We start from the raw sequence: 72,089 nt of genomic DNA on the forward strand, positions 1-72,089 counted from the left end.
GATGCTCATGCTGGATTCTTTCATGGCTAAAATTACACATATCCTGGATACTGTGAAGTGTATTTTTATTCATGTTATTGTGAAGATCATGTTAGTGTCCCCGCTCTTCAACTTTTCTAAAAATAAAGAAAACAATCTTTAAAACACATCTGCCTTTTTAATAAAAAGAATCCCAGTCATATACTTCTATAAGAGTTGTGATCTCTTTAGAGAAACTTTTCTCTTAAAAAGACAATTTATCCCATTTTCATTTACTATTATGACAGATATATTAATTTTATTCCTATGATCTGCTTGATGGTTTCTGTTTAAAGCCCTCATTTGTTTTCTATATAGTTCTATAATTTTACTCTTTGATTTTTATAATTTATTTTAATGATTTTCAGCTTTAGTGACCATGTTTCGTTATAAAAAGTTAACTTTTATAATGTTGAATATATATATACATTTTAAAAATATATGGTAGATATAAATATAAAACTCTATTCCCTGATTTATTATCTCTGCCTTAGAAAAAAATCACATTAATGACATCGTCTTTGATTGAGGAGTAGGGAACAGACTGTCAAAAAGAAAAGTTGTATTGAAGTAGACAGATGTCCCTGGTAGAGCTGATGGCAGATGATCATTTTTTCTGCAGGTATATTCTGTGCCAGTGTAATTAATTTTTATGGTTACCTTCTGAAGCAAGCATCATTTGAATTTCTTGATAATTTTGAATTCTAAATGACATATATTCAAAATTAAGTAAATTAACATTTTTGTAAATTAATAGAGGCTTATAAAATGTTCACCGAAGACCTGCTTGCCTAAATGAAAACAACTTGGACAAACAAAAATCAGTCTATTCTATTCTATTTTTCTGGTGAAAAATTACTCTCTGGCTCTAAGTTAGAAAAGCGAAAAGTCTTGTTTGATTTTAGAAGTCACTAGGGTGCTATTTAATGCATTGGCAATTGCGCACAATTACCATTAACATAAATGTACCAGACAACGCAACTGCAAAAAAATAGTATGACAGGTAGTTTGGGAGATAAGGTAGGGAGGTATTAAAATGATGTTACCGAATGTATTTGGCTATTGATCAAGAGAAAGTAAAAGTAGTTTAAATTCATGTCTAAATATGTAGCCAGGTATGTTTTCATATATGACATTTGATAATAAACAAAATATTTAGATGATTGTGTTGCTGCAGATTCATGGTTCTGAGATAAGGGATATGAGACTCTGGCAGTTGGGACATAGTTCTTTATTCCAGCAAGGGCACAGCTCTCCTCACAGGCCGGCAGTGCTCTCGCATGGAGCCAGCACTTTTTATGAACCAGTTAAACAACAGTAGCACAGTGCCACGTTAGAGGCCCGTGCCTGCGTTCCAAGCACATGGTTACACAAAGGGAGAAGTGCTGAGTTTTCTTCTGCTCAGAAGTTAGCTATGGGTGTGGCAGGGAGCCTGATTATGGTTATCTTTCTTCCTCTGCACACTTCATCCTTTTAGTGTTCCTTCCGTACACCTGTGGAATCTTGGCACATGATCGCTATGGAGGCGGGAGTGGGGGCGGGGGCAGAACTCTGTAACCATATTTCACAACGACATGTCACTAGAAGGCAGGGATTCACCTCATAGCAGAGCTAAGACCCAGAACCAAGTAGATGTTAGGCCTGCCCATGTGGCCACACAGGGACATGCAAACAACAACCCAGTGGCCGTGTCTACTGCCATGATGGGAGATAATGTCCCTTGAGCTTTTGGAAGTGGTCCTATGTAATCTTATCTGCCACATGGTCAATGGGACCTTTTCCCTTGTTACTTGTGAATGTTCCTGCTTCATGTGGCAAGCATGCAGTGTATCCCGGCTGCCTACTGGACACTTGGCACAGGCATCTATGACAACTTCCCACTCCAAGGGTAGGTTCCACTATTGTTTCACTGTCCACGTAATTTTAGAACCCACGTGCAGCAATCATCTGTGGAGCCAGTGTGCCGCAATAGTGGCAGGAGCCTTTTCTAGCTATTGCGCACACGAGAGCACATCGGCCTCATCATTTCCTGGAGTCACCAAGGGAACATGACCCATAACATGATACACAGTTACGTCATAAGTCTTGCCACATGGCTTGTCTCCATAAGGTCCTATGGCCCACTAGCCAGTTTTGCTATTTCGATGAAGGCAACCACAATGTCAGGACTTTGAACACCACCCAACTCTCAGTACAAATAGTCAATGGGCCATGTTCATGGGTTATAACCAGCCTATTGGCTGCTTTGGCCTGTATCATACCAAATATGGACAGTAGCTGGTTTTACCCTTATAGACATTCACTTGACACCCTTCCCCCTAGTGAAGCCATCTATGCACTATGCATCAACAGGTATGGGCGGCTTACCCTCTTTTACGGAACATTTTTAAATCGGTTGGAACTTCAGCATCCAAGATATTGTCAATGGTAAACTCAACTGGGCCTAAAACCATCTGTAATTCCATGGTCATAGGTCTAGCAGCTATGGAACTCCATTGCAGATAGGCACTTCATTTTGTCAGGGTAGGGGTCTGGGCCACCCCTGTTTTCGGGCCTGTATCCATGTATGTAAACAACCTTGTATAGGATAGTAGTGAGCGCCTGCACTTTGGTCGTGCCAGTCAATGTCGGTGAATCCAGAAGCTACTACTCTTGGTGAGCTGTGTTTCTCCATATTCACCTCTCTTTGGGGACATTAGTTTGCCCTCTGCCCTCATGTCTGATAGATCCAAGAACTATAGTTCATTTAATTTTTTTTCATAGTTTTTCCTTGTTATGAGGATGGGGATGACAACTTCCAAGCTCTTTACAAATCAAAGTGGAAATTAGAAGCTGGTCTTCACTGTTTTTGAAAATGCCACTAGGCTTGGAATTCGCTCTGCATGTGATTATATAGGGGAGATGTGATTAGTTTTCTTCCCCTAGGAAGTTAGCTACAGGTGTATGAGGGAGCCTGATTATGGTTATCTTTCTTTCTCCACACAATGATGAAGAGCCGTTTAATGTATCTAAGAAATTTGGTCCAAATCAAAGGTAGAGTGGGAAACTGAATTTTGAAAGTGAATTGTTTCCAAATTTTGTGAGAAACTGCTTGTATTCCTTATTGTCAATTATGTTAGACATTCCACACTGTCCATAATAATCTATGCATAAAGGGTGCATAGTTTTGTATAACAGAAAAAATGTGTTTGGTGTCCTCATTTAAATGAGAGGACAAATCTACAGAGTGATGTGCTTCGTTGCTGCTCTTCAGCTCTTTAAGTGCACTGGTTGGTGATGGCAGTGGTGGAAAGGAAATGTAGACAATGAAGAAATGCTGCTCACACAGAGCCTTGCGTCAGAGGATGTATTAGACATGTCCTGCGTTTACTCCTGTTTCTCCCGCTCAGACCAGGAGAATTTTACTTGGCTGTAAGTTTCTCTGTCCACTGAGCATGGTTTACGCTCTGCACACTTTGCTATGAGCAGAAAGAAAAATACAGCCTGATTTTTGTCCTCAAAGGATTCGTAGGGGAGATAAAACATCCACGAAAGTAATTGTAATAGTAGATGGAATGTTTTATGAGCCATTACAATGGAGAGATATTACAATGATGTCAAATGGCCCCCCAAAGAGGTTTGCTAGTTGGTCCTTCGAACCTCTGAATATGTGACCTTACATGGCAATGGGATTTTGTGGTTGTGATTAAGGATTTTCAGAGGAGGCTATTACCCTGGATTATTTGGGGCCCCATGTAATGCTAAGTTCTTAAAGGTGAAGGGGCGTCAGATATCAGAGTCAGAGAGAGATCTGAAGATGCTACTTTGAAGAGGGAAGAAGGGGCAACGCGCCTAGGAACAGAATCTCCTTCAGGAATTATAAATGGCAAGGAAAGAGATTTTATTTCAGAGCCTCCAAAAGCATTCAGCCCTGTCAATACCTTGATTTTAGCCTAATAAAACCCATTTTGAACTTCGGACCTTTAAAACAGAGGACTAAACTTTTGTTGTTTTAAGCCACTGTTTGTAATAATTTGTTACAACAGCAAACAGGAAATGATACACTTAGGAAGTGCAGAGAAGGAATCACATTTTCAAGAGGAGTAATAAAGGAAAGGTTATTTGAGGAAGAGGAATGGGGTTTTGACCTTGGACATGATTGTAACAGGCACAAAAGGGGACTCAAAGGAGAAAGAATGCCATGACCAATGGACAGAATGGGCACTACAAGACATGTTTGGAAGTTCCAATGAATAGTTCAATTTGACTCATGTTGGAGTATAGAAAGAGGAGTGTGGAAGGGCTGAGAGCGGCTGGCAGGACCTGGAAGTTAGAGACAGTGCTCCAGACTTGGAGGACCTCTGGAATGACCTGATGTAACTGTGCTTCAGGAAAGCTTAACTGCCAGCAAAGTCTAGGAAACTTTGGGTAGTGAGAAGATGTGCAGGGGAAGGGCAGTTTGTGGGAAAGAGAATGAGAAGTGGTCATGGGATTTGAGATGCGGGATGGATGTTCAGGAAGGAGGCCCGATGGTCTCTAATTGATTAACTTATTCATTAGAGAAAAATACTTATAAAATATTTTCAATTGCCAGGCACTAAGCAGAAGCTGACATGTTATAGCATAGTGGAGAGACAGGTATCAGTCGAATATTCCCGCAGTTCTGCTTAAATTGCAATAATGAGAGATGCCAGGAAGGAGGGTCTACACTGCACATGACAATGGTAACAAGGCCAGCTCAATCTTGCTGATTGGAGGATAACTGAAAAAACCACAGTCAAGCCTAGATGATGATGCTTTGAAAAATTTGGAGTTTTCCCTGTTAAATATCCGTATTAACTCCTAAATGCTCCCATCTCTTTTTTCTTGGAGGTGAGAGACATGTCATGGAGTGTAAAGCTCTAGCAGGTGACCCACTACAGGAGCCAGAGTGAGGCCCATGCTCTTCTTTTCTTGAGACCCAGTCTTGAATCATGAACCTTCTGCTTTCTTCATTCAAACCCTCCCTTAAAGAAACATCTATGAAAAACTTCCTCGAAGAGGGCTTAGAAGCAATAGGGGATAAACTAAATCAACCCCAGGTCCTGCCTACGCTACCTCAGACTATTTGCCTTATTTGGGTTCCCCTCTCCAAGACTGACATTAAGTCCAACTGACTAATCACACTCAAGAGAAAGAAAAATAGCTAAATGGCAGAGACATTAAGAAACAAACACCTTATAAGTGTTTTCTTGACTTTTACGAAGCTGTTTTCAAGATATTGTCTGTTATGCCAATCATTTTCTATTAGTCGGTTCTGTAAAAGCTCTTTAAGATTTCATACAAAGAAACTCTTATTTTAATATTTTTTGTGGTTTTATATTTCTAAATTGATAACCTTTTCTATGTGTGTTTTAAAGAAGCTAAGGGTAAAATCTTATTATAAAGCATGATTACTATATTAAGCACATTTTTTCCTTACATTACAAGACCTGAACTATTGCTTTGTTTGGCTTGTGTGAATGTTTCATTTTGTCTGTTAACAGGGCACTTTCACTGACTGAAGTGTCCCATTGTTTTAGCATCCTGGTCAGGGGGCATTTACATCATGCTCTGGTCCGACCCTTGGTTAACCTAAGCAGTCCACACGTCTCTGTAAAGCAGCTTAGGGGTATAAGGGACAGAACCTTAGCTATGTTCTGACTGTTTACATATACTGTTAAAAGAATGAGTGTGTTCTGGAAATTATTAATTTCGAAAATAGCTTTTGGAGATTGCCACCATAATTGAAAATGAGAAGATCAATCTACCTTTCACTATGAATGACAGGCTTCCGCAGCTAAGAAGGAGGAGTTCACAATGGAAATCAGTACGTTTATCTTTTCGAGTGAAGCACTCTACAGAATATAATATTTTGAGGTAAATCCTCAGGAAAATGATAAAACTTGTAGAAGAAGTATTGTTAAAGGGAATGAACAAGATTTCTTGGCTCTGTTTCTCTGGAGAACTCTGACTAATACACTGGTAGCACGAGGTGGTTCCTCCTTGGAGCTATGGATGCTGGAGACACACAGTGAAGGCAAGCCCTGGCTAGGATATAGGCAATGTTGATCCCAGAAGTGACAGATGGAGAGCACTGCCAGCACTGGCAAAGCAGAGACAGAGGAGCAGCTACCTAGACAGAGAATCGGCTGAAGCCATGTTGAGATGCCTGGGAGAAAGATAGACACCAGGAAGGAGGAATGACTTTAGGGACCATGTGCTATGGAATCTGACATCCTGTTTCCTCTGTTTGTATGATGCATGCCTCTTGGTTGCTGCTGAACCAACTAAGATAGACTAACATTTTCTCATTTGCTAGAACTTATTATTCTCGGTGTTGCCTGGGGGGAGCACCTCCATCCATTTCTCTTGCTCCTCCACATCTCCTCTCACCTGTGGCACCATTAGACCTTCCCCCCTCCACACACACACACCGCACCTCCAAAGCTGGCCAGATCAGGTCACTCCTGCTCTAAGTTCTTCCCACACCAAGTGCTTTTCGTCTGTCACAATGAGCCCTGTTGACTGCTGTGTGCTCAAGTGGCTGTCTGGTTACTCACTGCCTCCCTCACTAGACTAAGCTGTTTAGAGGGGAGAGGACAAATGAGTCTATTTTGCTAGCCTTTGTGTGTTTAGCATTTAACACACTGTCTTGCACAGAGCAAGAGTTCAGTTAATATTGTGCAGATTAAACAATGAGTGAGTAATGAGTATATTGTGGTACCACTGAGAAGGGTCTGTAGGATAGAAAACATCGGTTTAATAAAATGTAAGCTCAGAGAAGACTAGAGGAAGCTCCTTCTCACCATTCAATCCAACAAGGATGAGAGTGGAATGGGGATAGGCTGGTGGGAGTCTGACAGCAACTGTAGAAGAAAGCAACCCATAGATGCACAAAGGATAGTTGAGGTGCCAAATCCTCCCAGATTGCCCCAAATTCTTACCTGATTTTAATGAACATCAAGCATGATAGGTTCTGGCTACAGTTTTGGGATTCAAAGGTGACAACTAATGACAGAAGATTCAATTCATAATAGATGTCATTTTGTTTGTGGTGTTTTCACCACAAAGGTAACACATTGGAAAGCATGGTTACAAATGGAATTGTCATATGGAAAGATTTTCCCTCATAAATTAGTAAATAAGAACATTAACAAGAAGGATAGCTGAAACAGGGAAAGAAGAAGGAAGCATTATGAAATTTAATAAAACACATGATACAAGTTCTAATATTTCTAAGCTCACCCAGGGAGTAAATGAATGGGCATGACACTATTAAAACTTGAAAGAAGGTTTCCTCTTCAGAACATTACAATGAAGTCGTTACACATAGGACTACATAGGATATTCTAGTTATTCAATCACAATGATTTCTTGGACCTATAAAATACCTGCATATATGTGTGAAAGCAACATTTTGAAGTCTTTTTATTTTATTTTTTTCTTTCAGTTTTATTAAGATATTATTGACACACAGCACTGTAAATTTAAAGTATACAGCATAATGACTCGATTTACATATATTGTGAAATGATTACTATGGTAAGTTTAATTAACATTCATCACCTTATATAGATAACAAAAAAGAGAAAACAATGTTCTCCCTTATCATGAGAACTTTCAGGATGCCCTTTCCTAAAAACGTTCAAATGGACCATGCAGCACCATTACCTCTAGTGATCATATTGTACATCACATCCCAGCACTTATTTATCTATAACTAGAAGTATGTAGCTTTTGACCGATTTCTTCCAATTCTCCCAATCCACATTTCTGGTAAGCACAAATCCAATCTCTTTTTTGATGGTGTTTGTTTAAAAATTTCTTCGGGTGACATTGGTTAATAAAATCGATTTGTATATGTTAGATATTCCTGTGCCTTTGAAATGCAGCCCATTTGATCATGGTGTATAATCTTTTTAATATATTGTTGTATTTGATTTCCTGGTATTTTGTTTAGACTTTTGCATCTGTATTCATCAAAGGTATTGATGTGTAGTCTTCTTTTTTTTGTTATTTTTACCAGTTTTGGTAGCAGGATAATGTAGGCTTCATAAAATAAGTTAAACAAAATGCCTCTTGTTCAATTTTTTGAAACAGTTTTTGAAAAACAAGTATTAAATCAGCTTTCAGTGTTGGGTAGAATTCACTAGAGAAGCTATCCAACCCTGGACTTTTGGAGAGTTTTTTGATGATTGTTTCAATTTCTTTACAGTTGTTAAGTCTCTTTAAATTTTCCAGTTCTTTGTGATTCAGTCTGGGCAGGTTGTATATTTTAAAAACGTCTATTTCTTCTATTTTTTTATTTTGGAGTTATATAATTTTTCATAGAATTTTTGTAAGATGCTTTGTATTTTCATTATATCTGTTGTAATTTCTCTTTCATTTCTGATTTTGTTTGAATGTTTCAGTTTTTTATAGATTCTATAAACAAATGAGATCATACAATATCTGTCTTTCTCTGTCTGACATTTCATTTAGCATAACGCCTTTAGGATTGCTACATATGACTTTTTAATGGCTAAATAGTATTCCATTATCTATTTATATAATGTAACATTATAAAAGGAATATTATATTATGTATATGTATATATGTGTATGTATATATATGTATGTATGTGTATATATATATAGATATATATATATGTGTGTGTGTGTGTGTGCATATACACATATATACTTAACAAATACATAATATACCAGATGTGGTGTGTATGTATGTGTGTGTGTGTATCACATTTTCTTTATCCCTGTATCTTCTTATCCATTGATGAACATTTAGGTTGTTTCCAAGTCTTGGTTATTGTATATAATGTTACAACGAACATATGGGTGCAGATTTCTCTTTGACACAGTGATTTTGTTTCCCTGGGATACATATGCAGAGAGGGAATTGCTGGATCATATGGTAGTTGTATTTCGAATATTTTCAGGAACCTCCATAATATTTTCCATAGTGGCTGCCACAATTTATATTCCCTCTAACAATGCACAGCATTTCCTTTTCTCCACATCCTAGCCAATACTTGTTATTTATTGTCTTTTTGATGATAATTATTCTAAGAGGTGTGAGGTGATATCTCACTGTGAATTTGGTTTGCATTTCCCTAAAGTTTAGTGATGTTGAAAGTTTTTAAAAAATTCAGCCTGAATTTTGCAAAATTGTCTAAAGAAAGGAAGTAAAACTTCATTTCTCTTAGTATCCAGGTCACATGGCTATTCAAGGTGAATACTTTGATTAGTCAGTTCCTTTCTCGATAATCTCATGTAATCAATCACATTGTCCTGCAGCCAATGGTTCAGTATCTGCCTTTATGCATCACTCATGTCCCCTGCATCATACACACACCCTGAAGGCTATCAAAGGCAATTAATTTCAGTTTAAGGCCCACTTCAAAGCATCTTTGTTATATATGCTAAATAATAATAATGATAATAATCATAATCATAATCATAATCATAATCATACATATTTTTGAGGTTCTTATGGCTTTTCTGAAGAAAGGCCCAAAACAGTGTTGAGTAGAAAGTACTCTTCCTTAAGTTCTTTCTTTGGTGATTTTATGGGTTAAATTTCTCGAAGAATTTAATGATAAGAGGGGCTGGAGAGTCATTCCTGTGACAAGAAGCCATCCTCGGTCAAGTACATATTTATGAACACGTATTTATGAACACTAACGAGGACCATGTATGTTCTCAATATCACTAGTGCATTGAAACATACATTGCAACCAAATGCAGATGAGCACTAAGACCACCTTTATCAACATAAACTCACATTTACTTGGGGGAATTCTTGCTGAGAAAGACAACACTATAAACCAATTTTTTTTATTTTCTTTAGGAAAATGTTACAAAGCTATTTATCTAGACAAATAACTCTTCTTTTAAAGCAATAGCTTGCTTAATTCACAGCTTGCTTATTAAAGAAAGATTTGCTCATGGAGACTCACTTCGAAATCTCCGTCTATCCAGTTCCACCAATCCTAAATCTCAGTGAGTGCCCTGTCTTGACAAAGCTCTGGAAATTACTCACTTCCAGACACTACAACTTGTACATTTCTTCTGAGATTTACTAAATCTTTCAAAGTAGGATACTTCCTAACTGCACGTGACTTTGTTCTTCCACAAGTTTTCTAATATTCTACATCAGGGCAACAGTTGACAAATTGCATACCATTAAAAATATTTCAGTGAAGCTTTTATTATAGAAGTGGTTTTCAGAAGGATACATTCTGTAAAGTATCAAATAGCAAACTTACTCTAAATATATTAATAACATTCTAAAGCAGGGGCTCTGTGGCAAAAATTAGAAGGTAGTACCAGTTAGTTGTTCAGGTCTCTACTAAGTCAAAATAAGGAAATCAAGTCATTGCATCTGAAGATAAAAAAGAGAAAGAGAAGCGATAGATGGGCAAAAAAATAAGACAAGAAAATATGAGACCAGGTTGTGACAGTTTTCCAAATTAAGAGGTTGTGGGAGCATATTCTCTCTTCTTCTTCTCCCTTTCTCTTTCTGCCAAGTTTTGCCCACATCAGTGGAGGAATGAGAGATAGAGACTGGGCATTAAGCTTACAGAAGTGACAAAGATGGGAATATTTAAATGGAAAGAACAGGTAGATCCGGAAATACAGAAATTTACCATTCTAGTAGTGTATGAAAAACCCAGTAGCCCATCATGGAAATAAATGAGGCCATTTCAAGGTGCATTTAGCTGAATCAGGCCTAAATTCACTTGGCGGTGGATGGTTTGTCGCTGTTTCTCTGCCTCATTATTTTCTTGGTCTCTCTTTCACATTTGTTTTCTGTCCTAAGCTCTCCACTACTGTCCACCTCTAGCCCATCTTCTTCATTCATGCTTTTCTTACTGACTACTTCACATTTCTGTGATGCTACTAGAGCCACTTTAAAAAGTGAAAGCTTCCTTGATACTTATAATAGTCATGCTAAAATCTTACTAATACACTGCGAAAAATTACTTTTCACCTCTTGATATGACAAATGAAAATCTATTAACATTGATTTTTTCCATGACTCTAATTTATTACTTTCCATAAAAAAATCAAATAAAAATTTATCATATGAAATAACATTCTTTTTCTTGGAGCAAAGACCCATTTTTTCTTACTAATTAGTGTCTTGATTCTCTCCAGGCTGCAATGAACTTCTCTGAGTATCTTTTAAAAAATCTTGCCAGTGCTGATTTTAACACTGAAAACATCTATGGATAAGATGTGTGTAAACAAATTTCATTTTAAAGCCAAAGTTGATGATAACAGCTAAGTTTCTTGGAAAGATGATTTACTGCTTATTTGCACCCCACAGAACTTTTAGCTTCTTGATATCTTTTTCTTTGAAGTCCCTTTAAATACTACATGGCTGCACTTAATTGTGCAAACCAATTTCAGAATCATATTTTCCTAGAAGAGTTTGCCTCAAAATACTAAATGTGTTTGGGTGTACTTCTGTTATTATTTTTACATAAACATTTACAACAGTTTTATTCATAATTGTTACAAATTGGGAAAAGAAACACAAATGTCTTTCAATGGGTGAGTGGAAAAACCAATCATGGTATATCCATACAATAGAATACAATTCAGTCACGCAAAGGAACAGATGACGTGCAAGCAGCATGGTTGAAACTTGAAAGCATTTGCTAAGTGAAAGAAGCCAAGCTGAAAAAAATACATACCATAGAATTCCACTTCTATGAATTTCTGAAAAGGAAAAACTAACTATAGGGTCAGAGAACTTAATGGTTGACAGGATTGAGCGTGGGACAATTAGCTTACTATGAAGGGCAACAGGAGGAAATTTGGAGGATGATGGAACTAATTGTTTCCTGATAATTTTGATGGTAGGTATAAGACTGCGGGTATTTGTAAAAATACTTAGAACTCAACACCACAAAGAAAAAATGGTGTTTCTCCTTCTTTTCTGCATTCTTTGTTTTCTATCTTTTCTATCAGACTAGATTCTTGGGTAGTAACTTGAATCAGCAAGGTAGCATGCTTCTTTGAATGGAAATTTTTGGCAATACTTTCCAGGCATTAAACATTTCACTTTTTGCAACAATATATAATTAATTTTTTGAGAAAGGTATATAAACATATTATTATGGCTCACATGAGAAAAATAATTTTCCTGGAGCAGAAAATTAGAAATGCAATTGCTGGAGAGTAAGATATATACATTTTCAGTTTTAAGAGACATTGTTCAATTGACTTTCTGAAAGATAGTGTGTGAGAGTTTCTATCTCTCAATGATACAAGTCATATCCTGCCTGCTTTGCCAGATTTTAAAAATTCCGTTTACTTTCTGAGTAAAAAATCATGTCATATAATTTTAATTTCTTATTATTAAGAGAAAATATCTATCTTACTAACATCTATTGTCACAATTTTCTATTATTTTCTGCTTTCACTATGGCTCTTTGTCTTTTTCTCTCATGATGACATTTTTACATGTGTTCTGGACACACACACACATATATATGTATATGTACGTATGTATGTATGTATATAATATTTTATGTATATATTCTGGATATGGTTTTAAAGTTACCAGATGAAGAAAATAAAACTGAGTGGAGTTTTAATTATCATGTTCAAAGTTACATGACTAATAATTTGGGAGGTATTATTTACAACCAAACATTTCTGCTCAAAAGGGTTCACTGTAACAGAGGTTATCTCATTGAATAGCTCTTTTTTAAAACAATTTCAGCTTTATTTATTTTATACATGATCAGTATGATTACGTTATAGCGGAAAGAGCTTTCCTGATCCTCTGCTAAGCTTTTTCATGACAATCATGAATTTCCTGGTTATATTAATGATGACAAAACATGTATTATCTGATTGTCCATATTTCATTATCGAAATACTTTATATAAAGTCTTCCCAGAATTTTAATACAAAGCTTTAATGAACAAGTATTTTACTGGGACTAAATTATTCATATGCTTATAAAATAAAAAGAAAGTGTTATACTAGTAAAAAAAATATAAACATGATAATCCAAATAACAAGTGGTATTCTCTTGAAAGTATAACCTTATTTGAAAAACATGAGATGTTACTTTATTCATGTTTCTAATTCACAGGCTTTTCCACCATCCTTTGTTTGTCAATGCATCCATGAAAATAGTACATAGGCCTAATAAAATTTTTCATTCGTGAAGACCACATCTCTGAGAGCAAGTTGCAAGATTTTTATAACTTCACCGAGCTCTTTCCTGATATCCAGCTTCACCTTGACAGGTTTATCTAACAATCCCCTCCCCTACTATGTTAGTCATCACAAAGTATGTGAAATATGACATGTCTACTGCAGAAGATAACTGTGTGGTGTATGCAGTAGATCAAAGAGTTTAGGCTCTTACTTAAAACCACTTTCTATGTTTTAAGTGATTGATTTCAACATTAAAATTAAATTAGTCTTCCGTCTTAACTAATTCTTCACACATCCTTCATTTGGGTATGCACTGACAGCTAAAGATACTGTTTTCACAAATAACTTGCCTATTGATTGAACAACTCTCTCTTGGATATCTTAAAACCTTATTCCCCCATGATAATATAATGGCAAAAAGGTTTTTCAGATTCATCACTGTTTCAGTGGCTAAAGAGTGCTATTTTGCCTGATAACTATGTCTCTTTTTCAGTAAAGGCAGAGTATTAATTTGCTGGGGCTGCTGTAACAAACTACCACAGATTGGATGGCTTAAGCAACAGAAAATTGTCTCACAGTTCTGGAGGCTGGACGTTTTAGGTCAAGGTGTTGGCTTGCTAATCCTTTTAAGGGTTGTGGGAAAGAGGATTTCCAGCTTCTCTCTCAGCTCCTGTGATTAATTGACAATCTGTGGCATTCCTTGGCTTGTAGATATCTCACTGTGATCTTTGCCTTCATGTTCACAAGGCATTGCTCTGTGTGGGTGCATGTCTTGTTGTCTAATTTTTTTCTTTTCAAAAGGAAACGGTCATATTGGATTAGTGCTCGCCATAATGACCTCTAGTTAATTTGATCATCTGCAAATACTCAGTTTCCAAATAAAGTCAATTCACAAGTACTGGATTCACAAGTAGGATTTCATCATCTTTTTGTGGAAGACACCATTCAACCCACAACAATTTATTGACTTCATGTTTAATTTTGTCATATATTATAAAGCCCTTGTTATGTTCTACTTACTATATCCATTCATTTTGTCAATAAGAATCCACCTTTCTTTTCTTACCTTTCATTTCTTTATCAAGTTCTCATCAATGACTTTGTTCAAAAGACATTTATTCATTTCCCTCTGCTAGATAATCTGCTTTCTTAATGTATAATTTTCTTGATTCTTTTTATGACATTTCATTTTCATAATTTTTTAATTTCTCCACATCAGATGCTGCCTCTTGTCCTTGATGTTTTGTTTTGTTTTCATCTCACTAACTCTCAGCCATTATTTAAGCTTGGTAATGATCTAAATACAGTAAAAGCACTATAAAAGGAGGAAAGTGTAAAGACTTTGTATCAAGGAGAGGGACCCCATCAGAATTGTTCAGCGCCTTCCTTACTAATACATACTAAAGTTCTGTTGGTTAAATGGGAAGCATTTTAAAGTCACTAGAAGATTAATGTACAGACACACAAGACATTCAGTACTCTGATATCTCTCCAGGAAAAGTGTGACTATCACATCTTTGCTCGCCACCCCTAAGCCATCCCACATCCATTTCTACTATGGGCGACTGGCCTTTTTGAAGTGTCACCTGGGTTCTCGTGATCTCTAAGTACCATGCGTCTTCAGCCAGTGGGAAGTGCTGTTGGAAGAAGCGGGCAGGGATAGAAAGAGCCCAGGGTACTTACTGTCCATTCTTGTATGAATGCAGCACTGGCAATTGCTGAATTCTTCTATGGCCATGGTTATGGCGTGGCAAGGCTTCAAACACAGCAACTGTGGTTGAGCCCAGGAACACATTCCCTCTCCTGCACCTTCAGAACTGGAGGTAGAGTAGTCTTTTTGCAGTTGCTAATCCCCAGGTCCCCAGGTGCCCATCTCCCTTAGCTGTCCTGTTAACACTGCCCTCACCCCGTGAGAAGTTCCTTTGTTAAAGACACTTTGTAATCATTTTGTGTGTGCCATCTGTTTCCAGACAAGAGCAATATTGCTTAAATTCTGAATTTTAATCAACGTTTAAGCCACAATCCTCCTCCTTATTCTATGAACCTGAGAAAGTCAACAAATAACAGTCTTTTAGAAAACACAGTTCTTTTTTCCAGATCATGGGCCATTGTACACTTTTTTAGAACTTTTAAGTTAAATAATGACCCCTTCTGAAGAAAGAGTGAATCAGGTGAGGCTTAGGATCAACATTTTATTAAATCCCCCAATTCAATTTTATTTGTGATAATATTTCATTTTCAGAACAATTTTTATCTTTATGAATTAATAAAATGCTTCAATAATCCACTTGTTTGAATTAGTAATGCAATTTCCTTTAACTCTGTCAGAAAACGAAATTACAATTCTTTCAAACGTTATCCATCATCAGCATTAGTTAAATCTCTGGTCAGGGGGTGGTGGTGGTAGTGGATCAACAAAGATGTGCATTTTACAAAATTGAACATTATGTATAAACATACAAAGTAAGTGAGACTGTTCCATGTGTCACTACTCTATTGTTATTTTTTATAGATGCATTCAGATGATTCTGGATAATTCAGTTCTATATTATCAGCAGCCCAAAAGAAAACTCAAAAAAGCACAATCTTATACTAATTATTCAAAGAGTTTCCAAATGGTGAATGCAACATTGGTTATTTTGATGGCTCTAATATGTTACTATAGACCTCTTCGTCTATTTTGGATGCAGTTTATTTCTAGACAATTAAAAATATTTATGTTTGGATATTTGGAGGAAAATGCTATAGTATGAAATGAAAAGGGTAGTGGATGTTCACTGTGGTGGTCAATCAGTGGTAACCGCTGCTATATCTGGCACTATTGCTTGACCCACCACTGAGGCCATCCAGCCCAATGCACACTACCGGGGTGGAGTGAGGGGGGCTCCCATACTGATCCTACTTTATTATTGTACACACTTCTCAAGTCTGCAGCCTTCATGGATCTCTGCTGATTCCCTTCCTCAGGGACTTCTACTTCTCAATTAGCCTTTGAATGCCTTCTGAAGACCTTGAAGAAGCATCAGGGGGAGTGTACGGAGAATGTGACATAGAATGAACTCTCAGCCAACTCCTGGCCATGCTGGCTGAGCTATCTAGTTAGTGACTCCCAGATGGTTGCCTAAGGGCAGCGAGAGTCTCAGTCCCCTTGGAAAAGAGAAGAAGAATGATATAATAAGTTGCTCACAAACCCAAGCGTGTTCAAATAAAAAGGCCTGTCCTTAATTCTGAGATTATGCCTTTCTTAGAATTTGCATTAAAATTCACTTTCATTTAAGAAATCAAAGTCATATAGTTTACTGTTTTACCTTTTATGGGATTTTTTTAATGTTTTTATTTGGCCAAAACATTTTTATGTTTTTATTTGGCCAAAAAGAAAACATTGCAGAGGGAAAGAATTTGAAAACTTATTCTGTCAGTGGAAACTTTTTTCTGTTTCCTTTCCTACTTTCTCACTTTAGTATTTTAGTTCCATAATTTCTCCACTTTTTCCTCTCTGCAATGAACTTTGCCTTACGACTACAAAAATGAGACTTATTTTTTTCTGGAAAAAAATTTAATTGTCTTAAGATCAATTCTAGTAATATAGTTAGTAATTTTTTTTATACTTTCTTTATTTTAAAAATGTGTCAGCATTTTTACTTACACAAAGCAGATAGTAAATGAAAATCCATTTTGAAGCTTTACAACTATGTATTAGAAGTGTCAGAAGCCACTTATATGAGTCTGTTTCTCGAACATCCAGAGCAATGGTATAGCGATAGGATAACAGTGACCATGGGGACAGGTCACTGTTGACACAGGGACTTAGCTTCTTTCCAAACTGTTTGACATATTCCACAAAAGGAGAGAATTTCTCTAAATAAATTTCAGTACTTTTAAAATTACAATTTATTAGAAAAGTAAATGCCTTTCTTATATACCAAGAAGAAACAAGTGGATTTTGAAGTTAAAACTCTATGTCATTTACATTAACACCCCCCACGCACAAGTCATAGGTTTAAATATAATATAATATGTAAAAAGACCTATGTAAAATAAGAAGCAATCTATAAAAATGTTGTGAATGAAATAAAGCATTAAATAAACAGAGAGATATTCCATGTTTATGGATAGGGAGACAACGTTGCCTAGATGTCACTTTACCTTAACTTGATCTATAGATTCAACACAACACTAATCAAAATTTTAAGTTATTTTGTGGATAAAAACAAAATGATTTGAACATGTATATAGAGGAACAAATGACACAGAATACTCCACACAATACTGAAGGAGAGCAAAGTTGGAGGAGTGACCCTACCTGACTTCAAGACTTACTATAAAGCTGCAGGAATCAAGACAGTGTGTATTGGTTAATAGTGGAGAAACAGATCAATGGAGCAGAATAATATACTGAAATAGACACACAAAAATTTGATCGACTGACCTTTGACAAGAAGTAAAGGTAATACAATGTACAAAGATAATCTTTTCAATAAATGGTGCTGGAACAACTGGATATAACATGTAAAAAAGATGATTCTGGATACAGAACTTAACTTTTTAGAAAATCAACTTAAAAGGAATCAAAGACCTAAATATAAAATGGAAAGATATAAAACAATAAAAACTGCATAACTTAGGAGAAAATCTAAATGACCTTGCATATTGCAATGATTTTTATATACAACGCCAAAGGCACAATATACAATAAAAGGAATAACCGATAAACTGGACCTTATTAGATGTAAAAACTTGTGCTCTGTAAAACAAAGTGTCAAGAGAATGAGATGACAAGCCATAAACCATTAGAAAATATTTTCAAAAAACACATCTGATGAAGGATTTTTATTCAGAATATACAAAGAACTCTTAAAATTCAACAGTAAAAAAATGAGCAACCAGATTAAAAAATAGGCAGAATATCTGAACAGACCCCACACAAAAGAAGTTATACAGGTGAAAAATAAGCATATGATAAGATTCTCACCATTATATGTTATTAGAGAAAAGCAAATTAAAACAGAAAAGAGATATTACTACACACTTACTAGAATGACCAAAATTCTCCTCGCTGACAACGCCAAATGCTGAGGAGGATGTGGACCGACAGGAATTCGCATTCTTGACTGGTGGGACTGAACATAGTACAGTCACTTTGAAAGAGAGTTTTGCAGTTTCTTACTGAAGTAAATATACTCTTGACACAAAAACGACCAGTCTCAATTCTTAGGATTGATGTAAAAGAGTTGAAAATGTGTATCCACACAAAAACCTGCACATGGATGTTTATAGCAGCTTTATTCATAACTGCCAAAACTTGGAGCACCCGAGATGCCCTTCAGTAGATAAATGGATAAACAACCTATGGTACATCCAGAAAGTGAGATGTTATTTAGTACTAAAAAGAAAACAGCTACCAAGACATGAAAAGTTATGGAGGACCCTTAAATACATATTACTACATGAAGGAAGCCAATTTTAAAAAGGCCACATACTGCACGATTCTAATGGCATGACCTTCTGGAAAAAGTAAAACTATGAAGATAGTAAAGAGGTCAGTGTTTGCTAGGGCTTGGGGGGAAAGAGGGATAAATATGAGGAGTACAGAGGATTCTTAAGACAATGAAACTATTCTGCATGATTCCATAATGATGGACACATGACATTATAATGTTGAACAAATTCAAAGAATTTACAACAGCAAGAATGACCTGTAATGTAAACAATGGACTTTGAGTGACGATGTGACGATGTAGGTTCATTAATCGGAACAAATATACCAGTCTGGTGAAGGAAGTTAATAGCGAGAGAGATTACGTGTGTTTGGCGTGGTGAGGGGGAGTTGCATGTGAGGGTTAGGAGATATATGGGTAACTTCTCAATTTTGCTGTGAATCTTAAACTGCTCAAAAAATAAAGATAGTTGTTATTTTTTAATTACAATTTATTTCTAAGAAGATACTAGATACTTTAACCTTCATTAAAAATTTGAGGCTATCAGAAGCAAGACAAGGATGCCCACTTCCACCACTCCTATACAACATTGTACTGGAAGTCTTAGCCACAGCAATCAGACAAGAAAGATAAATAAAAGCCATCCGAATTGGAAAGGAAGTAGGAAAACTCTTCTTATTTGCTGATGACATGATACTTTATATAGAGAAACCTAAAGATTCCACCAAAAAACTGTTAGAACAAATCAATGAAATCAGTAAAGTAGCAGGTTACAAAATAAATATTCAGAAGTCAGTGATATTTTTATACACTAATGATAAACATTCAGAAAGAGAAATTAAGAAAACAGTCCCATTTACAATCGAATTAAAACCAGTAAAGCACCTGGGAAACAATTAACCAAGAAGGTAGAAGACCCGTTGACAGAAAATTATGTCATTGATAAAAGAAATTGAAGAAGATACAAATAAATGGAAGCATATACTGTGCTCATGGGTAGGAAGAATCAACATCTTTAAAATGGCCATACTACCCAAAGTGATCTCTAGATTCAATGCAATCCCTATCAAAATACCAACAGCAATTTTCAGAGAGCAACAACAAATAATCTTAAAATTTATATGGAACCATAAAAATCCCTGAATAGCCACAGCAATCTTGAGAAAGAAGAACAACATTGGAAGTATCATATCTGATATCAAACTATACTACAAGCCTACAGTAATCAAAACAGCATGGTACGGGCATAAAAAGAGATACATTGCTCAATGGAACAGAATAGAGAGCCAAGAAATAAATCCACACTTATACGCTTGCTTAATATATAACAAAAGAAGTAAGAATATACAATGGGGTAAAGACAGTCTCTTCAATAAAGGGTGTTGGGAAAATTGGACAGATACATGCAAAAAAAGAAGCTAGACCACCTTTTTACACCGTATACAAGAATAGACTCAAAATGAATTAAAGACTTAAATGTAAGACCCAAAACCATAAAATTGCTAGAAGAAAACATAGGCAGTAAACTCTCTGATATTACTAACAGGAATTTCTTTTAAGATGTAGCTCCTTGAGCAACGGAAACAAAAGAAAAAAAAATAAACAAACGGGCCTACATCGAATTAAAAAGTTTTTGTATAGCAAAGGAAACCATCAACAAAACAAAACAAAACAAAACAAAACCACCTACTTTTTGGGACAAGATATGCGCTTATGATACATCTGATAAGGGATTAATATCCAAAACATATAAAGAACTTATACAAATCAACAACAAAAGAACAAACCCAATTAAAAAATGGGCAGAAGACCTGAACAGATACTTCTTCAAAGAGAAAACACAGATGGTTAATAGACATATGAAAAGAGGCTTAAGGTCACTAATCATCAAAGAAATGCAAATTAAAACCATAATGAGATCTCACCTCACACCTATCAGAATGGCTAGCATCAATAAATCAAAAAACAACAGTGTTGGTGAAGATGCAGAGAAAAGGGAACCTCATACATTGTTGGTGGGATTGCACATTGGTACAGCTGCTATAGAAAACAGTCTGGTGGTTTCTCATAAATTAAAAATAGATATACCTTTTGACCCGACAATTGCACTTCCGGGTATTTATCCAAAGAAAACCAAAACAATAATTCGTACAGATATATGCACTCCAGTATTCATGGCAGTACAATTTACAATAGCCAAGATATGGAAGCAATCTAAATGCCTATCAACAGACAATTGGATAAAGAAATTATGGTTCATATATACAATAGAATATTCCTCAGCCATTACATCAAATGAAATCGTACCATTTGCAATGACAAGGACTAGAAATTTTTACGCTGAGGGAAATAAGTCAGACGGAGAAAGATAAATACCATATGATTTCATTTATATGAGTAATCTATGAAACAAAAGAACAAACTAATCAAAAACAGATACAAATAGAGTGGACAATTTGGTGAGAGACAGAGGGGAGGGGTTTTGGGGGGCTAGGAGAAAGTTTAAGAAGTACAAATTAGTAGTTCATAGTTGGTCATGCGGATGGGGAGCAAAGCAGAGGGAATGCACTTAGCATTAATATGATGGCTAGGTGGAGGGCCAGGGGAGGGAGGAAGCAATTGGAGTGATCGTTTTATGAACTGTATAGATGTCTAATCAATGTACTATATACTTGAAACTAATTGGAATAAAGAAATTTAAAAAAATGCACACAGAAAAATTGATCCTGGCACAAGGACATGAAAATAACATTTTCTGAGTTTCTTCAAATAAAGATTGATCGCTTTCATCTCATTATTGGGGGTAAAAACATTTTACATTCATTAAAATGTAAATTTATTCTGGTCTAATTCATGTTACCAAAAACAACAACAACAACAACAACAACAACAACAAATCATAGACGGTCCGTTCATTTAATTTTCACTGAAACTTATTCCATTTACTACATATAGATAGTATCTGTTGTCTGCCTTAGAAATCTTCAAGCCTTTCTTAAACAGTGACCAAAAATTCCTGAATTTTTTCCATGAAAAAGTAGCAAAAGACAAGTGATCAAACTCTGATTTGTTTCACCCAAACTTCCAACTTCTTTCGCCAGAGAAACCTTTTGTAAAACAGTATCTAATATTATCTACTTTGAGAGATATTGCTCTATAATACACAGCACAACATTGTTGAATGTGGCTGGACATCTAGGTGATCACAAAATGGAAGATTTGCAGCAGAGTAAAGAGATTGAATGAAAATATTAAAAGTCTATTTTTTTCAGTAGAGATGTTTTCAAATTATGTTAGACCTGAATAAGCATATTCAACCATCTTTCTGCTTTCATAAAATGATTATACTTGTAAGTCATTTGTGGATGAGACATCTGTCACACAGAGAAGGATGTCACTGAAGGACATTAGCACTATAAGTGCATTACTGCCAAATCTCCCTGCTCAGGTCATTCTCCTTTCAGGACTTCCTATACTGTGGGATGGTTTTCAATTTTTGATTCTATGAGATGACTCGAATTTATAAGGAACGACTATACCAGCTGCCATCGTTTCATCCTTCGGTCTCTGTGTGAGCTCTGGTCAGGTCTCTGACAGCCTTGGTTGGCTAAAACTAAGACCACGGTCACAGAAAAAAAAAGTTCATATGCTTTGCTTTTCAAGTAGGATGATATTAATACCAGTTATTTACTTCTACCTCAAGATTGTAAAAGAAGGCAGTGGTAAACATGATTACAGAATATATGAACTGTGTACTGTGAAACAGAGCTACTTAATAAAATCAACACCACTCAGTTGTAGAGCATGATGTGTGTCCATCTGGACAACAAGGGACAAGAGTGGACGAGAGCACCTGTCTTTAGATGAGTAGCTCTCGGGGGGGCCCTAAGCCTGACAAAGAGACACTTGGCCTGGGGACAACGATGGCCACAGCCACATAAGGCCAGGTAGGCCACAAAAAAAATCATGAAGGAGAAATACTACTAGCCATGTCCAGATGCATCATTACCTACAGTCACTGATCTTTTGTGAAAAATTCTTCTAAAGAAATACATATTTTTGTTCCTAAATAATAAAATAGTTCTAGATGCCTTCCCTGTAGGTAGTAGGGAATTTGTTTCCCAAACATCTCTGTTGGATAAGTTTTCATTACAAAATTACTCAGAAAAGTGTTCATCCTCCTCCTGTCTCCCCAGGATCAATGTCCCCTAAAATGTCTGACCCACAATATCAAGGAACTCACTAGCAGGGAAACAGGTGCTAGAATATGATCTTGTTACCTGGGTAGCTAAACTTGATTGTTTTTCTTTTGCAAAGGATAACACAGTCAAGCACAGCAGTGATTGCAGCCAACGGGAGCGTGCTGTTTCTCTGTGGTCTCCTGTGAAACCTGGTCACTTCTCAGCATTAAAGAATCTCTATGAGACACCCTGAGAGTGAGCCAGCCTCAAATCTGGGGATTCTTGTCTTCCTGGTCATTTCTCTGAAGCATCTAGAAGGCATCCTCTCTACACAAAATCAGTTTCCACTTATCAAAGGTGTAGAAGAAGAAAGCACACTTGTCAGATGGCTATTCGTTTCAACGCTTTGGCTTTTAATTCTCAATTTGTTTCTGTTTCTAACCTTTAGAGCTTTTCAGCAATCTATAAGAAACATCTCGAAAAGGTCAGATGACCCATGAATCTAAATATTTCCACTTTGTATGACCTTATGTCTGTTTTTCCTCCTTGAGAAGCTCGATCTGTTCTTTACTATCTCAAAATAGAGATTTTAACACAAAAATAATACACAAGTGATTCTCTCAAATCTTGTCCTTTTCACAGCTAATTCTTAACATATATTTTGAGTTTTGTGAAGAATGAAGAAAAAGTGGCAAATAACTTCATAGGGAAATGTCAGTATTATATAAATAAATAATAATAGCCGAGCTTAAGTCCCTAAATTTACAAATTATATTAAATTTACAAGCTTATATTTTAATTCATTTTCTTGGGAATGAGAATTGTTCTTTTAAATGAGCCAGTAAAAGTTGGTAACATAGTAAATCGAAAATGAATGAAAAATCTTATGAAAAGAAATAAAGAACTCTACAAGAACTGTCTGATTCCATCAGAAAGAGCTATATAAGAATAATGGGTATATCAGAAGAGAAGGAGAAAGGTTCAGAAAACTTATTTGAATAAATAATTGACAAGATTTTCCAATTCGATGGAAATTATTGCACATTGATATCTAAGAAGTTAATAGAATACCGAATTATCTCAATCCAAGAAGTCCTTCTCCAAGGCCTTAATATTAAAGCTGTCAAAAATTAATGACAGAAAGAGAATTATCAAGGCATCCAGGGGAAAAAAGAGAGTATTTTGTAAATGTCATTGAATTATCATTAGATATTTCAGCATAAACTCTACAAGTAAGAGAAAGTAGAATCAAATATTAAAAATAATGAAAGAGAGAAATCACCAGCCAATAATAATATATTCAGCAAAGCTATCCTTTAGATATGAAGGGGAAATGAAGGCTTTTCCAGATAAAAGCTGCAGGAATTTACCAGCACAAGACTTGCATTACAAGAAATGCTGAAAAGTGCTCTTCTAGCTGAAATAAAAAGAAAAAAGGATAGAAAACTGCAAGAAAGATAAATAACACACAGACAGAAACAAGGAAATTGCAACCCTTGTTCAGAAGAGGATATTAAATTCTTACATCAATCATAATGGTTAAAGGAGGTAAAAAAAATACTTTTAAAAAAGAAGACGATAGTTACTGCATTTAAAAATAAACAGCATAAAAGAGATAAATTGTGAGCATAAAGGGATAATTTTTGACAACAAAAGTATAAAAAGGGAACGGGGAGAGAACTAAACTTGCACAGGCGATAAGATGCAATCGGAAGAAAAAGAACTGTCATACATATTAAACTGTTTTTGCACAAACCTAATGGCAATCTCAAAACAAAAATCTAGAAATTAGATGAGTAATGAAAGAAAAGAGATAAAACAAAGGAAAAATTATCAAATACCATCATACTAAAAGAGCACACAGAAACACAAGGGCAAAGACATAATGGAGACACAGAGCTGCCTGAAAACAAAAGATAAAATGGCTATAGGAAATCCTCATATATTGAAAATCACCCTAAAATGTAAATGCACTGAACTCACCAGTTAAAAGGCATAGAGTAGTGGGATGGATCAAGAAACAAATCTTGACTATTTGCTGCCTTTAGGAGACACTTCTCAGTTGCAAAGAGACATTGACTCAAAGCGAAGGGGTGGAAGATGATACTCCAAGCAAATGGCATGCAGAGAAAACTGCTGTAACTTACTTATATAAGACAAAATCAATTTTAAGATACAATATTAACAAGAGGCAAAGGTGGACACTTTAATGATAATGGGGACAATACATCAAGAAGACATAACACTTATTAACGTATATGCACCCAGCCTGGGAACACCGAAAGACATAAAGCAATTACTAAGAGAACTAAAGGGAGAGACTGCTGAGAGTACGATTAGAGTAGGGTACTTAAATATCCTATTGACATTAATGGATTGATCATCTAAAAAGGAAAATTAGTTGAGGAATTATCAACCTTAAATGACACATTAGACCAAAAGAACATAATCAATATTTACAGAGTTTTTCATCCCAGAACACCAGAAAGTAGATTCTTCTTTCGTGCACATGGAACATTCTCTTGGATATACCATATGTTGAGGCACTATCTAGTCTCAACAAGTTTAAGAAGACTGAAATCTTACCAAGCACATTCTCTGACCACAATCCTTCGAAACTAGAAAACAATTGCAAAAAGAAATATGGGAAAACCATAAATATGTGGACACTAAACAAAATGCTTCTGAATGATGACTGGGCCAAATTATAAATATAAGACCTAAAAATACACACAGAGACAAATGAATATAATACAACATATCAAAAATTGAGGATGCAACCAAAGAAGTGATAACAGGGAAGTTTATAGCATCACAGGCCTGCCTCGAAAAACAAGAAAAAATTGAGAAGGGAAAAAAATGGCGTTAATGACAAAGATTCTGATCATCCCTCTGGCGACCAAATCAAAGTTGTGACAGAAACAAGGAGCCAACAGCAAAGAAAAATCACCTGGGATCTAGATGAAGAAGCCATACAATTAGGGAGAATCTAAGAAATCACCTTACAACGGTAGAAGGTAGGATGGGGCTAGGACACGAGCCTGCCCAGTCCTGAGTGTCTAAGTGGGACAGAGGCTATGGCAGTGGCAGCTGCAGACACTGCTGAAAGGGGTCGTGTCTGTGAGAAGACTTCTCAGTGACAGACCGACTCGCTCTGAGCACCAGTGCCCGTCCGGCTGCGCAGGGAGCTCCGGAGATTTATAGGAGGACACTGAGTTGTCAGACTGAGGGCATCAGTGAGACTCACTCAGTATAGAGGTGCCGGTGGTATCCATTTTCCTCTGCTGAGCCCTCCCGCATTCCAGTGAGAAAACTCTGCAGAATTATAGTGGGAGATGTCACCAAACTGGATAACAGAGATTGCTCTGCCCAGAAGATTCCCTGAAACTCCACCTCTCCCAACTCGCGGCCACACCCAAGCCACATCTAGGTATGTCCTCGCTTACTCAAGTGCCCTTTGCTGAGCAGTGCCTAGACTCACGCTGGTGGCAGCTGGCCTTGGTTTTTGGTGTGGCCTTTAGAGGCAACTTTAAGCACAGCACCTGTGGATTGCTTGCTGATTCTTAACAGGTGGCCCCGGAGGAGCACAAGTTTGGGCTAAACTTTGCCTGCAGCTGAACCTCACTCGGGAATGTGCCACTGGACATCTTCTACACAAATCCACCCTGGTAAGACTGGGAGAATTAAGAGCTTTGCTAAATACATAGAAACAGAAACAAAAAGGCAGTCAAAATGGGAAGACAAAGAAGCAGGAACCATATGAGAGAACAGAGATCCAGAAATCATGAAGTCAAGCAATCTAACATGCAGAGTTCAAAACACCGGTTATGAAGATGCTCAATTAACTTGTGGGAGGTGTAGGCGAATTCAGTGAGAACTTCAACAAAAAGATAAAAAATGTAAAAATGGAAATGGAAATTATAAAAGGGAATCACTCAGAAATGAACACATTATCTAAGTGAGAAGGATATTAAATGGAATAAGCAAATTGAATAAAGAAGAGGATCAAATGACCTACATAGAGGATGGGAAAGTCAAGGCCACTCAATCAGAATGGCAAGATAAAAGAAGTCAAGACTATAATAATAATTTAAGGAGCCTATGGTACACTATTAAAGGTAAAAATATCCATGTCATAGGAGTACCTGAAGAACAACAATATGTTCAAGAGCTATTTGAAGAAATATTGATGGGAAACTTCCCTATCCTGAAGAAGGAAATAGACATAAAACCCCAGGAACCTCAGAGCGTCCCCCAAACCAGGAAGCCATAGAGGTCTCCAACAGGACACAACATAATTAAAATGACAAAGGTCAAATACAAAGAGAGAATCTTAAAAAACAGCAAGAGAGAAGCAGTTACTCACATACATGGGAGCACCCATAAGACGGACATCTTATTTCTCAAAAGAAACTATGCAAGACAGAAGAGCTTGACACAAGATATTTAACATGATGAAAACCCAGGAGCTACAACAAAAAATACTTTATTCAACGAAGCTCTCATTTAGAGTTGAAGGACAGATAAAGAGCTTCCCAGACAAAAATAAGCTCAAAGAATTTATCATCACAAAGCTAGTATTACAGGAAATGTTGGAGGGACTTCTTTAAGAAGGAAAAACATGTATCAAAAACAGGAATAAAGAATCATACCAACTACATTCCTTTCAACAAATACCTGAAATGGAAGAGAATTAAATGCTCCAACCAAAATATTGGGTGGTTGAATGGATAAGAAAACAAGACCCATACATATAGTGTTTGCAAGAATCTCACTTAAAGTTAAAAGACACACAGAAACTAAGAAGGAGGGGATGGAAAAATATATTGCCTTGATGGACCTAGACAGTATTGTGTTGACTGAAATGAGTCAGGTAGACAAAGACAAATATCGCATGATTTTACGTATATGTGGAATCTAAACAAGAAAATCAGCAACAACAACAAAAGTGGAAATAAATTCATAGATACAGAGAGTATTTATTTATTTATATACTTATTTATTTATTTATTTGTTTGTTTGCTTATTTATTTATTTATATATTTAGGTGAGGCAACCCTCGGTTGACTTCATGGATTGCAAGGACCTTGTCAGCATACCATCTCTTATATTTTATTTTAATTTTTTATGCCTACGAACCCTGGTCTTCCTATGTGGACTCCCACCCAAGAACTAACCAGGCCCGACCCTGCTTAGCTTCCGAGATCAGGCTCGTTCAGAGTGGCATGCCTGTAGACAATACAGAAAGTTTTAGAGGGATACTAGATGGGAGGAAGTTTGGGGCGACAAAAACAAAAAGGCAAAGTGATTAAGAGGTACTAATGGATAGTTGCAGAATAGACAAGGAGATGCAGAGTGTAGTATGGGGAAGATGGTTAATAATGTTGTACTATGTAAGGGGGAAGAGGTGTACTAGATTTAGTGGGGTGATCGCTTTTGAGAGTTCGTGGATCTCCGATCACTATACTATACAACGGAAACGGGTTTATTATCATATGCCAACAATAATTGGATAAAAACCTCATTGAATTGTATAGTGAAAATACAAGCAACTAATTGTCTATTATATTTCAATAAAGACAAAAAAGAAAACAAGAAAAATCTAAAAAAAACACATCACCTTTAAGATGAACAAAATCCAAAGTCAGCAGAACAAAAGAAATAAAAAAAATTAGAGCAGAATAGAGAACAAAAAAGACAATAGAAAAAATAACGTAACAAAAAGGTGCTTTTTGAATAAATGAAACCAACAAACTTCTGGCTAGACTCACTAAGGAAGAAAAAGAAAAGACTCAAATAAACAAAATCTCAAATGAAAAGGAGGAAGTGACATTGGAAACCACAGAAATACAAAGGACTATACAAGAATACTATGAAAGGCTATATGTCACTGAATTTGATAATCTAGGACAAATGGACACATACTTAGAAATATACAACCTTCCTATTCTGAATCATGACAAATTGGAAAGTTTAAAAAGGCGAATGAAAGACAAGGAGGTTAAAAGTCATCAAAGAATTCCTAAAAAATAAAAGCCTAGACCAGATGGTTTCACTAGTGAATTCTGCCAAACTTTTGAAGAATATTTAATATCTCTTACTCTCAAATTTTTCCAAAAATTAAAAAGAAGAAATACTTCCTAACTCATTTTATGAGGCCTATATTACCCTGATAGCAAAACCTGGCTGGGCAACAGAAAGAAGAAAATTACAGACCAAAATCTCTAATAAATATAGATGCAAAATTCAAAACAAAATACCAGTAAATTGAATACAATAATATATTAGAAAGGTAACACATCATGATCAACTGGGGTTCATTTCAAGAGCACAAGAATGGTTCAACAAATGCAACTCACTCGATGTGATACACTACATTAACAAAATAAATAATAGAAGTCATATGCTCATATTAACAAATGAAGAAAAGCATTTGGTAAGATACAACATCCATTTCTGATTAAAACACTCAATACAAGGGAAGTTCCTTAACAGAATAAAAGCCATATATGAGAAACCCTCAGCTAATACCATATTCAATGGTCAGAAACTGAAAGCATTTCCTACTAAGATCAGAAACAAATAAGGATGCCCACTCTTGTTGCTGTTACTCAAAATAGTACTGGAAGTCCTAGCCAGACAAATCAGGCAAGAGAAAGAAATAAAAAAAACATCCAAATTGGGAATGAAGAACTCAAATTGTCACCTTTTTTCAACTGACATGATTCTCTATATAGCAAACCCTAAGAACTACATCAAAAGACTATTAGAAACAATAAAAAGCAGTGAAGTTGCAGGATACAAAATCAATGTCCCAAAATCTGTCAAGTTACCATATACTAAAAATGAAACAGCAGAAAAAGATATGAAGCAACTCATTCCATTTAAAATTGAAACAAATGAATAAAATACCTAAGAATAAACTTAACACAGGAACCGAAGGACCTATATACTTAAACTACAAAACATTGTTGAAAGAGATTGAAGAGGACACAAAGAACTGAAAAGATATTTCATATTCATGTATTGGAAGAACATAGTTAAAATGACGATTTACCCAAAGCAATATATAGATTTAATGCAATCCCCTTTAAAATCTCAAAGGCATTTTTCAAAAAAGAGAACAAAGATTCATCACATTTGGAGCTCTCAATCAGATGGACCCAGAGATGCTTCTGGAAGTAACAACATGAAGACTGCCCAAGGAGAACCCCAAGTTCAGTTCAAACTTGTATTGTTTACTGATGGTGGGACTAGAAAAACTATATTTGTGAAATGTCTGCTGACTGGTGAATTTAAGAAGTATGTAGCTACCTGGGGTATTGTGGTCCACCCTGGTGTTCCACACCGACAGAGGACCTATTAATTTTAATGCATGGTACATAGCTGGGCAGGAGGTTTGGTGGACTGAGAGAAAGCTATTACATCCAAGCCCAGTGTGCCATGATAATTTTTGATGTAACATCAAGAGTTGCTTACAAGAATGTGCCTAACTGGCATAGAGATTTGGTACGAATATGTGAAAACATCCCCATCATGTGTATAGCAACAAAGTGGATACTAAGGACAAGTAAGTTAACGCTGAATCAATTGTCTTCCACTGAAAGAAGGATCTTCGGTACGTTGACATTTGTGCCAAAAGTAACTACAACTTCGAAAAGCCCTTCCTCGGGCTCGCTAGAAAACTAATAGGAGAACCTAACTTGGAGCTTGCTGCCATGCCTGCTCTTTCTCCACCAGAGGCTGTCATGGACCCAGCTTTGGCAACACACTTGAGCATGATCTAGAGGTTGCTCAGGAAACTGCTCTGCCAGATGAGGATGTCAGCATCTGAGAAAGTGAAGCAGGAGCTGAGTGTCAGAAGTCTAGTTTTATAGGCAACTGTCCTGTGATGTCAGTGGTGCAGAGTGTTTGCCACTTTGTTCTATACCTAAACAGAACATTTACCTAATCTTTGGGATGCCGAAGGAGATGACTGAGCTTCGGAGTGAATGTGGCAGTTAAATAAACCTTCATTTTTTGGACCTGCATATTTAGCTGCTTTGGAAAGCAGCTGTTTCCTTATTGAGCTTCAAATACGAGAATGCTACATTCACAATACTCACTTGTGAAATCTTGTTTGTTACTGTCCTTTGCATTCCTTTCCATTTAGAATCAGAATAAAGTTGTATTTCAATTAAAAAGAATACTAATCACATTGGTATGGAACTACGAAAGACCCTGAATAATTAAAGCAATCTTGAGGAAAAATTAGCAAAGCTAGAGGCATCACGCTCTCTGACTTCAAATTATACTACAAAGCTACGATAATCAAACAGTTTGATATGGGCAGAAAAACAGACACACAGACGAATGGAACAGAAATGAGAGCCCCAAAATGAACCCATAAAAAGCTGGGTAAATAAGTTTCAAAGGAGCCAGATACATACAATGGAAAAAAGAAAGCCTCTTCAATGAATAGTATTGAAAAATCAGAAAGCCACTTGTAAAAGAATGAAACTAGAATGCTAATTGATACTATACACAAAAAAAATAACTCAAATGGGCTAAATACTAAAATAAAGACATGAAAAAATAAAATAACAGAAGAAAACAATGGTATTGAACTTATGGACTTTGACTTCAAAGAGGATTTTATGAACTTGACCCCAAGGACAAGAGGAATAAAGGCAAAAATAAATGAATGGGACTACATCAAACTGAAAAGCATCTGCACAGTTAAAGAAACCATCACGAAACAAAAAGGCAATCAACCAAGTAGGAGAACATATTTGCAAACAATACCTCTGAAAAAAGGCTAACATCCAAAATATATAAAGAACGCCTATTAAAAAATGGGCAGACACCTGAACAGACACTTTTCCCAAGAAAATGTACAAATGGCCAACAGATAAATGAAAAGATGCTCAACTTCACTAGCTACTAGGGAAGTGCAAATCAAAACCACAATGACATACCACTTCACACCTGTTAGAATGGCTATTATCAATTAGAAAAGAAACAACAAGTGTAAGAGAGGATGTGGAGGAAAAAAAAAAAAGAAAACCTTCATACACTGCTGGAGGAATGTAAAGTGGTAAAGCCGCTATAGAAAACAGTATGGAGGTGCCTCAAAAAATTAATAATAGAGCTACTGTATGATAGAGCTACCAAACCTTCTTCTGGGTATCTACCCCTAAAATAGGAAAACTTTGATTTGTAAAGATATATGTACCCTCATGTTCATTGCAGCATTATTCATGATAGTCAAGACATGAAGGCAGACTGTGTCCTTCAATGGCTGACTGCATGAAGAAGGTGTGGTACATATATACAAAAGAATCACACTCGACCATAAGAGTATGAAATATCGCCATCTGCAACAACATGGACAGATCTTGAGAGTATCATGCTAAGGAAAATAATTCAAATTAACAAAACTTATAGGCACAGACAACAGTAATGTGCTTACCTAAAAGGAAAAGCAATGGGGGTGAATAGGGTAAAGGAGATCAAATATTCGGTGACAGAAAAAGACTTGACTTAGGGTGGTGAGCACACAATTCGATATACAAATGATGGATTATAGCGTTGTACACTTAAAATTTATATAATTTATTAACCAATATCACCCCAACAAAAATTAATAGCAATAACAACTCTTGGGAGGGAAAAATAAGAATCCAGTGATGCTATATTATTTAAAATGCTTGTGTTCAATAAAAATTTACAAAAGATGAAAAGAAGCAAAAATGGTGACACATACTCGGGTGAAAACAGTCAATAGAAATTATCTTAAGTACCCTTAGTATTGTATTGAGAAAATGAAGATTTCAAAGCAACTATTTTAAGTGGAATTAATGAACTAAAGGTGGCCTTCTCCACCTTATCCCTCTAACCCACTCCAAATCATCAGTATCGTTTTGGAAATAGTTGTCACATGTCTAATGTCCTGATTTTAGGTTCTGATGCTTGAAAAATGGATTCCTAAATCACCTGGTTTTGATAGTTATCAAAGCTTTTATTCACCAATCCCACAGAACTGTCCCTGAAAAACAAACAAATGATTCTTAAGCAGCTATCCTGCAAAGCTCAGAGCAGAGGGAGCAAACAGAAACACCTATTTCTTAGCCTTCCTATGATGCGGTCTATTTGCATATTTTAAAAGCCATTGCCTGAGGTTCAAGCTTGTAATTGAGCATGGAACTCGGGGCCAAATGAAATGTTCTCCAGAAACCAGAGAAGCCTGTGGACACTTCCTCTGCTATAGCCCTCTCTAACTCGATCTAGCTCATTCCAACTATGCTTCCACAGGGAGCATTAATGCATGTTTCCTCTCCTAACCTTTGTGGTCGATGCCCTAGGCATGAACCCCTGAAACACCTCTCCGACAGCCAGTGGCTTAGATTTCATGAATCCCACAGAAATGTAGCCAGAAAATTAGCAATTCTTAATAGGTGCAAGAGCAACCCTCTCTCGTGGCTACAAAAGCACAGAGGAAACACAGAAATGTTCATCTCCAGTTTATCCCTGGAAGGGGCCTAACTACTCACTCACTTTCCCCGTTGCTGAGTGTCCATATTTCAACCAATTTGCATCTGGGTCCTGACTGCAATCCTCCCCTTTTTGACACTGATGGGTCTTTGCACACCCTCAACTACTGAGAGACACCAAGAACAAAAAGGTGGCTTGTATAAACACAAAGGTCTGAGAGACAATCAAGAGCTCAGGACAGGCTGATTGATGAAGTTCATCACCTAAATGAGGCCACTTTGTCAAGACTGGGAAAGGTGCCTGTTTATCTAATGTGAAAACAGCAATGCAGACTCAAGGAAAACGAAGAAACAAACGATTATGTTCCAAACAAAAGAATTAGATAAAACTCCAGAAACAGAATTTAATAAAATTGAAATAAGTGATATACCTGATAGAGTTTAAAATAATGCTTATAGAGATGTTTGCCAAGGTCAGGAGAATAATGCAGGAACAAAGTGAGAATTTCGATGAAGACATAGAAAATATTTAAAAGCACCAAAGAGAAATCACAGACCTAAAGAACACAATAATTGAACTAAAAATTCGAGACAAGTGTTTGATGGCAGATCAAATCAAGTGGAAGAATGTACCAGCAAACTCAAAGACAGGAATTCATTCGATCAGAGGAAAACAAGCAAAAAGAATTAAAAGAGTGAATATACTTAAGAACCTATGGGACACTGTCAAGGGGACCAACTGATGTATTAAAAGAGTCCCAGAAGGAGAACAGAATGAGGTTAGGGGAAGGAACACAAAAGGTGCTCAAAGAAATAATGGTTGAAATCTTCTCTAACATAGGGAAAGAAACACACTTCCAGAGATAGGAAGTCCAGAGAGTTCCAAAGGAGTTAAATCCAAAGAGATTCACCCAAGACAAGTGACTATTAAAATGTCAAAGTTGGAAACAAGGAGAGAATGAATCTTAAAAGAAACAAGAGCAAAGCAACTTATAACATGCAAGAGAAGCTCCATAAAACTATCTGCAGACTTCTCAACAGAAACTTCACACGCAAGAAGAAAATGGCATGATATTTTAAAAGTGCTCAATGTAAAATGCTGCCAATCCACAGTTCTGTGCTGAGCAAAGTTGTCCTTCAAACTTGAAAGGGCAATAATTTTTCAGGCAAGCAAAAGCTGAAGGTATTCATCACCACTAGACTAGCCTTACAAGAAACACTAAGGGGAATTCTTTCAGCCAAAAGGAAAAGACATCAATCGATAACAGGAAAGCATGTTGAAGTATGAAACTCGCTGGTATAGGTAAGTATATTATTAAATTCAGAATATGCCAATGTTGTAATAGTGGCTGGAAAATCACTTATAACTCCAGTGTAAAGGTTAAAACATAAAAGTATTTAAAAATCTAGAACTACAAAAAATTTTTAAAAACATATTGAAAGAATAAATAAAAAGATGATAAATAAATTAACAAATAGAAAAAAAACAAAAAAAACAAAAGAGCTACAACTTTTTTTTCTTAAAACAGAACCAAACGAATTCTGGAATTGAAAACTACAGTGACTGAGATGAAAAATTAGAGAGGCTCAATATTACATTTGAGATGCCAGAAGAAAGGGTCAGTATGATGATAGGCTAATAGAAGTTATGCAAGCTGAAAAACAAAGAGAAAAGAGTTTGTAGAAAAAAGATCTGTGGAGCATCATTAAACACACCAACATATGTAGAGAGTCTCAGAAAAAGACAGAAGAAAAACACTAAAAACTTATCAAATTTGATGAGAAAAATCAATCTACAAATTCAGAGTTTACCTCTAGTACAATAAAAACAAACAGATCCACTCTTAGACACATCATAGCCAAACTGTGGCAAAACAAATGAAAAATCTTTTAAAAGCAAGAGAAAACCTTCTCTTCATATATAAGCTGACTATAATACTATTGATCAGTGACTTCACTCAGAAACAATGGAGGAACGGCTGTGGGATAACTTACTCAAAGAGAAAGAAAAACTTGTCAACCAAAGATTTCATGTCTAGCAAATCAATCCTTCAAAAATAAAGGCAAAATATTGTCCAGATAAGCAAAGACATAGAGTTCTACATACAAGAATTGCTGAAGAAAGTCTTTTGACCTAAGGGAAATGCTTGATTCTTAGATTTGGAAGTGCTGGATTGATTTGTTTAAGGATTGTGTATATGTGTGGAGGGCGTGTCTGAATAAAGTACATAGTAAAAGTTTTTTTGTGCAGTATACCCTTTATGGACTTCAAAAGCAAAAATGCTAGAAACATGAAAAATGTACTTTGCCTTTTTAACAATTTCAATTGGTTTTCTGCTAATTTAGTTTTGTAAATTTGGGGTAATTCTTCATTTGATTTTTGAGTGCTACTGGCTGAAGAAAATGAAGATTAATTGAAACAGTTTTAATGTTTTTAGAATTCACAATGCTAAATAAGGTGCACGTCTGGGCTGAGGCAAGGCAAAACTATATGTGAGAAAGACGGTACTGCAGATAGAGGGCAGCCTGAGAGTAAATATTCTTGGGAATTAACCAAAATTCCAGGAACAACTCCAGATTCCTCAAAGCTGTTAAACTGTTGGAGCTCAAGTAGAGATCTCGAACGTATTATTATCTGAGCTCCAGGCTGAATGAAGAGAAAATTGTATATCTCTAACAGGGTGAGAGGATAGTACTGGACGGTTCAGAGAAAGACAGAGGGATCTGTAGGCCTGGGTGTTTGCGGGGACGAGGGAGGAGCTGCCACCAGCCTCCTCCTGTCATTGACCCCTCAAGAGCCCTTTATGACTAGATGCAGCTCTGTGATGTGGGCCTGGGGTTTTAGTCCACAAGCCGCTCCCAAGTGCCCAGTTGCCTGAAGGCAGCAGTGCGATTCAGATGATGGAGCAATTTCTCTCTTCTCTGAATAGCGTTATTGCTACCTGGCTGAGCTCCAGTTTAACTCCGTGGGTGACTGATACCATCTTCGGCCTCCTGTGTGGACTGGGGCTCTTCCTCCTGCTACTTCCTTTCTTCGAGAGTAAGCCATCTTCACCACCATGTAGGAAACATAGAAATATCAAGGAGGTAAGGAATCCTTGGCCCAGAACCAAGAGAAATGATCTTTATTCTTATTCTTATTTCTCCCTTTCTGAATCACCTGGAAAGACTCCTGAGATGAGAATACTTGGAAATTATAAAATATCTTCATCGTAGGAATAAGCCAGGCTAGGCAGGAGTTAAATTGGGCATGAGGACTTTCTCTCCAAAGATCTCAAACAGGGAGTCCAAATGTGGTGGGGGGCTCCAAGGCACAGTCCCAAATGCAGTGACCAGTGGCCGAGGACCGGATACTAAGTAAGAGTGAGATCTCTGCAGGTGGACAGGCCCCTGAGTATGACTGGTTCTCCAGCTGAATTCCATAGCAGGAGTCAGTGTTGAGCCACTCCTCTGTTGGGGCTGATCTGAGGACAGTGTGGAGCCCCTGAGCACCTCAGAGAAGAGGCTGCAGTGGGGCTCTGGCCTCGGAAAGCAGAGTCCTACCTGACGGAACTCAGAGGGGCCTATAGGTCTTAGAATGTCGGTATCCCTTGAGCAGAGGAAGAGCGATGGAAGAAATCACTGATGGGTCTCACATAGAAAATCCTTCTTTACGTTTTCAAATTAAAAAACAAAAAACAGAAATATTTTTATTCACTTTAAAAATAAAAGGGGAAAAATGCGGAGTCCCATTAGTTAAGTAGAAAGTCATACTACTCATGAACACTGAGCATCTGTGGCTCATCTAGAGAGAGGACACTGAGAAGGAGGTCCAACCGCTCGTTTTTTATTGTGTCTCAGTGTCCAGTGGAGCAGAAGTGGAGGAGCAGGAGCAGGAAGAAAAGGAGAACATTGAAAGGTGAGCTTCTCCCCCTCAGCCCCGCTCCGAAAGGTTCATCTCCACCTCTTCTGTCCCTGAGGGCCCAGCTACAGGTCTCTGAGGACACTAGCGACATCCGAAACTCAGGAAACAGAACCCTCAGGGAGGCTCCTGGAAAAGAGATCAGAACCCAGATACTTCCCAGATTCCATGCTCAGAACAAAGCCTCGAAGCCTCAAGGGCCTGGAAATGGGTTTCATCTAGCAGGAGCGTTTGGGCAGTCTTAGACCAACAGTGTCTGACTGGAAGGTGGGAGACGTCCAGGTCCAAGTGTGAACAAGTTGTTTACTTTCACTCAGATCCCTCTGTGATGTGCTCCCTGACTTTCCTTCCCCATGAGCTAGTTGCGAGGTCCTTGGTGGGTGATGAATGTGGAAGCACTTTGTGAATGATAACACTCTACCATTCTTGAGCCTTGCCACCACTGTCAGAAATCGTGTGTCCTTGGACTCAGGTGCTTGGGCTCCAGAGTTCTCCCTTCCAGGTGTCTCCCCTAAAGTGATTGCCTTAGTCTCCTGTAAGACCCCCAGGCTCTGCTTTCATCTCATGACCCAGTCTCCTGATTTCTAGCTTGCAGAGATTGCCTGCAAGAACTAGAAGAGGCTCAGGGTCTGGTTTCCCTTTTGCGAAGGTAAAAAATCTTCCCCTGTCCTCCTGGGTCCACCTCTCTCAAGGATGCCAGCCACCTTGGACTGTCCTAAAGAGGGAGGGGGGCATGGGAATGCGGTGTGGCTACAACCCCGCGATGAGGGACAGCAGGAGCATTCTGAAGTCAGCATGGGGACCAGAGAGGCCCCCGGGCCTCTGGTGCCCACCCCTCCCCAGGATATCCAGCCTGCCCTACCCGCTCTGCCCTTCTGGCCCCTTATGCTCCTGGATTCAGCCTGTGCTTCCGTCTCCTGCAGCCACTTCGAGAGGCTACCGAACAAGGGTGGCTTTCGTCAGCGCTCATGTCAAGACCTCTCTGGTGAGGTGTGCAAAGCAAATCCTGCGGGAGCCCAGCAGCCCTGTGGGGAGCCTGTGGAAGTTGTTGCTCCCGTCATGATCCCGTTGGCTTCCCCAGCTCCTCTGACTGAACACCCACTACCTTTGTCCTCTAGCCTGTCACCAAGCCCAAGGACCTCCTCGTTTTCTTTTCATTCGTGCTCATCTGTGAGTGCCTCTCAGCCACCAGAGCCTTTCCTTCCCCTGGATGGCCTTTTACCCCAGCCACTTACACTGTCTACTTCCACTTCATGTCTCCCTGATTCAGAGGCCCACCCCCCACTTCTGACAGCCTCCTCTGCACCCCCACCACAAGATTCCACTCTGATTCTTCCCAAGTGTGACTCAGTGAGCTGGTCTCCACACATGCCTTGGTCAGCTTCGCCTATTCCAGCCATGTCAGGCCTTGACCACTCAAGCTGTTCCATTTCGACTCTGTCTCAGTGGCAGATGGATTCCAAAGCCCAGAGCCTCTCTACTTCAACGCACTTTAAGTCTCAGCAAGAGCAAGTGTCCCATCACCTACCAGAGGACTCATCCAGGGGGCACCCCACAGACAAACAGATAGAGACGGGTAGTTTCTCATTTTTCAACACTGATGTCTGCAAGCCGCTCTCTGGGAGAGTAGAACTGAAGATTTGGAATGAAAAAGAAAAAAAAGAAGGGTCAGACTACCACTTGGATTCTTTGAGAAATATGATCAAGTCACTGGGTGATGAGCAGGACGCCCTCTGGGGAATGAAAGGCAAACCAGAGAAGCTGCTTGGTCCTGAGAAGCACCTACATCCTGAAACATTTGAGACCAATTTACAGCAGAAATGCAGCCAGCTCTTCTGGGGTCTCCCCTTTCTGCATAGTGAGTCTCTGGTGGCTACTGTCAGAGAAACCCCACCAGAGTTTCCTTCTGTCATATTCAATGAATTCCCTCATGCCTTACCATTGCAAATTCGGCACAAAGTAACTTCACATCTTACCCTGGCCCAGCCCTTGCCCCACCCTGTGACCCAACCCAAACTCTTGACTCCAGCCATGCCACCATTCCAGCCTCCACCTCTGGCTCAGATCCAGACCCAGACCCATCTACCACCTTTTTCTCCACCCCAAACAAGGACCTCTGGGGTATCTTGCCCTACAACCCAGGATAAGGCACGATCTTTTATCTCAATTTCATATCAAGACCTGGAACCTCACTTTTGGAAGAAGCAACAAGAAGGGGAAAGATCTTTCCCCTTTCTGGTGAAAAAACCTCAAGTGGTTTCTAGCAAAGTCAATCCCAACTTTCCCCAGGAAAATGGGGCCTCCCATACTCCCAGGCCAGTCTCCCTTGCTTTTGAGGATGTGATCAACCCTGAGATTCTGGAGCAATTGGAACAACACCTTCAGAAAAGGTTCGTGCAGCATAGACACGTGGCTGGCCTGCCCCACTGGATGCAATTATCTCTGGAACTTCCACAGCTTGACGGAGAATTCCCACAGGCACATCAGGCACAGGGCATGCGGGGGACATTTCAGACCTCTGCATTTACAGGAAACAGCAGCCAGGATGCAGAAAAAATAGGATATAGGCATCCAGCAATGATCCCACCAAGGATGGACCTGGGCAAGGATGTGGGGCATAACGCGAGGAAGATCATAAAAGACGTACACAGGGGCTCAACGAGCTGCCCAGTGAAGGTTCCGGAAGAGAGCTATGAAGATTCAAAAAGAGATTTGGTGAAGACCTCGACAATGGGCCCAGAAAAGAAGTATCCAGAAAACGTCTTGAGAGTCCATTCCGTCAGAACGTCAGGGCAGATCAGTGAGGGTCGGATCCCCATGGATGTTCATCATTCAAGGATTGCTGCTAATCATGCCCTAGACCTTCCTAGAGAGTCAAATGTGCACACGGAAGCCAGAAATCCAGCATCTTCTAAAAGTTGGGAATCCCACATGAACACCTCCCATGAGGTTTTCAGCCGCCGTCCACAAGCTCGACAGTTGCTAGAAGCACATATTAAAAGGTTTTGGGTGAGGCACAGATGGGGCCTTCCCCTCAAGGTTCTCAAGCCTGTAAAATTCTTTAAGTTGAAAAAGGCTCAACCCTCGCCTCTTCGATGGTCTTTCTTTAACCCCTCAGCCACTTCTGCATCTGGGGCGCACTCTAAAGCTAAGTTCACCAAGTTTGGGGGGAAACCTCCTCAGTTCCATTCTGGAGAAGAGTTCCTAACAGAAGAGTCAGTTCCCAGTCCTCAGCTCTTTCCAGGAGACAGGGTGATATCAGATGATTCGGTTCCTGGTCTTCAGCCCCTTCTGAGAGACAAGGTGATAACAGTAGAGTCAATGCCCACACTGGTGAGTCCTCTCCTTGCCCCCTCAACTGCGTGTGAGGAAATCCAGAAGGATGTGGTAGAGAGACCACCTAGTGATGACCATGGGTCCTCAGAAAGCCCTCTAATTGGACAGATGGGCAGGGTATCTTCTCAGTCCCTCACATGCCCCTTTGTGGGCAGAACCTGGCATAGTGAGATTGCCATGGAAGTGGAGAAAGAGAGCCTGGAGCCAAATCCAAGTTCAGTGGTGGCCAAGACTGAGCCAAGGAAGGAGAGTGGAGGTCAGACCTCACAAGACTCTAAGTTGGAACTCAACTTAGAGGTCCAATCTTCAAGAGCCAAAGAAGCCAGGAAGGCAGTGAGGGCCAAAGAGGCCCCTGCTTTAAGTGTTACCTTGGAGCCCTGTGTCACCCTGAGGAGATCAGAGTCTCCAGAGTCCAGTAAAAAACGCTCATCACCTACAAACTTGGTTGCCCAAGATCCAGCAAAGCCATGCCTCGATGCACAGCTTAGTCAGCTTGAGTTTCAGCGGTTGGTACAGTCAGAGAACCACCCTCAAGGCCATACCACAACTGTGCTCCTTCAAGACTGTGAAACTGGTGTGCTTCTTCAAGACTGTGCCACGGACACACTTCTTCAAGGCTGTCACTCTGATGTGTTCCTTGTTGCAGATGTCTTGGCTTCTCGGGGATCTCTGTTCAGTTCCAAGAGTATTTCCAGTGGGGACATGTCAGCTTCTAAGGTGCTAAATGACTTCATATCGAGTGGAGGGAGCAGCCAACAGGAGTCCCTGAGGTTGCAAGACCAATCTAAGAGCCAGAGCACGACGTTTATCCCCACTTATGAGAAGGAAAACAATGGACGGCCCAAGCCAGGAGAGCACAAAGAAAAGCTGGCAGAAATGAGGACCTCGCAAGACAGTGGGATAAGTGCTGCCCTGAGTAAGAAATCAGAAGAGTCCTTAAGAAGCAAGTCCTGCCAGCTCATGCAGAAGGAACAGCCTCCACCAGAAAGCTTCCTCAAAAATAGGATAAAGTACTTTCTGCAGTGGATGTTCCCCAGGAAAGACAAAGGACTGAAAGATGACCCGCATAAAGGCCAGCCTGCATCAGCTACTGACCAGAGCTGCGAACCAGTCAAAAGCAGATCAATTATGGGCAGCAGAGCTGCCGAGGCTCAGGTACTGGTGACAGCTGTTGGACAGATCTTAGAGGAGAAAATGGCACTTCACCATGGACTCTGTCCCTCAGAGGTGAATTGCTGCAAAGGAGAACTCCAGGCTCCAGTAGGTCCGCATCTCTGCTACCAGAGGGCTCTCTCTTACAAAGAGCAGAGAAGAGTGATGAAAAATATGGCCGATGATTACCAGTTCACCCCTAATGGACATAACCATCCTAATAAGAGCAGATGGAGCAGAGACAGGGACAGCAAGTGGCTCATTCCCACCCAGGAAGCTGGGGTCCCAAGATAGACTCTACCAGCATGAGCTGAGGTTGACAAGACCCTCAGGCCATCTCTACTACTGTCCAGTGCACTGTCCCCTTCCAAGATATGTCTTTCTTGGCCAACCAGAGTGTGCTTCTCATGCCTTTGCTGGTAGGAATTTTATGCAAGAAAAAATGTATACCATGCAAAGAGAAACTTATTTTTCTCATGTTAGCACATCTTCCATGTGGTAATGGTTTCTTCCTACCACAATTATTTCTTTCCCAAAATATATGCTTTTTCTCATGAGACCTGGTGGCCTCTGTCTGTGTCCTGAAGGGGGGAGAAGGGAAAGAATCAGGGTCCGCTCTTACCAAGTTCTCCCTTTTGCTTACAAAAGAGATGGGGCCCTGGAGAGAAGTTGACCTCAGCATGGCATATGTACCTTCACCCCATTCCCTCATTGCACTTGGTTTCCATAATACCCTAATTATGAGAAAAAACAAAAGCATTCAGAACATGGCAAGATGAGCAAAACTATAAGATCCTACCCCAAGAACTAGCTCAGCCAGGCCTCCATTGCTTTCTCTATACCTTGAACTTGTGAGCTGTAGGAGATGGGTTTGCAAAGGCTGGAATTCCCCTCAGTCTCCAGGAAGTGACCCAGAGTAGGGAGCGGAGTTTGGGGGAAGTGCTGGCCCTGAGTCCAGAGGTGGGAGAAATCTTGTTCTTCTCTCCCTGATGTTTGAGATGAGCCAGCAAACCCCTCTTAGCTCAGTGTCACCCTCCCTCTGTCCTTCTCATGCTCTGGAGAAGCAGCGAGGACAAGGACAGTGACTCTAGCTCTGAGGGTATGCCACTGGGGAGCACGGAGGGCACTGAGGGCCCCACACCTGCTGTAGAGAAGAGAACAGCAGGGTCATGAGTGCCCACAGACCTATTTCAGAGGATCGAGCAGAATGTGACACTGTGAGCAGTCACAATGTGATGGTGGGACCCAGGGTGAGGTTAGGGGGAAAGAGGCAAAGGGACACGGCGTGTCCAAAAATTTTGCAGTGATCAAAGAGGCCCTGGTATTCCACCACCATCTATAGGCAGAGGGTGGCGGTGAGAAGATACCGATTCAGTGGCTCATGGTGGCTCCACTCTAAGGTGTCTATCTTAGTCCACGTCTAAGGTCCAAGACGAGAGAAGACACCTATCGCTTTTACTCAGAAGACCAGGCTCACGCGGACAGCAGAGCCTTCTAGCAGGGAAGGTGGACAATATATTTCATCAACTTGCACAGGCCTGGGGACCTCGGGATACAGTCTGTGAGCTTTATTTATACCTGTTGCCCAAGGATGGCTCCCAGGGACAAGTGGTACTTATGAGGCTGAGGGACTGGACTAGGGTCATATAAGAAGCTTTACTGGCTCTCCTTTCTTCCATCATAGCCTGGAGATGGAAGAGCCCATCAGATAATATTTGTCACAGCACGGGCACAAGGGACCTGTCAAGATTCAGGGACAGTTCAGGAGTGGTCCCCTGCCCTCTGCTCCAGCCCACCTAGCCTCTGCCTGGGCCTGACCACATGGAAAAAGTAGCATACCAGGAGCCATTTCTCTAGAGTGATTCCGAGCTCTGTGTCATAGGCATGGTGCCCAGGGGCCCAGTCTGGGGGCGTCCTTGCCGCGATAGGGTGTCCTTGCCGCGATAGATTGTCCTGCTCCAGGAGACCCTGATCCTGATGCCAGCAGAAATGGACTTGCTACCACACCCATCAGGACCCAGCATGAGGGATGGGGGCAGTTGAAGGAGGAGAGTTGGCACATGTTTGCCAGTGCTGTCTCTTCCTGGAGCCATGTCCTGCCTCTGGGCCCCATCCTGAATTGACTCCAGGGTGTATACAGCAGTGCAAGTGCAGCCAGGATGTGTGAGAGAAGTGGAAACCAAGGCAGAGAGTTCCCTAGGCCCTCAGAAGCTCAGGATGGGGCAGCACGGAGCAAGGGCCTTGAGCCTGGCTGCTGATGAGTCATCTCTGGGGACTGAGAGGTAAGATCTGAGAGTGGGGAAAGCTGGATGTGTATCCCACACTCCTGTCAGTAGTAGTGCCACAGATAGATGGGGATGCTGATGGAACAGCAAGAAACAGGAAGGAGCAAGGCCCTTTGTCCCTCTCCTGCCATAAGAGGACCAGCCAGGAAGAGCTCCACACAGTGTGACCCACACAGAGAGGACACTGAGAGACCCATATAGAGAGACCTCACCCACAAAGACCTCTCGTAGAGACCCACACAGTGACCTCTAACAGAGATCCACACTGAGAGGTCCCACATAGGATCTCACACAGAGAAACATTATGCAGAAGCCCTGACAGAGACCCACATTCAGATACCCCACACAAAGACCACTGACAGCCCCAAACTGAGAAATCCTACACGAAATCCTTTCTCTGAGACCTCCCACACAAAATTGACACACAGAACTGACATGGAGATCTCAGGGATTCTGCAGGAGCCTGTGCAAGCACCCGCTGACAGGTGCTTCATATTGTATCTAAAGTCACTGAGCAAACTGGCAGCACAGAAGGTCTATCAGTGACTCTGCCCCATTGAGAACCCTGAGACACTCAGGCACTGTCAGCATCGCCCCAAATGGGGTTCTCTGCTTGGCGAAATGCTCAAAAATTTTTGTCCTTTTGTAATGTCATTGCTTCTGAATAAAAGAATTGTATACATCTGCAAAATTCTTTCTTCCACAGGTTTTTATTAGCTTGAGCTCTGACCCATTTTAGAGAAGCACGGATTGTAACCATGAATAAAATTCTGCCAACCTCCCATGAGAGATAATATCTTGTTTGTCCATTTTCAATTATTGTTTGGTCAAATGTCATTTTTCTTTTTGATTTCGCTGGGGATAAGATTTGCACTCCAGATGGCTGACTTTACTCTTGAAACATGGTATAAGATTTGCACTCCAGATGGCTGACTTTACTCTGGAAACATGGTAAAGACCTACAGCAAATGGCTCTAGGAAAAAAATAAACCAGCCAAACAGCATCTGGCGTCTCCCTCACCTCACAGAGTGCTGTGCAATTGGCACATTATTTTCAACATAACAGCTCGTATAAGGGGTGTGGATTTTGTTTTATTTTTAAATGAAACAGGACAATAATTATTTTACATGAAGATTTTTACAAATGAGTCAGCTAGCTGTTGAGAAATCAGCTGACAGTCTTAAGGTAGCTCTCTTGTATGTAACTACCTGATTTTCTCTTGCTGCTTTGAAGTATCTTTCTTTGTCTTTAAACCTGGGAATTTTAATTATGATGTGTCTTGGTGTGGGCCTCTTTGAGTTCACCTCGTTTTGGATTCTCCATACTTCCTGGGCCTGTATGTCTATTTCCTTCACTAGGTTAGGGAACTTTTCTCTCATTATATTTTCAAACAGGTTTTCAATACCTTTCTCTTCTCCCTCTAGTATCCCTCTGATGCAAACGTTGATACTTTTGATGTTGTCCCAGAGGACCCTTAAACAAGCCCCTTTTTTCACTTTTTTTCTTGCTGCTGTTCTGATTGGGTGTTTTATGCTACCTTGTCTTCTAAATCAATGATTTGACCCTCTGCTTCATCTAATCTTTTGTTGATTCCTTCTAATCTATGCTTCATTTCAATTATTGTATTCTTCTTTTCTGTTTCTTTTTTATGTTTTCTATTCCTTTCTTATAGGTCTCACTGAGTTCATTTACTCTTCCCCTAAGTTCACTGAGCATCCTTATAACCAGTGTTTTAAACTCTGAATCTGGTAGATTGTTTGTCTCCTTTTTGTTGAGTTCTTTTTCTGCAGCTATGTCCTTTTCTTTCATTTGGGACATGTTTCTTTGCCTCCCCTTTTTGGCTGCCTCTCGATGTTTGTTTCTATGTATTATGTAGGGCGGCTATGTCTCACGGTCTTAATAGGTTGGCCTTATGTAGTAGGTGTCTTGTAGGGCCCAGAGGCACAGTCTCCCTTGTCACCTGAGCCATGTGCTCCAGGTGTGCTCCTTATGTGTGTTGTGTGTGCCTTCTTATTGTAGTTGAGCCTCGATTGCTCTTTGCACATCAATGGTAGGGATTGACCTTCTGGCTGATTGGTTGTGAGGACTGGACAGTGACTACAGTGGAGGAGTTGTTGAACAGAGGCAGACCCTACAGAGCAGGACTCACTTAGCAGGGCTCTGGTGTCTGCCCAGTCTTCCCTTAGGGTATGTCGTCCTTGGATTTGTCTTGGGTGGTGCTCCAGCTCAGGCAGAAGCTGGCCACGGGGCATACTGGGCCTGGGGCCTCTGAAGAGTGACCATGCCACATGCCAAGCCTTCTCATTTTTTGTAATATGGATAGACTGAGAATTTTCTAAATTTATAATTCATTTTTGCTTAACAATTACTTCTTCAATTTATATCTCTCCTATTGCATGTTACTCTAACCAGTAAGAGGGACCTAAGCAACACCTTCAGTACCTTTCTTAGAAATGTCTGCTAAATATCCAGTTTTATCATTTGCAAGTTCTACCTTCCACAAATCACTAGGACATGGTTCAGCCAATTTCTTTGCCATTCTATAAAGGATCACTTTTTCCCCAATTTCCAGTAATCTTTTCCTCATTTCCATCTGCATCCTCACAGAATGGCCCTTAACATCTATATTTCTACTATTAACATCTATATTTCTACTATAATATTTCTAATATTCTGTTCATAATTATGTGTCCTGTAAGATTATTTATGTGATTATTTACATATTCTGTAGCTCTCACCTTTTCTTTCTGAGCTCTCACCCGAATCACCTTTGACGTCCTTATTTTGACCAACGGTCCGGTCCCTTCATGGAAATCTGGGCATTGTCCAGCATGCAAACCTCTCAAACACAAAACTTTTCTAGTCTCTGCCCATCACCGAGCTCCAAAGCCAATTCCTAATTTTAGATATTCATAATATCTTCCCTCTTCTTATGATACCAAAACTGTCTTACTAATGGTTTTCCAGAGGAACAGAAGCAGCAGGATATCTGTATCTATATATCTTTATCTAACTCTCAATATTTATGTCATTTATAGCTCCATATCTATCTATATCTATATTGCCTGTTGGTTCTGTTTCATAATTACATGAGCTAATTTCTCATAATAGTTACACATTTATTTACCTTTTATATATCATGACATGTATGTTATATCTATATCTACAGATAGATGATAGATTAGATAGATAGATGATAGATAGATAGATAGATAGATAGATAGATAGATAGATAGATAGATACACTGATAGATACATGATAGATATTGTAAGCAATTAGTTCGCATGATTATAGAGATTGGAATTCTCAAGTATTGCAGTTGGCAAAGTGGAGCCTTGGTAGTGCCACTTGTGTAGTTCCAGTCAAAACTGAAGGCCTGAGACCCAGAAGAGTTGTCGATATAAATTTCAGTCCAAAAGCTGGCACTGAGACCCAAGAAGAGCCAATTTGTTTCAGTACAAACCCAGAGGCATAAAAAGATTGATGTCCAAGTTCAATAGTCAATCGGGAAGAGTTTTCTCTTATTCTCCAGGTCAGCCTTTGTGATCTGTGGAGGCCTTCAACATTGGGGAGGGCAATATGGTTTACATAGTGTATTGATTCAAATGTTAATCTTATCCAAAAGAGAAAGCTTTCATGGACACACTCAGAACAACGCTCGAACAAATGTCTGGGCATCTGTGGCCTAGGTAACTTGAAACATGAAATTAACCATCTCAGGGAGTGTTCAGTCTTTTATTTTCCAGTAAGATTTTGTGTGAAATTGGAATTATTTCTTCTTGAATGTTTTATAAAAGCTATCTGAGTCTGGAGCTTAATAGTGGGATGATATTTAATAGCATACGCAATTTCTTTAAGGCTTATAAGAATACTCAGATTGTTTACATTTTTTTCTTGAGCTGATTTAATAAGCGATATTTTCTAATAATTTGTCTATTTCTTTAGACATTGACATGAAATGTTTGATACTTTAAAATGGTCTAAAAGTCATTATGTACTTTATGATCTTTAACACTGTCCCAGATGTGATGTCCATTTTATCATTAGTTTCATCGTTTTTATGTGCCTTTTCTTTTTCTTTTTTCTCTTTTTTTCTTTTTTGTTCATTTGTTTCTTAATGAACCATACCATACTTTTATCGCTTTTATTAGTTTATTGAAGTTGAAAATATTGGCTATAACATTTCATTCTATTTTGTTACCTATTCTATATCACTAATTTTTGGTTTTGTGCTTATAATTCTTTGACTTCTACGTTTTGGGTTTAAATAACCATTCTTACTTAATTTCTTAAGAAGAGTGTTTATTTCGTTAAATTTTAACGCTTTCTTCTTTTCAATTTTATGCACATAAGTCTATTAATTTTTTCTAAATACTGCTTTAGCTACATTCCATAGGTTTGTTGTGTAATATTTTTGTTATTATTCAGATTAAACTATTTTCTAATTTTCATTAAAATTTCTCCTTTGACTCATGGTTTACTTTAAAATGTATTTCTTAATTTATGTGCAAGAATTTAGTAGATTTTTTAAACATTTATTTCCAACTTAGCTCTCTGATAGTCAGAGAACATACTTTTTATTATTTCAACCCATTGACATTTGTTGAGACTTAGTTTGCAGTCCGTCATCTGCTTGTTTTCTGAAAATGAATGTTTTTGTGTTTAAAAAAGAGAATACATTTCACATTTGTTATGCGTAATATTCTACATTTGCCCAAGGTTATTTTGTTCAAATATTTTCTATAACTACTGAGAAATATGTGTTTAGACCCTCCTCTACTATAGATTTGTCTATTTCTTTTTCTAGTTCTATTAATTTTCATAGTACATATATTTTAGGCCACATTACTTGGTCCACACATATTTAAAACTAGTATGACTTTTTAGGTAAAAGTAACTTTTTATCACATAATTGACCTTTCTACCTTCCAATAATAATGTTTTGCTTTAGATTTCATTTTATCTAGCATTTATACAACATTCTCAGCCTTTTTTTTAGCTAATGTTTAATGGATATTAAAGCTGTCTGTATGCGTATGTTTTATAAGTTTCACTTATGAACATGTTAGATTTCGTTTTTATCTAATCTGATCATTTTTATTTTCTTACCGGAGTGTTTTTTTAACTTGCAAACAATTTCATTCATAGTTTATTTAGATTTGCCCCTACTATCTTAGTTTGTGTTTACCGTTTCTGCCATCTATTCATTATTTCGTTTCCTCTCCTTTCTTGACTTGTTAGAATAGTTGCATATGTTTATCCTTACTTTTTTCCCTTTCCACTCATTGTTAGTTTCTATCCTACCTGTAGTTTTCTTAGAAATTAAATTATGCACAATTGAGTGCATAAATCTGGATTAGATCAAAACTTTACCCTGATAAACAATACAGGGATCTTCAATATTTAAATTCATTTGTCCCTCTTCTGAATTAAATATTAATGTCTCCATTCTTAAGGCCATCTTATTTTGTCTCATTCTTTAATTCTCTAGACATTATTATCAGTTGTATGCAGTCAATGTTAATTTATATTTACTTACATATTTACCGCATTCTTTGTTCTTTTTCATCTCTTATCTTACACCTGTCATTTGAAATCAGTTTATTTCTGCCAATGTACGTTCTTTAGGTGCATCACCTCCATTGCTCACAAATTTCTGCTCTTAGTTTTCATTTGTCTGTAAATGAAAAACATATTTTACCCTCATCCCTGAAAGGTATTTTCGTTGCATGTACATTTCTAGGTTGAAAGGAGAATTGATGAAGATGACAGGCATTTTTAAATTTTTGCACTACCCTCTGCAACTGTTCCCAGGACGTGGCATTGCATTTGCTATACTATTGGTTTTAGTTTTCTATCGCTGTGTAACAAATCACAACAAACTTGGCACTCGAAAACGATACCTAATTATTATCTCACAGTTAAGCACATCAGGAAAGTAGGCTGGGTTCTTGGCTCAGGTTCTCACAAGGCTGAAATCAAAGTGTTAAAAAGGGTTAGTTTCTAATTTTAGGCCCTGGGTCTTCTTTCCACCTCCCATGGTTGTTAACACAAGTCATTTCCTTGCAGCTATAAAACTCATGAGTGCTTCATCTTCAAGGTCCATAGGAGAGCATCTCTCTCACAATCAACCTTCTTGTAAAGAGTGCACTTGATGAGATCAGGTCTACCTAGTATAATCTCTCTTCATATTAACTCAAATTTAACTGATTAGTACTTAATAATAGTGGTGATATTGTATCATTTTCACTGGTCCCACCCACATTCAAGGGGAGGGGATTGTACAGGATGAGTACACCAAGAGGCAGGAATCTTAAGGGTCCTTAAATCAGAATTCTGCCTAATGGGCTATCCTAGAGGGGTCTCAGGGCTTCCATTCAGCTCCTTCTACCACAATAGGCCTCCACCACTCCCTGGGCCTGGAGGTGATGCATGAGTCATACCAGCTTTGGAGTATGTTTATTCCTATCGTACCTTAAACAACCATGGTACCAACCACAGGTTAGATCCATGGACACGCTTGGTCCACTGAGAGACAGTCTCAAGCCAAAATATCATTTACCACCCAGTGTGATATAGCTCTATGCCGACTGGACAATAGCGGTGCCTTGTTTCCCAGGAATTAGCATCGACATAGAGTCGGTGTTGATAATCTCTAAAAAGTCTGGGTGTCTCCTCTTGCCTAATGCACAATGACTCTATAATGCCGTGCGGAGTCCTCCATTCAAGTAGCACTTGGTCCCAGTCTGCAGTTTTATTCTGCACTCTGTGAACAAACCGCAATACCACCTCAGAGGTCTGGGTTGTCCCTCTTCCAACCCTTCCAACCCCAGAAGTGGTAGCTGCTCCTTATATTTGCTATCTCTGTGTACCTCACTTTCTGCCTTTTGCCTTTTAGTCCACCAATGTCTGTCTAACCAATTCCCCATTTTAGAATTTCTCTACTATACTGATGAACCAAAAAGATACTTTGCTAAGTGAATTTCGCCAGTCATAGAAGAAGAAATACTGTCTGATTCTACTTACATGAGCAATCTTAAAGGGTCAAGCTAATAGAAGTAGAGGATAGAATGGTTGCTGCTAGGGGTTGGGAGAAGTCAGGAGATGTCAGTCAATACGTATAAAATTTCGGTTATACAAGATAAACAAGTTCTAGAGATCTGCTGTACAATATTTGCCTACAGTTAACAATATTGTATTGTGCCCCCAAAATTAAGGGCGTTTATTTCATGTTAAGTGTTCATACCACAACAACAGTGAAGAGGCACAAGAAAACTTCTGGAGGTAATAGATACATACATTACCTTGACTGTCTTGATGTTTTCACAGGTGTATGCATATGTTCAAAACCATCAAATTGTATATGCTAAATATGTCTAGATTTTCACATATCAATGGCACCGCAAGAAAGCCAGTTTTAAAAATTAAATTAAATATCTCTATTAAAATAACTGATATAGTTTCTATTTGTATGACAGGATCCAAGCACATATCCAAAGTTCCATCAACAACAGAATGGGGCATTAGGCAGAAATACAGTTGAACATATTATTGCATGCATTCCAAAATTAATTCTATTGTTTATGGATGGATATATCGAGTGTGAAAACACAACAAAAAATGAAGAAGGTGGTACTATGAGCAACAGAGTAGACCCCAACAGACAGGGAGGATTCGGGACTAAGCAAAACACCCTCTGAGGTGGCAGCCATGGTTCCCACCTGAGTGGAGATCACTCAGGTGTTTGATGCACTTTTCCGTATATGTCGTAGTTCACAATGTAAAATCTTTTATTTGTTATGTTAGTTCTGATACAAGTGACTTTACAATTTGTGAAAATGTGCAGCCTTACTTCCCACCAACACCTGCTTATGCCTCGTGTGCTTATGTCAAACCCTCAGTCTTGTGACATGAAACGATAATAAAACAGTTGCAGGGAAAGAGGAAGGTGTTGTTCTGAGAACATCATTGACTTCTGAAGCAGCTATAGAACATACTTAAGCTTAGTACTTACTTCACCCCGAGCCACAGCATTGGTGGTTGCATTACAAAGTGCCAAGGAAGACGAGCTTTGGTCTTGTCGCACTACACCTGGGAGACAATGGCAGTTTTAAAGCGAGAGATTTGAAATTAATGTCCATGCCTTTTTCAGTTTTAAGCTATATAAAACTTCTCTCGATAAATATTGTTCAGAAAGAATCATGTTTATTGTATATAAATATTTAAAATAAAATGTTTATATATATGTATTTATATTTCTTTTCTGTTAAATACATTGATATATTTCAACATCGTGCATCTCAAATGAAATAATTTTCATCAAGTTCATGGAAAACTAATAATGAAAGTACATAAATATATTACATGTTTTATAAATTATTTACCTCCTGTGTATCGAAACATTGCTCCTGTATCCCCAATATTATTCCAGTGAAATAAAACTTTAAACATTTTCAGAAGAACCAAGGGGATTTCAGTATGGTCATGCCAAGCACGATTACTTTTTTAATGCTAGATTCTCCTCATTCTAGGACTCAATTTCTAGTTACCTCTTACAGGAAAATAGTATGAACTCCATAACCTATCTCATCTGAAAAAGAACAAACTCAAGTACTTTTATCGTAGTATCAAGGTGTTATTTATTTAGATAAAATAAAGTATCCAACTACAAGGTTTTCTCCTCAAAGGAATTTTTACGAAACTTAGCAATTGTACTAATTGTAAATATTCAAAATAATTCCTGGTAACAAATTATTATAATTCTATGTAAATATCAGAGAAGAAAAAGCACAAATTTAGACTTGCTCTAACAAGCAAAACTTTAGCAACTGACATTGTCAAGAGTGTGAGCTTTTCAACTTCAATTGCAAACATCATTGGTAAATAGTCAAATAAGAAAGTGTACTCAGAAATGTCACATGACACTGCTGAAAGATTTTATCACTCTGCAGCATTTAGAGAGAAAATAATGGTAAAAATAAAACTCTAGGTGCAAATGTTAACTTCATAAAGCAAGATAATATACGGTCTTTCTCTTTTAAGTTGCTTCTAAAAACTGTCAAGCCTGCCAGAACTCCTATCAACCATTGATTTGGGATCCAAAGTAACCCACTCACTGGTATTCTATAGAGAGCAATACTCTAGCCTTGACATCTGTGCTGGTGCAGCCACCGAAGGCCACTACCACTTGAATAATCTACAATCACTTATCTTACATTCAGTGCCTCCTGATGCCTCCTTACACCTCTCTTGAATGACAATCTATCTCGATTTTCATTTTTGTAAGTGTACTCAAGTTCTCTTTAACTATTGTCCATGAATAGTCGATCCTCAAATATCTATTGGAGAGCCACCGCTTTCTGGAGTAGACCTATCCTGAGCTCCTTATTAGCCTACCCTCGAGCCTCCCAAATATTCATTAGCTGGTACAGGCCCACCGCACACGGATTCAGTCCAATGTGAGCTGCAGAACTGTGGATTGAAAGCAAAGGGAGCTCATACATGTGCAAGAAGCTATACTAACTTGTAATTAAGAAAGGGCCTCTGTTAAGAAATTAGAATATCCCTTCATTTAAAGGGTTACATTAACAGTTTATTTTTTCTTCAATGTTCATATCATGAATACCCTCACAATGAATGAAAATTAGGAAATTCGTGTATTTAAAAGTGTGACATATGACTAGCTTCCAGATTCATGGGAAAATGTCCAGGAAATCTTAATAAAGCAAAAATATGTTGATAAATAGTCAAAAGTGGAAGGCACTCCACAAATCAAATATGGAGGATGATCATGAGAATCCCACAGCCAGTCAAGTGAGTCTCCCATGATGTATCCTGGCTGCAAATTACAGTCTCCCCAGGGTGCCTCAAACAGCGAAGGACAAAGGCATGTATTCCCTCCATCCTGTCTAGCTTGAACGACAGCAGCCTTTCACACCACCAAAGTGGCTTTGCCTCATGCTGAAACACATGGCAAAATTACAAACCGAGAAGTCACTGCTCTGAGACAAAAAAGTTTTATCAATTATAAAATTTGTTTATGAAATATGTTTTGGTACTGAACCAAAACAGCTCCACTGAAAGCAAAATATCTTGCTTTTCTCCTATGATAGAAAAATCTCCAAATTGTACATGGACCCATGGAAACGGAGAGCAACAGGTCCTGATTTAGGCAACGGTTAGCCCCATACCCTTTAGATGTTAGCTCCTCACCCTTATTCAGGTGTTCAATTTCGAACCACAGGTCAGATTGGTACTTCTCTCTGGCTTTCGTTTTACTAAAAGAAGCAGAAAGAAAGGAAAACGTCATTAAGCATTAAGTGCTGAAATCAACAGACCTATAATTGGATCCCACATAACTGAAATGTGGGGCTAACGTGGTTAGAATGATTACTCCAGCCAAAATTTAAAAAATTATATCAAAATGTCAATCGCCCTACTGGACTGTAAATTGCTGTATTTGTGTGGTAAGAATGGAACAAAATGCTTCACAAACCAGCAAACAAATGAGGAGAGGCACTTTTTAAAAAATACACATATTGCAATACACAATGTAAGTGATCAGCTGTAAAATTAAAAATATGTGGAAACCAACATCAGTAGATCCTCCAGAATTTAAAAGTCTATGGAAAACAGACCACGATTTATAATTTGCCACATTCTGTTTTCATTTTAAAATGTTGTCTACATATACAATGTATTTCTTACAAGAGGATTTGGAGTGCTTGTGAATTGCAATTTTGCAAATAAGAAGAAAACAAAAACTTCATTCACAAATGTGTCAATTTTCAGTATTATTCAGTATTATGGACACCATTTTGTGGAGATACTGGAACCAATTAAAGCCTGTGGGAAGTATATATGTTAAAAGTAACGAATCATTCTCTGATTTTCATAACTTTTGATTTCATAGAAGAATTCTTTCCTTTTGAGAGGGTAGAATTAAACTTTATGTCATAGGAAGAGACTGAACATGTACATTCATTGTAACTACTTCGACATTCGGGCTTACCGGTCTAGAGTGACTGGAGCAGGCTCTGGGACAACCTGTCTGGAATATCGCTCTCTGTCCAGAGCTGACTCCAACTTAAGCATAGCTGAGATGTCCAGTTTATCAAATCGCTTGATCACCTCGGGCGTTTTCTACAAAAGTAGGTTTTCATTTCCATCTTATATTTACATTTTATATTACATCCAAAAAAACTCGGAGGTGCTTGGGACTATGACTGTTCTTGAATAGTAGATAGAAAAATTGCTCATTAAAATATAGTATTTTCATAAAATTAGAGATTCATATAAACAGGCTCATTTTTATACTTATCATCATGATAACTACACCCCAAACTAAGGGCTAATTTCTTATGAAAAGTTACTTTGTATGTAGAGACCTAGATAAATTGACATCATTTGGCAACTTCGTCATTGTTTTCAACTTTGCCTTTTTTTCCATTCTATGAGCCTTCCAGGGCCATAACTGACACCCACTCTTGCGCCTGTAACCAAGTTGGAATTTCTTAAAGACTTCACTTCTTTGATTCTTTCCAAGGGAAAGCCCTGGGAATCCTTTTCATCCCTGATGCTAGAATTTAGAAGGTAAAAGAGAGATATAAAATGCAAATGTGAAAAAAATTAATCAACCTGCAGATATAAGATATAAATACATTATAGTAAATCTTAACATAAGACTATTTAAGCAGTCAGAAAAGATAATTTACTACCAAGAAAAAGGAGTAAAAACCTAGAGATGCTACTAAAATGTATAACCCTGAATTTTCACAAAGCTCATAAACAATGCAAAGTGTCTGGCTAAATTTAAGACACGTCAGATGGGTGGGAGTAGACTGCGTCCTAGTTCAAATCATGCAGTTGGAAAAATCATTAATTCTCTCAAGGCAAAGACAGATTGATTGATTTGATTAAGAAAAGCCACTTTTCCTTTTCCGAACTTTTTATTCTTAATTAGGGATTAATTTAAATATTAATGTGGGCATTGAAATTCTACACTATGCCCATCTGTGAAATAACTTACTAGTAAGCAACCTGTATGATGTTCACCACTTATTAATGTAACAGCATTAACCTCCACTCCGAGAAGGATGGCCCAGTTACCGGGATGGTTAGTCTTATCACTCCCCAGAAAGTTCTGAAGCTAGCAAATAAGAATCCAGTGTACAAGCAAACTAAAGATATTTTTGTGCACACAAAGAGATAGAAAGTTTACTACACACAGCCTTTTCTGAAAGAATTCCACCGAGATGTTCTCTAGTGCAAAGCAAAAACTGAATGTAAGAAAGAGGGAAACAAAGGACAAAAGAATAGTAGCAACATAATAGGAACTCCTGATTGAGTCTAAACTACTGTGGGTAAATAATAATCGGGATCTAAATCCCAGATGTTACTGGCAATAGGACTGGAGTGGTACTATCAGACTTCTTGACCAATCACAAGGAGAATAAAACAAGAATCCTACTCTCAATGTCTCCACGAGCCATGTGATCTGTGTGAAGGTAACAATAGTGACTCTTCGGTATGAAAATCAACACCGACCAGGAGACGAGCCAATTTCTTGAGCACCCTAGAAAGTATATTCCCTATAGCAACTAATCACATAATTTTGAATACTGCTATTGCTGATGAAAAATACCATAAGAGACAATATCAGACAATCTCATATAACTGAACTCGATATACTTGGAGAATGTATTTCTTTGAATCTGATCAACGGAGATTTTGTTGGGCTCAATTATGATGCTTTTATACTACATGTAATTATAGCAGAACTTGTTGAAATAAGCCTCCATCTCAAATATACTTACACGTGATACATGATATAAAAGACTTTTAGGAGAAAAAATATTTTCAGGTATGGGCTTTCCTGTATATTAATAATCAAAGAAGGAAACATGGCACAACACTTCCACAATTTTTTTTTATGGAAATAAAAGGGAAATAACTGCCCATGAACAAATCACAATTAAAATAGGTTAGACAAGACAAACTCAAACCACGATGTGTTCAGAGAAGAATCATAACTGTGAAAGTAATACAGGCATTGAGACACAGTCCTGGGATCCATTTTGGTTCAAGCACCTAAAAGTTCTGTATCTCAGACATGTTACAAAACATCTCTGAACAGAAGGCACAGAATAAGGTATTAATACATACTTAACGGGCAGAGTAGTTAGAAACATGCAAAAAATGTGTTTTTACTTATGTGTGTATACACATATCAGGACATATGTATATGTATTTGAAAATTTATTTCCTTGTATCTAATCGACATATATATATCTTCTATCTTCTGTTGCCTGCACTTTGTTGGGCGTATGACTTTTTGTTATATATCATTTAATATATACCCAAAGAGTTACCTTACAGAAATTGTCATAATTTTAATCTCAATCAGAAACTTAGATTGGATAAATCAGGGAAGTGAACTGAAGAATGTTTAGAAAGAATAAACAGAGTTAATTTTTTAAGTCGTAAATCTTATAATGCATTTTAAACACAGTGCTGCCAGTATTTTAAAGCAGCATTTCCTGATACAATTTGTAAGAGAAGATAACAGAAATTTTCCTTTTTAAAAAAGCAGAAGCCCTGAAACCCAGCTATGAGCGCAGGCACTATTTATCATATTCAAAAGGATACTCGGGTTATCGCTTGTCAATTAATCGGAAAAGAACTGATGATATGGGCCTTACATACTTGCCTGAGACCTTCTGCAGGGGCTTATAATCTTTCCTCCTACAGAACATGGGAGTTTTCTCTTTGCTCATAGTGACAGGGACACTCCCAGGGGTTCCACTCCTGGTGTTCTTGGTGGGTAAGAGAGGCCTGAAATTCTAGTCCAGAGGAGCTGCTCGTATTAGCTCAACTGCTGCTGCTCCCTGTGGCTGGAAGAGTCCTGCCCCAGGATTCCAAGGATGGCTCCAGCTCAAGTGACAGTTAAACATAAATTCTCGACTGTACATGCTTCATGGGAACCCATGTTTAATGGCCTAGCCCCTGAAGAGGAAAGAACTCCCTCCAGGGACAACAGGGTAGGAGAAACCTAGGAGGCCATTCTGGTAATGACCTTGTAATACTGGATCTTTCAATACAGCCTTTTAGTTATGAACTTTTATATATTTTGGGGGGAGGGGCAAGCAGGAATTATGATTTTTATAGTTTTCTTCTGCTTCATTGAGACATATCGTTTTGGTAACCTTTAATTTTGATGTAGTTTCAAACTTGTGGAACATGATAAGAATAGACAAAGCTACAAATTCTTTATCAAATGTACCATTTTGTCCCATTTATCTCTCTTTTGCATGTCGCTCCCATTCTGGCTCTTCATATACATAACATGTACATTTTATTTTTCTGAACCATTTTAAAATAAGTTGCAAACCCTAGGCCTTATTACACCTTAAACACTTAAAATAAAAATACCTCTTACATAACCTCAGCCAAGGATAAAATCTAGAAATTCAATATTGACACAACACTATTAACTAAAACACAGTCCATATTCTAATTTTGTTAATTGTACCATGAACGTCCTTCTTAGATTTTTTTCCCTAGATTCGAGATCTAATCCAAGATCATTTGGTGCATTTATTTCATCATTTGGGTAACCAGGTTTTCTACTGCGAATTTTCTTTTTTCCATTTGTAACTAACACGCCATTTTGTGGGGAAATATTTCAAGACTAAGAAGATATTTTTTACCATATTAAATTTTCATCCACTGATCATTCTTATCCGAATGTTCCTATTATGCTTACCAAACATGGCACTAAAACCACTATTCCTCATACATTTATTAATTGGAATTCACTTTAAGAAACGTTTTTTTTTTTCCTTTATTATCATTGATATTTATTCATTAGTGAATTTATATGAGTATGCATTCATGGATTCCTGTTTCATCTTATTCCTTATTTTGATGCTAAAATGCATCCTGTATTAGTTTGCTCTACATACTATAACAAAATACCATAAACTAGGTGGCTTAAAGAATAGAAATTTAAAGCAGGAGAAACATGGTGGAATGAGAAATCTTCAGATCTCTCCTCTTAAAACGACAATGAGCTGAACATCTAAAACTCAACAAAAACACCCAAACTGCACACCAGCACATCTGAGCATCAGATCTGCACATAAGAGCTATAACAGGTCACAACCTCAGGTGTCCAGCGGTGGACTGGGAAACAAAGAAGCTGCCTCTTTCAGATGGAGCTCCCTGTAGGAGTAGGGATAGGGGAGAAGGTGCGGCGGGCGCCCTGCCTGGGAGAGCAGTGAGGTCCATGAGCCGATGGCAGGGCCCAGTCTTCAGGGAAAAGAGCGGAGAAGAGGAAATTGCAGAGAAACAACAGTTGATTTTTACCAGCCGTGGTTGCAAAACAAATCTAAGCCGCAGCCCCCATCTCTCAATCCAAAGGGCCCCGCCCCTCATATCCTCTGAGACAGAACACCGCAGAACCCCAGTGGAAACTGAGCTAATGCTACCGAAATTGTCAACAATGACAAGAACTGAGACTGAGAGGAGCGAGTGTGATGAAACTTGTGTAGGAAAATAAAAAGGTATCATTAAGGCTTTATACAAAGAAGGGATACAAGAGGCTCAACGCCACCTACCGAAAACCAAAATAAAAGTGCCTTTTTATAACAGGCTAAAGAGAAAGTTTACATAAAAACAAAACAAAACAAAACAAAACAAAAATTTCTTCCTGTAAAAATTCAGAATACACTTCCTTTAGAGCCGAGGTGGGAAAATAGTCCATTGAACCCGATGAAAAACCAAGCGGACAAGGCATCTCAGAAAGAAAGAGAACAATCTCCAGAATATAAGCTTACAGAGGTAGAAATATCTGACGTAAGTGACAGAGAATGCAGGATGGTGCTTCTGAAAAAAATCAGTGAAATCCAAAGTAATTCATATCGACAATTCCAGGAATTGAAAAAAAAAAAAAAAAAAAAAAAAAAGCATCAGCACCATGAGTTTTTAGTAAGGAGATTGTAACTCTTAACAAGAACCAAATAGAACTTTTGGAGATCAAGAGCACACTGAAAGAGATGAAGAATGAAATAGCATGCGTGGGAAATAGAGTCAGTCAAAGGGAGGAAAGGATCAGTGATATTGAACACAGAAATCTAGAAATAGATCAGAAGGAGGCAGAGAGAAACCATAGAATGAAAAATAATGAAAGAGAAATACAAGAACTAGTTGTTACCATCGGAAGAGGAACATAAGAATAATGGGTATTCTCAAAACGAGGTAAAAGGAGCAGGGTTTAAACACACTCATCCTGAGTGCCTTAGTGAAAACATTAACAGGAGAAAGGAATCTGATTAGTGGTATAAGTTAGACTCCTTAACAATCATGGAAAAGGAAACACTCAGGGATGAGAAAAGATGGTTGAAGACAGGAGATAGAGAAACATATCAGAATTGGTTAGCAGAATTAATGAATGAAAGAACACATGAAATTGCGAGTTATAAAATAAGTCATGGGGATGTAATGTACAAGCATAGGGAATGTAGTCAATAATATTGTGATAACTATGTATGGCGATGGATGATTACTGGACTTATGATGTTGATCTCTTTGTAAGGCTTATAAAATCTAATCACTACGTTGTACACCTAAAACTAACAAAATGCTGTATGTCAACTATAAAGAAATAAATTTTAAAATAAAACAAAACAAAAAAGGAACATATGCAGTTTGGAGTGAGGTCCTAAGTGGAACTGAGTAGGTCAGCTGTTGCTGAGATTGAGACTATGATGCTAAGTAACGTTTCTAATGTTGTCACAAAAACAAAAGTTCTGCCCTTCTGCAGTGTCCTCTTCCTTATGATTCTGATTTTCCAAGACATTCTTTTGACCCGCACATATTCTTATCACAATCTGTTCTTACCAAGTAACCTGAATACTTTTTCCTTCTAAGCAATGTTTTTTTTTTCAACAATTACTTGGGAGACAATGGAATCAACCACTTCACTTCAAATGTATATAAAATAATCAGTAAATTTTAGACAGCAAATTAGACATGACATTTTTTCAAAGAATTATGATCGAATTCTATAACTTTTAATTTTATTGGTAAAAATATCTATGGTGCCATATATTTTTTCTTTTTAAAAAAAAGTAGACTGTAGGTTTAAACTTTCCCGCAAATGAAAAAAAATTCTTGTAAAGAAGACATTTGTTTCCTCATGCATTCAGTCCATGGTGGTTTATTTTGAGCAGGAATCAAAAGCTGCTTTTATCTCTTTTATAAAGTCTGGTGAATTCGTTCCAGCTGCCTAAAACCTCATCTTGACTTAGAAGAATGCGATGATTGATTAGTCATGTCTGCCAGCAGGACAGGTGAAATAAATATTGGCACATATGCAAGAACATTGGGCCTTGAGTTTTTACTACCAGTATCTGAAAACGTGGAAAAATTCTGTTTTTATTATGACCATCAAGACTCGTTGATTTAGAAAGATATCCCAGTATTTAGCGAAAAAAGGGAAAGGAGTGACATAAATTCGTATTTTACCTTTGTTATACTATCTCTAGATAATGAAAAATCTATCTAAACTCTTCAAGTAGCAGTTCAATTTCGACAAGTAGGAAATGAAAATAGCGATGTATAGTTAAAAGAGATGTCTTAAGGATTAAATGATAATGTTTAACATTTAGCTAGGTGTGAAATTGCAATAGCCACTAACACATATTGAATGATCATTATGTACCAGAAATTGCTCTAGAAATTTTCCTATATCTAGCCACGTGTTATATAGGCTCAAAAGGTATTAACTGTCTTAAATATTTTTTCTAAAACATGAGAGACAAATCAGATTTAGAGAAGCATCTTAAAAAATAAAAATACAGAAGACCTTTTATATCATTATATGGAGTGTAATTTTTACCTTCAAAACTGAGAACTCTTAAACAAGATAATAACTGTAATCATCTATTTTTTAAAAAAATACTTTAGAGGAAATTCTTGTAAAAATGATTCAGTAGATTAACACATAGATGAATCCCTTCTGCCCTAAATATGCTACCGTAATGGGTAAAATACAGAAAAGTAAAACAAAGAGAAATAGCTGAGTTCTTAAACAAAATTCACAATACCATGGATAAGAATGGGGAAAGAAAGCAATGAGTGAGATTGAAGTCATGGAGCTAATGTACGCCAGGCTGTGGCCATCAAGTCAGTTCATGCACGAAAGAAGGGGAATGTGTTTTACAAGACTGAAGGAATTTTCACTCATAAAACAAGAAAGGACCAACTGCAGATTCTCAGTGAGCCAACAGCTTGCCTTGAGCAACAGGTGTGAGCACTAGGATTTAGAAAACCAAACTCCTGACCAGGAGCTGAACTGAACCCAGTGCTGGTCTGCAGAGTCCACAACATCACCAGGAGAGAGGAGCTCTGTCTCAGGGTACAACTGGTTCTGCAACTGAGGAGGGTAGGAACCTGGGGGAAACGACAAAAAAAGAAAAGAAAAAAGCATACACATGCATATGTGTACATACACCCACGCACACACACAAACGCACAAGACACAAACCACACAAGACACCACACACAAGGCTCCCAGATTGAAGATGTCTATCTTCAAATGAGACTTCAATTTAACATTACTGAGATCATAAAGGTATATAATGCTAAAAAAAAAACCAGCCAAATTAATACTGGAAAATTATCTGAGGGCATATGAGATTTCAACATTAGAATATATATGAGCCTCAAGAAGATAAAGTAATAATAATATCCATTAAAATAAAAAAGATAGAAAACAAACAGGCAGATGTGAAATAAGAACGGACTATCATAAAAATGTACCAGTTAGTAAGATTACATATTTTAAGATGCATAGTATTTGCAATAAAAACAATACTCAAAACAAATTAAATACAAAAGATAACCTGGGAGACATAGTGACAAATAAATGATGAATTAAACTGAACTGAGAGATAGAACAACATGAAAATAGAAAGATGAGTTAAAATATAGAAAATAGCTGAGAAATTTCAAAATATAAGTAAGTGGAAAGTTATAAAATGAGAAATTGAAAAAAGGTACAGAGAAATGAAATTCGAAAAGATGATTGCTAATAATTATAGTTACCCTCAAGTCCTGGAAGAGGAACGGGAGCCCTCAGAGTGAGGCTGTAAGGTCTCAGGACTCCCCCCTTCTGTCTCCCATCATGTAACCTCGGTAACCAAGGAAGCAAACAAGCTCTGCATCTCAGCAATTTTTAGACAGTTGCAGATTACTACTCTCAACTCCCCTTCTCACCCGGACACATTTAGAATGAAGCCACATACACTGCAGAAAATCTACAAATACTTGTGAACAGTGCACAGGGAATAGAGTTGGTGACATCTTTGACCAGTATATATCTTGAACTATTGATATTTCCGTACTACTGAGAGGAAAAGACAAAAGTAGGTCCTGGCCCAGAGAGGAAAGACATCTGCAAGTTTGACACAGTCTAAAAATCTTGTTTTCCCATTATACAGTGAAGTTTCTGGGCTAGATGCTCATGCTGGTTACTTTCATGGCTAAAATTACACATACCCTGGATACTGTGAAGTGTATTTTTATTCATGTTATTGTGAAGATCATGTTAGTGTCCCCACTCTCCAACTTTTCTAAAAATAAAGAAAACAATCTTTAAAACACATCTGCCTTTTTAATACAAAGAATTCCAGTCATATACTTCCACAATAGTTGTGTAAAAGAAGCAAAAGTTTCTCATTTCCATAGGGAATTCCAACATAATTCATAGTCACAAGTTTAATTCAAGAACTTTAGTGATAAGTGGATGGAGAGGTATTCTATACTCCTAACTGGAATCCTCACAAGGATGCTAGATAGAATGAGGGAGCAGGAAGGGTGCCCACTCTTGTCGCAGTTACTCAAAATAGTACTGGAAGTCCTAGCCAGACCAATCAGGCAAGAGAAAGAGACAAAAAACATCCAAATTGGGAATGAAGAAATCAAATTGTCAGTTTTTTTCAGCTGGCATGATTTTCTACATAGCAAACCCTAAAGACTACACCAAAAGACATTTAGAAGCAACAAAATGCAGAGAAGTTTCAGGATACAAAATCAATGTACCAAAATCTGTCATGTTCCTATATACTAAAAACAAAATATCAGAAAAAGAAATGAAGCAAACCATTCCATTTGCAATTGCAACAAATGAATAAAATACCTAAGAATAAACTTAGCACAGGAACTGAAGGACCTATGTACTTAACTACAAAACGTTGTTGAAAGAGATTGAAGAAGACACAAAGAAATGAAAAGATATTTCATATTCATGAACTGGAAAAATTAACATAGTTAAAATGACCATTTACCCAAAGAAATATAGAGATTTAATGCAATCCCCTTTTAAAATCTCAAAGGCATTTTTCAAAAAAAAACAGAACAAATATTCTTCACATTTGGAGCTCTCAATCAGATGGACCCAGAGTTGCTTCTGGAAGTAACGACACGATGGCTGCCCAAGGAGAAACCCGAGTTCAGGTCAAACTTTTATTGTTTACTGATAGTGGGACTAGAAAACCTATATTTGTGAAATGTCTTCTGACTGGTGAATTTAAGAAGTATGTAGCTACCTTGGGTGTTGCGGTCCCCCCTGGTGTTCCACACCAACAGAGGACCTATTACTTTCAATGCATGGGACATGGCTGGACAGGAGATTTGGTGGACTGAGAGATAGCTATTACATCGAAGTCCAGTGTGACATTAAAATAGTTGATGTAACATCAAGAGTTACTTACAAGAACGCGCCTAACTGGCATAGAGATTTGGTATGAGTATGAGAAAACAGCCTCATCATGTTATGTGGCAACAAAGTGGATAGTGAGGACAAGAAAGTTAATGCAGAATCACTTGTCTTCAAATGAAAGAAGAATCTTCGGTACTATGACATTTCTGCCAAAAGTAACTACAACTTTGAAAAGCCCTTCCTCTGGCACGCTAGAAAACTAATCGGAGAACCTAACTTGGAGTTTGTTGCCATGCCTGCTCTTTCTCCACCAGAGGCTGTCATGAACTCAGCTGTGGCAGCACACTTGAGCACGATCTGGAGGTTGCTCAGAAAACTGCTCTGCCAGATGAGGATGTCAGCATCTAAGACGTGGAAGCAGGAGCTAGTGTCAGCAGTCTAGTTTTATAGGCAACTGTCCTGTGATGTCAGTGGTGCAGAGTGTTTGCAACTTTATTCTATAGCTAAGCAGAACATGTGCTTAATCGTGGGGATGCTGAAAGAGATGACTGAGATTCAGAGTGAATGTGGCAGTTAAAAAATACCTTCATTATTTGGATCTGCGTATTTAACTGTTTTGGAAAGCAGTTGTTTCTTTATTGAGATTCAAATATAAGATTGCCACATTCATATCACAATGCTTTGTGGTGAAATATTGTTCGTTACTGTCATTCGCATTCCTTTCCATTTAGAATCAGAATAAAGTTGTATTTCAATTAAAAAAGAATACTCATCACATTGGTATGGAACTACAAAAGACCCTGAATATTCAAAGCAATCTTGAGGAAAAAATAGCAAAGCTAGAGGCATCACACTCTCTCACTTCAAAATCTACTCCAAAGCTACAATAATCAAAAAAGTTTGGTATTGGGAGAAAAACAGATGCACAGACTAAGGGAACAGAATTGAGAGCCCAGAAATAACCACACACGTAGCTGGGTAAATGATTTTCAAAAGTGTCAGGTACATACAATGGAAAAAAGAAAGCCTCTTCAATAAATGGTATTGAAAAATTAGAAAGCCACATGTAAAAGAAGGGAGCTAGAATGCTAACTGATACCATAAATAAAAAATAGCTAAAAGGACTAAATACTGAAATAAAGACCTGATAAAATAAAATACACAGAAGAAAACATAGGTATATAACTTATGGACCTTGGCCTCAGAGAGGATTTTATGAACTTGACCCCAAACACAAGAGGAATAAAGGCAAAAATAAACGACTGGGATTACATCAAACTGAAAGCTTCTGCACAGTTAAAAAAACCATCACAAAACAAAAAGTCAATCAACCAAGTGCAAGAAGATATTTGCAAACAGTACCTCTGATAAGGATCTAACATCCAAAATATATAAAGAATGCTCACGACTCTACGACAAAAACAAATCCTATTAAAACATGGGCAGACACCTGAGCAGACACTTTTCCCAAGAAAATGTACAAATGGCCAACAGATAAATGAAAAGATGATCAAATTCACTAGCTACTAGGGAAGTGCAAATCAAAACCACAATGACATACCACTTCGCAGCTATTAGAATGGCTATTATCAATTAGACAAGAAACAACAAGTGTTGGAGAGGATGTGAAGAAAAAGTAACCTTCATACACTGCTGGAGGAATGTAAACTGGTAAAGCCACTATAGAAAACAGTATGGAGGTGCCTCAAACAATTAAGAATAGAGCTACCGTGTGATAGAGCTACCAAAACTTCTTCTGGGTATCTACCCCTAGAATATGAAAACATTTACTAGTAAAGATATATGCACCTTCATGTTCATTGCTGCATTATTCATGATAGTCAGACATGAAGACAGCCTGTGGCCTTCAATAGTTGATTGGATAAAGAAGGTGTGGTACATATATACAAAGGAATACCACTCAGCCATGAGAGGATGAAATATCGCCATCTGCAACAACATGGATAGATCTTGAGAGTATCATGCTAAGGAAAATAATTCAAATTAACAAAACTTATAGGCACAGACAACAGTATTGTGGTTACCAAAAAGGAAAAGGAATGGGTGTGAAGAGGCTAAAGGAGGTCAAATACTTGGTGACAGAAAAAGACTTGACTTTGGGTGGTGAGCACACAATTCGATATACAAATGATGGATTATTGCATTATACACTTAAAATTTATATAATTATTAACCAATATCACCACAATAAAAATTAATAGCAATAACAACTCTTGGGAGGGAAAAATAAGAATCCAGAGAAACTATATTATATAAACTGTCTGTGTTCAATAAAAATTTACGAAAGATGAAAAGAAGTTAAAATGGTGACTCATACTTGGGTGAAAACAGACAATAGCAATTATCTTAAGTACCCTTAGCATTGTATTGAGAAAAATGAAGATTTCAAAGCAGCTATTTTAAGGGGAATTAATGAACTAAAGGTGGCCTTCTTCACCTTATCTTAGATTTGGAAGTGCTAGATTGATTTGTTTAAGGATTGTGTGTATGTGTGGAGAGTGTGTGTGTCTGTATAAAGAACATAGTAAAAGCTTTTGGGCAGTTTAACCTTTATTGATTTCAGAAGCAAAAATGCTGGAAACATAAAAAATGTACTTGCCGTTTTGACAATTTCAATTTGTTTTATACTAATTTAGTTTTGTAAATTTGGGGTAATTATTCATTTGATTTTTGAGTGACCCTGGCTGAAGATAGTGAAGATTAATTAAAATAAAACAGTTTTAATGATTTTAGAATTCACAAAGCTAAATAAGGCGTATATCTGGGCTGAGGCAAGGCAAAACTATATGTGAGAAAGATGGTACTGCAGATCTGTGGGGCTGGGTGTTTGGGGTGGGGTGCAGGCTGCAACAGCCTCCTCCTGTTATTGACCCCTCAAGAGCCTTTTGTGACCAGATGCAGCTCTGTGATGTGGGCCAGCGGTTTTAGTCCACAAGCCGCTCCCAAGTGCCCAGTTGCCTGAGGGCAGCAGTGCGATTCAGATGATGGAACAATTTCTCTCTTCTCTGAATAGCGTTATTGCTACCTGGCTGAGCTCCAGTTTAACTCCGTGGGTGACTGATACCATCTTCGGCCTCCTGTGTGGACTGGGGCTCTTCCTCCTGCTACTTCCTTTCTTCGAGAGTAAGCCATCTTCACCACCACGTAGGAAACATAGAAATATCAAGGAGGTAAGGAATCCTTGGTCCAGAACCAAGAGAAATGATCTTTATTCTTATTCTTATTTCTCCCTTTCTGAATCACCTGGAAAGACTCCTGAGATGAGAATACTTGGAAATTATAAAATATCATCATCCTAGGAACAAAGCAGGGTAGGCAGACTTTAGATTGGGCATGAGGACTTTCTCTCCAAAGATCTCAGACAGGGAGTCCAAGTGTGGTGGAGGGCTCCAAGGCACAGTCCCAAATGCAGTGACCAGTGGCCGAGGACTGGATACTAAGTAAGAGTGAGATCTCTGCAGGTGGGCAGGCCCCTGAGCATGACAGGTTCACCAGCTGCCTTTCTATGGCAGGAATCTATGTTGACGCTCTCCTCTGTTGAGGCTGTGCAGCCCGAGCACCTCTGAGTAGAGGCTGGACTGGGCCTTGGCCACAGAAAGCGGAGTCCTACCCAATGGAGCTCTGAGGGGCCTGTAGGTCTGAGAATGTCTGTGTTTCTTGAGCAGAGGAAGAGCGATGGAAGAAATCACTGATGGTTTTCACATAGAAAATCCTTCTTTACATTTTCAAATAAAAAAATAAAAGAAATATTTTTATCCACTTTAAAAATAAAAAGGGAAAAATGTGGAGTCCCATTAGTTAAATAGGGAGTCATATTACTCATTAACACTGAGCATCTTCAGCTCGTCTAGAGAGAGGACAGTAAGAAGAAGGTCTCAAACTCTCTTTTTTTATTATTTCTCAGTATCCAGTGAAGCCAAAGTAGAGGACCAGGAGCAGGAAGAAAAGTAGAACTTTGAAAGGTGAGCTTCTGCCCCTCAGCCCTGCTCCCAAATGTTCATCTCCACTTCTCCTGTCCCTGAGGGCCAAGCTCCAGTTCTCTGAGGACACTAGCAACACCTGGCTCTCAGGAAACAGAGCCCTCATGGAGGCTCCTGGAAAGAAGATCAGAACCCAGATACTTCCCAGATTCCATGCTCAGAACAAAGCTTCGAAGCCTCAAGGGCCTGGAAATGGGTTTCATCCAGCAGGAGCGTTTGGGCAGTCTTAGACCAACAGTGTCTGACTAGAAGGTGGGAGACCTCCAGGACCAACTGTGAACAAGTTGTTTACTTTCATTCAGATCCCTCTGTGAGGTGCTGTCTGACTTTCCTTCCCCATGGTGTAGTTGCGAGTTACTCGGGGTAATAAATGTGGACGCGCTTTTTAAATGATAACATTCTACATTTATTGAGCCTTGCCCCCACGGTCAGGAATCGTGTGTCCTAGGACTCAGGTGCTTCGGCTCCAGAGGTCTCCCTTCCAGGTGTCTCCCCTAGAGGGCCATTGCCTTAGCCTCCTATAAGACCCACAGGCCCTGCCTTCATCACATGACTCAATCTCCTGATTTCTAGCTTGCAGAGATTGCCTACAAGAACTGGAAGAGGCTCAGGGCCTGGTTTCCCTTTTGCGAAGGTAAGTAATCTTCCCCTTTTCTTCTGGGTCCATCTCCCTCCAGGCTGCCAGCCACATTGGACTGTCCTAAAGGGGGAGAGGGGCATGGGAATGGGTAGTGGCTACAACCCTGTGGTGAGAGACAGCAGGAGCATTCTGAAGTCAGCATGGGGACCACAGAGGACCCTGGGCCCTTGATGCCCACCCATGCCCAGCCTACCCACCATGCCCTAAACCGCCCTGCCCTTCTGGCCCCTTATGCTCCTGGATTCAGCCTGTGCTTCCATCTCCTGCAGCCACCTCGAGAGGCTCCTGAATAAGGGTGGCTTTCGTCAGCGCTCATGTCAAGATCTCTCTGGTGAGGTGTGCAAAGCCAAGCCTGTGGGAGCCCACCAGCCCTGTGGGGAGCCTGTGGGACATGTTGCTCCTGTCATGTTCCTGTTGGCTTCCCCAGGTCCTCTGACTGAACACCCACTACCTTTGTCCTCTAGCCTGTCACCAAGCCCCATGACCTCCTCAGTTTCTGGTCATCGTGCTCATCTGTGAGTGTGTCTCATCCACCAGAGCCTTTCCTTCCCCTGGATGGCCTTTTAACCCAGCCACTTGCACTGTCTACTTTTACTTATGTCCCAGTGATTCAGAGGCTCACTCTCCACCTCTGACATCCTCCTCAGCAACCCTGCCACCAGATTCCACTCTGCCTCCTCCGAAGTGTGATTCAGTGAGCTTGTCTCCACATATCCCTTGGTCAGCTTCTCTCATCCAGGCCATGTGAGGCCTTGACCACTCAAGCTGTTCCATTTAGGCTCTGTCTTGGTGGCAGATGGCTTCCAAAGCCCAGAGCCTCTCTACTTCAACACACTTTAAGTCTCAACAAGAGCAACTCTCCCATCACCTAGAAGAGGACTCATTCTGAGGACATCCCACACACAAACAGGTAGAGACTGGTAGTCTCTCATTTGTCAACCCTGATTTCCAGAAGCTGCTCCCTGAGAGAGTAGACTGAAGATTTGCAAAGAGAAAGAAAAAAAAGTCGATTCAGACTACCACTTGAATAGTTTGACAAATATGATCAAGTCACTGGGTGATGAGCAGGCCCCTTTCTGGAGAATGAAAGGCAAACCAGAGAAGCTGCTTGGTCCTGAGAAGCTCCCACATCCTGAAACATTTGAGAACAATTTACAGCAAACATGCAGCCAGCTCTTTTGGGGTCTCCACTTTCTGCATAGTGAGTTTCTGGTGGCTACTGTCAGAGAAACCCCACCAGAGTTTCCTTCTTTCATGTTCAATGAATTCCTTCATTCCATACTATTACAAATTCGCCATAAAATAATTTCATATCTTACACTGGCCCAGCCCTTTCCCCACCCTGTGACCCAACCCAAACTCTTGCCTCCAGCCATGCCCCCATTCCACACTTCACCTCTGGCTCAGATCTAGACCTAGACTCATCTACCACCTTTTTCTCTACCCGTAAGCAAGGACCTCTGGGGTACCTTGTCCTACATCCCACGGTAAAGCACAAACTTTTATCTCATTTTCAATTCAAGACCTGGAACCTCACTTTTGGAAGAAGCAATTAGAAAGGGAAAGATGTTTACCTTTCTGGTGAAAAAATCTCAAGCGGCTTTTAGCCAACTCAATCCCAACCTTCCCCAGGACAATGGGGTCTCTCATACTCCCAGGCCAGTCTCCCTTGCTTTTCAGGATGTGATCAACCCTGAGATTCTGGAGCAATTGGAGGAACACTTTCAGACAAGGTTCGTGCAGCATATACACGTGGCTTGCCTGCCCCACTGGATGCAATTATCTCTGGAACTTCCACAGCTCAAAGGAGAATTCCCACAGGCACATCAGGCACAGGGCAAGCAGGGGACATTTCAACCCTCTGCAGTAAAAGGTAAAAGCAACCCAGATGCAGAGAAAATATGATACAGGCATCCAGCAATGATCCCACCAAGAATGGACCTGGGTAAGGATATGGGGCATAAATTGGGGAGGATCAGACCTACACAGGGCCTCAGCCAGCTGCCCAGTGAAGGTTCTGGAAATGAACTATGAAGATCCAGAATGAAATTTGGTGAAGATATCAAAAAGAGGTCTAGAAAATTATCCAGACACTGTCCTGAGAATCCATTCAGTCAGAAAGTCAGGGCAGATCAGTGGGAGTCGGATCCCCACGGATGTTCATCATTCAAGGATTACTGCCAATCATGCCCTAGACCTTCCTAGAGATTCAAATGCTCACAGGGAAGACAGAAATCCAGCATCTACTAAGTGTTGGGAATCCTGCATGAACCCCTCCCATGAGATTTTCATCCGCTGTTCACATGCTTGACAGTTGCTAGAAGCACATATAAAAAAGGTTTTGTGTGAGGCACAGATAGGGCCTACTCCTCAAGGTTCTCAAGCCTGTAAAACTCCTTAAATTGAAAAAGGCTCAACGCTCACCCCTTCGATGGTCTTTCTTTACGCACTCAGCCACCTCTGCATCTGAGGCCCACTCTAAAGCCAAGTTCACCAAGTTTTGGGGGAAACCTCCTCAGCTCTCTTTTGGAGAAAAGTTGATAAAAGAAAAGTCAGTTCCCAGTCCTCAGCTCTTTCCGGGAGATGGGGTGATAACAGATGATTTGGTCCCTGGTCCTCAGCCCCTTCTGGGAGACAAGGTGATAACAGAAGAGTCAGTGACCACAGTAGTGACTCTTCTCCTTGCCCCCTCAACTGCGTGTGAGGAAATCCAGAAGTATCTGGTAGAGAGACCAACTGGTGATGACCATGGGTCCTCAAAAA

At 38.6% G+C, this 72,089-nt stretch overlaps 1 protein-coding gene and 2 pseudogenes across 1 annotated transcript; all 3 read left to right on the forward strand.

Moving 5' to 3' along the window:
• The first annotated feature begins 30,004 nt into the window (after positions 1-30,004).
• On the forward strand, positions 30,005-30,649 carry LOC120605988 (GTP-binding nuclear protein Ran-like; annotated as a pseudogene).
• Positions 30,650-37,881: 7,232 nt separating this feature from the next.
• LOC120605989 (putative spermatogenesis-associated protein 31C2) lies at positions 37,882-41,970 on the forward strand. The gene has a single exon (XM_039867063.1). It carries the CDS (start codon positions 37,882-37,884, stop codon positions 41,968-41,970), a length of 4,089 nt encoding a protein of 1,362 aa, XP_039722997.1.
• Positions 41,971-64,174: 22,204 nt separating this feature from the next.
• LOC120605990 (GTP-binding nuclear protein Ran-like) lies at positions 64,175-65,093 on the forward strand (annotated as a pseudogene).
• The last annotated feature ends 6,996 nt before the right edge of the window (positions 65,094-72,089 follow it).

This window comes from Pteropus medius, unplaced genomic scaffold (genome assembly GCF_902729225.1).
Source record: "Pteropus medius unplaced genomic scaffold, Ma_sr-lr_union100, whole genome shotgun sequence".
NCBI lineage: Eukaryota > Metazoa > Chordata > Mammalia > Chiroptera > Pteropodidae > Pteropus > Pteropus medius.

Bases quoted from the DNA above. Each gene is read 5' to 3' on its own strand.
- LOC120605989 (XM_039867063.1), top strand. From the start codon at position 37,882: ATGCCAGCCACCTTGGACTGTCCTAAAGAGGGAGGGGGGCATGGGAAT.